A 72089-nucleotide genomic window follows, 5' to 3' on the forward strand; every position below is an offset into this window, starting at 1 on the left:
GACATTCAGGCCCCCAAGACGTAACTTGAGGGGTGCGCCAGTCAATCTGGGGAGAGTGACATTGAAGCCATGGAAGGCCTAAGACAATCGGACTTGTCGTAACAGGAAGAATTAAAAACGAAATTTCTTCATGGTGTAGTACACCAATCTGAAGGGTTACTGGAGACGTACTCTGGGTGATGAGACCATTGATGAGACGTGATCCATCTATAGCCGTCACAGTAATGGGTGTTTTTAAAGTGATCACTGGTAGGGACCATTGATTCACTAGTGATTTAGAAATGAAATTTCCTGCTGCTCCGGAATCAATCAATGCCTGTGACTCAAAGGATTTGGTAGCAAAGGAAATCGTAACATCGAAAGCGCAGACTTTAGATTTCATAGACAATGGAGAGGACTCCAGGGACCCTAACTTCACCTCTCCAGAACTAGTTAGGGCCTGGCATTTCCCGATTTCTTAGGGCAAGAACTGAGCATATGTGTGGAATCAGCACAATAGATACAGAGTCTATTCTTTACTCTTCGTTTCCTCTCTTCTAAAGATAATTTGGAACGTCCTATCTCCATGGGAATCACAGAAGGTGAAACTGGACGAAATTGAGGGTTTAAACGAAGAGGTGCTTTAGCAGAAGTTGTTTTCTCAGATTCTCTTTCACGAAATCTCATGTCTACACGATGGCAAAGAGAGATCAAATCTTCTAGTGACGAAGGAAGCTCTTGGGTAGTCAGTACATCTTTAATTTTATCGGAGAGCCCCTGCCAGAAGGCGGCAACTAATGCTTCAGTGTTCCACTGAAGTTCAGAGGCTAAGATCCTAAATTGAATGACATACTGTCCTACTGTATGGGAGCCTTGTCGCAAACGAAGAATGCTGGAAGCAGCGGAGGTCACACGACCTGGTTCATCGAACACACTTCGGAACGTGGAAATGAATTTGGCACTATCTTGTAGAATTGGATCGTTTCTTTCCCACAGAGGGGAGGCCCAAGCCAGGGCTTGTCCAGAAAACAATGAGATAAGATAGGCCACTCTGGAACGATGGGTAGAAAAATTTTGAGGTTGGAGTTCAAAATGGACTGAACATTGGTTAAGGAAACCTCTACAAGTTTTGGGGTCCCCGTCATATTTTGACGGAGTAGGCAGGTGAAGCGTAGGAGCTGTAGACACCTGGGATGGCACTGGGGAAACGGAGGAAAGTACAGGAGCTTCAATACTAGCTGTAACAGTCTGTCCAGATGTTCCTTGGGAGGTTAACGATTGGTAACATTGAAGTAACAGCTGTTGGCGAGCATCCTGTTGCTCCACACGGCTGACCAGATGCTGCAGCATCTCTTTAGCAGTAGGTTCCGTATCTGGGTCTGTCATGGCCTGATCTTACTGTCACGGGCACTAGGAGTCTTTACCCAGGGATCACCAGGTGATAGGCTTACCAGAGCAGTATAGGTGGTAATATGGTACTCTGGTAGCAGGGTGATCACGGAACAGGAAATAGCAGATGATGAGATGCTCAGGAAAGTCTATGACTAGCAGCACTGGCAATATGGAGGTAGTAATACACGAGGAACTGTATGGACAAAGGACACGTGAAGGTAGTCAGTGGTCTGCGGTAGCAAGTTGTACCACTGCTATAGTGAGGAGGAATGTCCAACAGAAACGAGGAGGTGATGAGAGTCAGCGGTCTGCGGATAGCAAGTTGTACCGCTGTCTGAGTGAAGGAATGGAATCCAAGTGGAGGTATCCGGGGAGTCAGTGGTCTGCGTTAGCAAGTTGTACCACTGCTATGTGAGAGGATACTGGAACAGGTGAAACTGTAAACAGGAGTCAGTGGTCTGCTACTAGCAAGTTGTACTACTGAATATATATGTGAGGAGGTGCACGGGGAGAGACTGCAACACAATATATACACGGGCACCTTGACTTTGATCCACAGTAATATGCACAATATAAATGTATAAATGACTGAACAACACTGCCAATATAGAAAGTCTCTTGAAGTAATCCGGCATGAGATAACACAGTCAATGATGGCAGTAGAGTCAGCAGATAGTACACTCCAGAGGAGAACCAACACAGTCAATGATGGCAATAGACTCAGCGGATAGTACACTCCAGAGGAGAACCAACACAGTCCAGCAAGGTATGCAATACACAGCACAGTCAATGGGAAGTATGCATACCGTGGTTCAGGAGAAGGCAGTCAGACAGGAGTGCAGAGATACCTGAAGGGCAGGAGGCCAGCAGGATACAAGTCCCTGGATGGGTGAAGCAGGGGTCTAGCAGGTGCAGCGCACAGGTAGGTAGACCAGCAGGGAACACAGGAAGGCGTGGAGAGCGGATCAGCAGTAGATGGATGAGTAGCGCTGAGAAGTAACAGCAGCGGGTCTCTGCGGGAACACGGAGGTAACCAATAGCAACCAGCAGGTGCAGTAACGATGGGACACCGGAGCAGAGTTGAACTGGAACAGATGATCACGGAGAGTAGCGGGTAGCAATAGTGGCAGCAGACTCAAGGAAACACGGTAGAGTAGACAAGGACTGAAGACTGAAGCGCACAGAGGCAGCGGATAGGAATCAGCTAAACAGTCACGATGAAACACAGACGGGTTGCAGGTTGAAGACTGTAGTGCACGGAGGCAGCGGGTAGGAATCAGCTAGCAGTCACGATGATGAAACACAGACGAGTTGCAGGTTGAAGACTGTAGTGCACGGAGGCAGCGGATAGGAATCAGCTGGCAGTCACAATCATGAACAGGTGAGTGGATGTGGTTGAAGCCTGTAATGCACGGAGGCAGCGGATAGGCATCAGCTAACAGTCCCAATAATGAACACAGGCGAGTTGCAGGCTGAAGGCTTGTAGTGCACGGAGGCAGCGGATAGGAATCAGCTCACTGACTTGATGAGGAACAGGTGAGTGGATGTAAAGTAACGGTTGGAGTGCACAGAGGCAGCGGGTAGGAACCAGCAAACAGTCACAGTGAAATATAATAGCGATGATGTGGATCAGAGGACTGAAGTGCACGGAGGCAGCGGGTAGGAATCAGCTCACAGTCACGATGATACAGTAGATGGTAGAAGTGGTATGGGAACCACAGTAGCAGAAGTGGTTTGGAAACCACAGAGGTAGAAGTGGTTTGGAAACCACAGGAATCAGCAGGGCTGAATAAACAAGGAAACACAGGAACACCTTCAGAGACTCATGGGGAATGAGACTCCAAGATCAGGCAACGTGGTGTTGACCACAGGTGCTTAATATAGGGAGGTTGCCTGATCTGCCAATTAAGTTAAAGGAACATACACTGGAGGTATAGAAAGGGCTGCGCATGCGCAGTCCCTCAGGATGGAGGACGGCCACGGTTCCTAAATGTCCGGGAAGAAGCACTCACAGTCCGGTGAGTGACAGTACCCCCCCTTTTAAAGGTGGGCACAGAACGCCTGGAACCGGGCTTGTCCGGATTTTTGGAATAAAACTTCTTCAGAAGGGCAGGAGCATTAAGATCTTCAGCTTTGATCCATGAACGCTCTTCAGGACCAAAGCCCTTCCAATGAACGAGGAAACGGAGGACTCCTCGCGAAATTTTTGCATCCAATACCTCAGTAATCTCGAAATCCTCCTCCTGATGAACTTGAACTGGCTGCGGTGCTGAGGAAGGAGTCGAGAAACGGTTAATGATGAGAGGTTTGAGCAAGGACACATGGAAGGCATTGGAAATCCGAAGATTCTTAGGAAGAAGAAGTTTAACACATACTGGATTGATAACTTGAATGATCCTATATGGACCAATAAAACGAGGGGCGAATTTCATAGATGGAACCTTCAAACGAATATTTTTGGTAGATAACCAGACACGATCTCCAATTTTTAGTGGTGGAATAGCCCGCCTCTTCTTATCTGCGAAAGACTTATATTTGTTAGATGTCTTCTTTAAACAGGTTTTGACCTGAGACCAGATATTTTTGAAGGTCTGACAAGCAGTCTCCACAGCAGGAACTTGGGTGGGCGGGAGGGCAGGAAATTCCGGAAAAGACGGATGGTGACCGTAGACCACAAAGAATGGAGTTTTGGATGATGACTCATGGTACATGTTGTTATGGGCGAATTCAGCCCAAGGGAGCAATTCTACCCAGTTGTCTTGGTTGGCTGAAGAGAACATCCTAATAAAAGTCTCAAGATCTTGATTGACTCGTTCCGTTTGTCCGTTAGATTGCGGATGGTAAGACGATGAGAGTGCTAATCGTATGCCCAAGGTTTTACAAAGGGCCCGCCAGAATCTGGAAACGAATTGTACTCCTCTATCTGACACAATCTCAGACGGACATCCATGGATGCGGAAGATTTCTCTAATGAAATGTTCAGCCAGAGTAGACGAGGAAGGTAAACCGGACAGAGGGACGAAATGAGCCATCTTCGAAAATCTGTCTACCACTACCCAAATAGTATTGTGATTCTTACTTGGTGGCAAATCAGTAACGAAATCCATACTAATATGGGTCCAAGGCTTGGACGGAATGGGTAGTGGTCGCAGCAACCCTGCTGGAGTTCTGCGGGAGGATTTGAACTGAGAACATAAATCACAGGAAGCAATAAACTCTTTGACGTCTCTCCTCATTGAAGGCCACCAGTAACTACGAGAGAGAATCTCAAAGGTCTTATGTTCACCGGCGTGTCCAGAAAAACGAGAGGCATGGAACCACGAAAGGATTTTCCTCCTCAGAGTAGGAGGCACGAGGGTCTTCCCAAATGGTAGCATTTTGGTGGATGAAGCAGCCAGAGAAATACATTTGGGGTCTAGAATAGCATGGTTGGGAACCTCTTCTACATCAGAGGACGTCACAAAAGCTCGAGATAGAGCGTCAGCTTTCTTGTTCTTAGCAGCTGGTTTGAAGGTTATAATTAATTCAAAACGGGAAAAGAAAAGAGACCATCTTGCTTGACGAGGGTTCAGGCATTGAGCAGATTGCAAATATGACAAGTTCTTATGATCCGTGAAGATCGTCACCGGATGGCGAGCTCCTTCCAACAAGTATCTCCATTCCTCTAATGCAGCTTTGATGGCCAGCAACTCCTTGTCCCCGATAGTATAGTTTTTCTCTGCGGGCAGAAGACCCCGAGAGTAGAAGGCACAAGGATGTAATTTTTGTTGCTCCGAGCGTTGGGAGAGAATAGCTCCTAAGCCCACATTAGAGGCATCTACTTCTAGGAAGAAGGGGAGTGTCACATCAGGTTGTCGCAGAATGGGAGCAGACGAGAAGGACTCTTTGAGGATTTGAAAGGCTTGGAGAGCCTCAGATGACCATTGCTTAGTATTAGCCCCTTTTCGAGTTAAGGCCACAATGGGAGATGCAATGGATGAGAAGTCTTGAATGAAGCGTCTATAGTAATTGGCAAAACCTAAAAAACGCTGGATGGCACGAAGAGTAGTTGGCTGAGGCCAATGTAGTACAGCATTTACTTTGTCTGGATCCATCTTCAGGCCAACTCCGGAAACTATATACCCCAAGAATGGAATCTGGGGTAACTCGAATGAACATTTTTCCAATTTACAGAACAATGAGTTTTTCCGTAGTCTGGAGAGGACCTCTGCCACATGTTGGTGATGAGAAGGCAGGTCCTGTGAGAAGATCAATATGTCGTCCAGGTAGACAACGACACATACATATAATAAGTCCCGAAAGATCTCATTGATGAAACCCTGGAAAACCGCGGGGGCATTACACAGCCCGAAGGGCATTACTAAATATTCGTAATGCCCATCTCTGGTGTTAAACGCGGTCTTCCATTCGTCACCGGAACGGATTCTAATTAAATTGTAGGCACCACGAAGATCCAACTTAGTAAATATCCGAGCTCCCTTGATGCGATCAAATAGCTCAGTGATCAGCGGAATGGGATACCGATTCTTGATAGTAATGGCGTTGAGTCCACGAAAATCTATACAAGGGCGTAATGATCCATCCTTCTTTTTGACGAAGAAGAACCCAGCTCCAGCGGGAGAGGTGGAAGGTCGAATGAACCCACGCTGGAGATTCTCCTGTATGTACTCAGATGTGGCTTGAGTTTCAGGTAACGAGAGAGGATAGACCCGACCCCTGGGAGGAGTCTTGCCAGGTAGAAGGTCGATCGGACAATCCCAAGAACGATGAGGAGGAAGACGTTCAGACTGAGCTTTATCAAACACATCGGCAAATGAAGCATACTGAGGAGGGAGTCCCGGGGAGGAAGATGAGATGGAAGATTGCTGTACTTTAAGAGGAATAACTTGAGAGAGACAACGATGGTGACATTCAGGCCCCCAAGACGTAACTTGAGGGGTGCGCCAGTCAATCTGGGGAGAGTGACATTGAAGCCATGGAAGGCCTAAGACAATCGGACTTGTCGTAACAGGAAGAATTAAAAACGAAATTTCTTCATGGTGTAGTACACCAATCTGAAGGGTTACTGGAGACGTACTCTGGGTGATGAGACCATTGATGAGACGTGATCCATCTATAGCCGTCACAGTAATGGGTGTTTTTAAAGTGATCACTGGTAGGGACCATTGATTCACTAGTGATTTAGAAATGAAATTTCCTGCTGCTCCGGAATCAATCAATGCCTGTGACTCAAAGGATTTGGTAGCAAAGGAAATCGTAACATCGAAAGCGCAGACTTTAGATTTCATAGACAATGGAGAGGACTCCAGGGACCCTAACTTCACCTCTCCAGAACTAGTTAGGGCCTGGCATTTCCCGATTTCTTAGGGCAAGAACTGAGCATATGTGTGGAATCAGCACAATAGATACAGAGTCTATTCTTTACTCTTCGTTTCCTCTCTTCTAAAGATAATTTGGAACGTCCTATCTCCATGGGAATCACAGAAGGTGAAACTGGACGAAATTGAGGGTTTAAACGAAGAGGTGCTTTAGCAGAAGTTGTTTTCTCAGATTCTCTTTCACGAAATCTCATGTCTACACGATGGCAAAGAGAGATCAAATCTTCTAGTGACGAAGGAAGCTCTTGGGTAGTCAGTACATCTTTAATTTTATCGGAGAGCCCCTGCCAGAAGGCGGCAACTAATGCTTCAGTGTTCCACTGAAGTTCAGAGGCTAAGATCCTAAATTGAATGACATACTGTCCTACTGTATGGGAGCCTTGTCGCAAACGAAGAATGCTGGAAGCAGCGGAGGTCACACGACCTGGTTCATCGAACACACTTCGGAACGTGGAAATGAATTTGGCACTATCTTGTAGAATTGGATCGTTTCTTTCCCACAGAGGGGAGGCCCAAGCCAGGGCTTGTCCAGAAAACAATGAGATAAGATAGGCCACTCTGGAACGATGGGTAGAAAAATTTTGAGGTTGGAGTTCAAAATGGACTGAACATTGGTTAAGGAAACCTCTACAAGTTTTGGGGTCCCCGTCATATTTTGACGGAGTAGGCAGGTGAAGCGTAGGAGCTGTAGACACCTGGGATGGCACTGGGGAAACGGAGGAAAGTACAGGAGCTTCAATACTAGCTGTAACAGTCTGTCCAGATGTTCCTTGGGAGGTTAACGATTGGTAACATTGAAGTAACAGCTGTTGGCGAGCATCCTGTTGCTCCACACGGCTGACCAGATGCTGCAGCATCTCTTTAGCAGTAGGTTCCGTATCTGGGTCTGTCATGGCCTGATCTTACTGTCACGGGCACTAGGAGTCTTTACCCAGGGATCACCAGGTGATAGGCTTACCAGAGCAGTATAGGTGGTAATATGGTACTCTGGTAGCAGGGTGATCACGGAACAGGAAATAGCAGATGATGAGATGCTCAGGAAAGTCTATGACTAGCAGCACTGGCAATATGGAGGTAGTAATACACGAGGAACTGTATGGACAAAGGACACGTGAAGGTAGTCAGTGGTCTGCGGTAGCAAGTTGTACCACTGCTATAGTGAGGAGGAATGTCCAACAGAAACGAGGAGGTGATGAGAGTCAGCGGTCTGCGGATAGCAAGTTGTACCGCTGTCTGAGTGAAGGAATGGAATCCAAGTGGAGGTATCCGGGGAGTCAGTGGTCTGCGTTAGCAAGTTGTACCACTGCTATGTGAGAGGATACTGGAACAGGTGAAACTGTAAACAGGAGTCAGTGGTCTGCTACTAGCAAGTTGTACTACTGAATATATATGTGAGGAGGTGCACGGGGAGAGACTGCAACACAATATATACACGGGCACCTTGACTTTGATCCACAGTAATATGCACAATATAAATGTATAAATGACTGAACAACACTGCCAATATAGAAAGTCTCTTGAAGTAATCCGGCATGAGATAACACAGTCAATGATGGCAGTAGAGTCAGCAGATAGTACACTCCAGAGGAGAACCAACACAGTCAATGATGGCAATAGACTCAGCGGATAGTACACTCCAGAGGAGAACCAACACAGTCCAGCAAGGTATGCAATACACAGCACAGTCAATGGGAAGTATGCATACCGTGGTTCAGGAGAAGGCAGTCAGACAGGAGTGCAGAGATACCTGAAGGGCAGGAGGCCAGCAGGATACAAGTCCCTGGATGGGTGAAGCAGGGGTCTAGCAGGTGCAGCGCACAGGTAGGTAGACCAGCAGGGAACACAGGAAGGCGTGGAGAGCGGATCAGCAGTAGATGGATGAGTAGCGCTGAGAAGTAACAGCAGCGGGTCTCTGCGGGAACACGGAGGTAACCAATAGCAACCAGCAGGTGCAGTAACGATGGGACACCGGAGCAGAGTTGAACTGGAACAGATGATCACGGAGAGTAGCGGGTAGCAATAGTGGCAGCAGACTCAAGGAAACACGGTAGAGTAGACAAGGACTGAAGACTGAAGCGCACAGAGGCAGCGGATAGGAATCAGCTAAACAGTCACGATGAAACACAGACGGGTTGCAGGTTGAAGACTGTAGTGCACGGAGGCAGCGGGTAGGAATCAGCTAGCAGTCACGATGATGAAACACAGACGAGTTGCAGGTTGAAGACTGTAGTGCACGGAGGCAGCGGATAGGAATCAGCTGGCAGTCACAATCATGAACAGGTGAGTGGATGTGGTTGAAGCCTGTAATGCACGGAGGCAGCGGATAGGCATCAGCTAACAGTCCCAATAATGAACACAGGCGAGTTGCAGGCTGAAGGCTTGTAGTGCACGGAGGCAGCGGATAGGAATCAGCTCACTGACTTGATGAGGAACAGGTGAGTGGATGTAAAGTAACGGTTGGAGTGCACAGAGGCAGCGGGTAGGAACCAGCAAACAGTCACAGTGAAATATAATAGCGATGATGTGGATCAGAGGACTGAAGTGCACGGAGGCAGCGGGTAGGAATCAGCTCACAGTCACGATGATACAGTAGATGGTAGAAGTGGTATGGGAACCACAGTAGCAGAAGTGGTTTGGAAACCACAGAGGTAGAAGTGGTTTGGAAACCACAGGAATCAGCAGGGCTGAATAAACAAGGAAACACAGGAACACCTTCAGAGACTCATGGGGAATGAGACTCCAAGATCAGGCAACGTGGTGTTGACCACAGGTGCTTAATATAGGGAGGTTGCCTGATCTGCCAATTAAGTTAAAGGAACATACACTGGAGGTATAGAAAGGGCTGCGCATGCGCAGTCCCTCAGGATGGAGGACGGCCACGGTTCCTAAATGTCCGGGAAGAAGCACTCACAGTCCGGTGAGTGACAATATTCTTCTAGAGGAGTTCCTTCCTTAAAGTCTGGGTGAAAAGGTTCAGCATAAGGACACTTCTTGTACAGATGAGCAAGGAAGAGGTCGCCTACTCTGAGGTGCAGCTCCCATATCCCAGAGGCCACCACTGCAATAGGAAAGGCAGCTTCATGATGAAAAGCTATGTCCTCTTCCCCTTGTTTCACAACTTTTCAGCCATCTTGTAACGTACATAGTCCAAGCCCTGAGGAATAAAAATATCTCTCTCTATGGAGAAGCTACTATTGTTGATATTTGGCTGACTGGGACGGCTCTTAGAAGGAGAATTTTGATCTTGCACAGCTGAGGGTCTTTGCAGCATGTGCCGGACTGACTGAAAGCGTTGAGACACTGCTCTCAGCTATTCTGCAGCTGCTGGTAATTCTGCATCCTGCTCTTTGCAGGTCTTTCCTGAAGCCCATCTTCCTTCACCTGTTCTGGTCCTGAGCTGAGCACGGTCCATCTCTTGTTGGTGCTAATTCACAGGCCATGGATACGCCTACTATATCCCATGCATGTGTACAGCATTTATGTTACCATTAAATTTTGGGTCCAAAACCTGCCTGTCCCCGCCTGCTGGATCCCCGCTGACACGCTGCCTGTCCCCCTCCTCCTGGATCACCCCCCCCCCCCCGCTGCCCCTGTAACGCTACCCCTGTATAAGATGCACCCAGGTTTTGGACCCAAAATTTTTGGGAAAAAGGTGCGTCTTATACATGGGGAAATACGGTATATATATATATAAATTTTTGGATAATAAAATAAATTGTGGGGGGGTTATCCTTTTGGGAGCACTTTTGTATATGGTTTGTTGGTAAGAGTAGGGATTTTAAGTTTTTTGGTCTTTGATACTCTACTTCACAATCCATAGATTGTAAGCTTGTGAGCAGGGCCTTCTCACCTCTTTGTCTGTTTTACCCAGTTTGTTTATTAGTTTATTATGTTTGTCCCCAATTGTAAAGCGCCACGGAATATGTTGGCGCTATATAAATAAATAATGATGATGGTGATGAAGTGTATGGTGACCTACAGAACAGGGTTGGCACTGTACAGTGGTCACTAATATGCACTGTCTTCTTTGAAAATATTATGTAGATTGTTGTTATTATTATTATTATTATTATTATTATTATACATTGTTTATAAGCTCATTTCTTCATTGCCGTCCAAAAACAACGCTTTTTTACACTCCTGTCTCCCTTTCTCTTGGAAACAATGACTTACATCAATTCTTTTACATAATTCTTGTTTCTCATGACATTACTAACATTGCCCACAATTATCAACTTTCTAAGTCTTTCTGAGCAAGAGAAATCGCAAAACAGTCATTTCTTCATTGCCGTCCAAAAACAACGCTTTTTTACACTCCTGTCTCCCTTTCTCTTGGAAACAATGACTTACATCAATTCTTTTACATAATTCTTGTTTCTCATGACATTTCTAACATTGCCCACAATTATCAACTTTCTAAGTCTTTCTGAGCAAGAGAAATCGCAAAACAGTCATTTCTTCATTGGCGTCCAAAAACAACGCTTTTTTACACTCCTGTCTCCCTTTCTCTTGGAAACAATGACTTACATCAATTCTTTTACATAATTCTTGTTTCTCATGACATTTCTTACATTGCCCACAATTATCAACTTTCTAAGTCTTTCTGAGCAGGAGAAATCGCAAAACATAGTCATTTCTTCATTGGCGTCCAAAAACAACGCTTTGTTACACTCCTGTCTCCCTTTCTCTTGGAAACAATGACTTACATCAATTCTTTTACATAATTCTTGTTTCTCATGACATTTCTAACATTGCCCACAATTATCAACTTTCTAAGTCTTTCTGAGCAAGAGAAATCGCAAAACAGTCATTTCTTCATTGGCGTCCAAAAACAACGCTTTTTTACACTCCTGTCTCCCTTTCTCTTGGAAACAATGACTTACATCAATTCTTTTACATAATTCTTGTTTCTCATGACATTTCTTACATTGCCCACAATTATCAACTTTCTAAGTCTTTCTGAGCAGGAGAAATCGCAAAACATAGTCATTTCTTCATTGCCGTCCAAAAACAACGCTTTTTTACACTCCTGTCTCCCTTTCTCTTGGAAACAATGACCTACATCAATTCTTTTACATAATTCTTGTTTCTCATGACATTTCTAACATTGCCCACAATTATCAACTTTCTAAGTCTTTCTGAGCAAGAAAAATCGCAAAACATAGTAATTTCTTCATTGGCGTCCAAAAACAACGCTTTTTTACACTCCGGTCTCCCTTTCTCTTGGAAACAATGAGTTACATCAATTCTTTTACATAAATCTTGTTTCTCATGACATTTCTAACATTGCCCACAATTATCAACTTTCTAAGTCTTTCTGAGCAAGAGAAATCGCAAAACAGTCATTTCTTCATTGCCGTCCAAAAACAACGCTTTTTTACACTCCGGTCTCCCTTTCTCTTGGAAACAATGACTTACATCAATTCTTTTACATAATTCTTGTTTCTCATGACATTTCTAACATTGCCCACAATTATCAACTTTCTAAGTCTTTCTGAGCAGGAAAAATCGCAAAACAGTCATTTCTTCATTGCCGTCCAAAAACAACGCTTTTTTACACTCCGGTCTCCCTTTCTCTTGGAAACAATGACTTACATCAATTCTTTTACATAATTCTTGTTTCTCATGACATTTCTAACATTGCCCACAATTATCAACTTTCTAAGTCTTTCTGAGCAAGAGAAATCGCAAAACAGTCATTTCTTCATTGCCGTCCAAAAACAACGCTTTTTTACACTCCGGTCTCCCTTTCTCTTGGAAACAATGACTTACATCAATTCTTTTACATAATTCTTGTTTCTCATGACATTTCTAACATTGCCCACAATTATCAACTTTCTAAGTCTTTCTGAGCAAGAGAAATCGCAAAACAGTCATTTCTTCATTGCCGTCCAAAAACAACGCTTTTTTACACTCCGGTCTCCCTTTCTCTTGGAAACAATGACTTACATCAATTCTTTTACATAATTCTTGTTTCTCATGACATTTCTAACATTGCCCACAATTATCAACTTTCTAAGTCTTTCTGAGCAGGAGAAATCGCAAAACATAGTCATTTCTTCATTGCCGTCCAAAAACAACGCTTTTTTACACTCCTGTCTCCCTTTCTCTTGGAAACAATGACTTACATCAATTCTTTTACATAATTCTTGTTTCTCATGACATTTCTAACATTGCCCACAATTATCAATTTTCTAAGTCTTTCTGAGCAAGAGAAATCGCAAAACAGTCATTTCTTCATTGGCGTCCAAAAACAACGCTTTTTTACACTCCTGTCTCCCTTTTTCTTGGAAACAATGACTTACATCAATTCTTTTACATAATTCTTGTTTCTCATGACATTTCTTACATTGCCCACAATTATCAACTTTCTAAGTCTTTCTGAGCAGGAGAAATCGCAAAACATAGTCATTTCTTCATTGGCGTCCAAAAACAACGCTTTTTTACACTCCTGTCTCCCTTTCTCTTGGAAACAATGACTTACATCAATTCTTTTACATAATTCTTGTTTCTCATGACATTTCTAACATTGCCCACAATTATCAACTTTCTAAGTCTTTATGAAAGAGATAAATCACAAAACATAGTCATTTCTTCATTGCCGTCCAAAAACAACGCTTTTTTACACTCCTGTCTCCCTTTCTCTTAGAAACAATGACTTACATCAATTCTTTTACATAATTCTTGTTTCTCATGACATTTCTAACATTGCCCACAATTATCAACTTTCTAAGTCTTTCTGAGCAGGAGAAATTGCAAAACATAGTCATTTCTTCATTGCCGTCCAAAAACAACGCTTTTTTGCATTCCTGTCTCACTTTCTCTTAGAAACAATGATTTACATCAATCCTTTTACATAATTCTTGTTTCTCATGACATTTCTAACATTGCCCACAATTATCAACTTTCTAAGTCTTTCTGAGCAGGAGAAATTGCAAAACATAGTCATTTCTTCATTGCCGTACAAAAACAACGCTTTTTTGCATTCCTGTCTCACTTTCTCTTAGAAACAATGATTTACATCAATCCTTTTACATAATTCTTGTTTCTCATGACATTTCTAACATTGCCCACAATTATCAACTTTCTAAGTCTTTCTGAGCAGGAGAAATTGCAAAACATAGTCATTTCTTCATTGTTTCTAAGAGAAAGTGAGACAGGAATGCAAAAAAGCGTTGTTTTTGGACGGCAATGAAGAAATGACTATGTTTTGCGATTTCTCTTGCTCAGAAAGACTTAGAAAGTTGATAATTGTGGGCAATGTTAGAAATGTCATGAGAAACAAGAATTATGTAAAAGGATTGATGTAAATCATTGTTTCTAAGAGAAAGTGAGACAGGAATGCAAAAAAGCGTTGTTTTTGGACGGCAATGAAGAAATGACTATGTTTTGTGATTTCTCCTGCTCAGAAAGACTTAGAAAGTTGATAATTGTGGGCAATGTTAGAAATGTCATGAGAAACAAGAATTATGTAAAAGAATTGATGAAAATCATTGTTTCTAAGAGAAAGTGAGACAGGAATGCAAAAAAGCGTTGTTTTTGGACGGCAATGAAGAAATTACTATGTTTTGCAATTTCTCCTGCTCAGAAAGACTTAGAAAGTTGATAATTGTGGGCAATGTTAGAAATGTCATGAGAAACAAGAATTATGTAAAAGGATTGATGAAAATCATTGTTTCTAAGAGAAAGTGAGACAGCAATGCAAAAAAGCGTTGTTTTTGTACGGCAATGAAGAAATGACTATGTTTTGCAATTTCTCCTGCTCAGAAAGACTTAGAAAGTTGATAATTGTGGGCAATGTTAGAAATGTCATGAGAAACAAGTATTATGTAAAAGGATTGATGTAAATCATTGTTTCTAAGAGAAAGTGAGACAGGAATGCAAAAAAGCGTTGTTTTTGTACGGCAATGAAGAAATGACTATGTTTTGCGATTTCTCCTGCTCAGAAAGACTTAGGGCTAGATTTACTATCAGGCGTGATGCATGGCGGCTTCAAACCGCCATGCATCGCGGCGGTTTTCCGGCGTGTTTGCATTGCAAACAGCCGGATTTACTAATGGGCGCATTTCAGCTTCAATTTGAAGCCGCCGGCGATGTAACGGCGGGATGTAATGCTCAAAGCCGCCGGCGGCTTTGAATAGAACATGGCGCTTTTGCTTTAAATGACGGCGCTTTTGTGTAAAGGCGGTTTTTTTGAAAATTACACCTGTCTCCTGGCCTGTTACTATTGGCTATTTTCAAACTCAGGAGATTTGACATCACAAGCCCTATATAAACCACTGGCCTGACACTTTTTTCTCTGATAGGGTTTAGAGGAGTTTTGTGAGAGGAGTTTGGAGGATAGTGGTTTGCTGAGAGTTGGTGTTTGGTGGATTGGTGGAGCGATATCTGATTGAAGTGTGAGTAGTCCTGTGGTTTTTTCCTGTTTTGTACATTTATTTTCTCATTTATTTTCTGTCTTGTATTTTTTGTATTTGACTTGTCCTCTGTCTGTGTTACTTGTGTGTGACTGTGTGGAGAGTGTGTCTGTAGGTAGTGTAGTTTGTTCTTTGTGTTTGTAAGTCCTTCAGTGTTTTGTGTTTTTCTGTCTTCTGGGTAAAAATGTCCAGAGATAGGAGGGGAGCAGAGGCTGAGGAGAGGGAGATGGAGGTTGAGGGGTCAGAGGAGGGAGAGGGAGAGGTTGAGGAGACAGGACAGAGCAGGAAGACCAAGACAGGGAGGAATGTGCGCTTCTCACATGATGAGAATTGTGTGTTGGTGCACAATATCATTCCCTGCTACGAGGTGATCTTGGGGAACCTGGCAGCCCGGACTCCGCTAAGGCGGCGCCACCAATTGTGGGGGAGAGTGTGCGACGCTGTTAACGCGGTGGGCCCACTAAAGAGGACAGTGGCGCACTGCCGCAAGAGATTTTCGGACATTAAGAGGAGGTTGAAGGAAAAAATGGCCCAGGAAAGGAGGTCCACAAGGCGCACGGGTGGTGGCCCCCCACTTCGTATGGAGTACACCACGTACGAGGAGGAGCTGCGCCAGATAATGCCGGCAGAAATTGTAGAGGGCATAAATGTCCAGGACACCGACTCGCCCTCTTTTGGCCAAGTAGTTGGTGAGTTATTTGTTTTTTTTACCCTAACAGTATTTTAACTGCTTTTCTCTTTTTAAAACTGCTTTTCTCTTTTTAAAACTGCTTTTCTCTTTTTAAAACTGCTTTTCTCTTTTTAAAACTGCTTTTCTCTTTTTAAAACTGCTTTTCTCTTTGCAAACTTTTTTTTTTTTATTTTTTGTTTTCTTTTTCAAAGTGTATATTTGCCTCTAATAGTTTGTAAAGGTTTTTTTTTCTCATAGAAAAAAAAAAAAATTGTAAACACATTTGTGCAATAAACAGTATATTTTGATTATTTTTTTTTTCTGGAAATACATTGTATGCTTTTTCTAATATATCCAGAATCGCCAGGACCGCAGTTCAGTCCCAGTGCCAGACCTACACCTCCACCTTCAGCGAGAGATTCGGGCACAGACGAGCAAGCAGGTGCGTGATTTCTGTTTAGGAGAGAAATAATGGAGTTACTTGATTTTCTGTGCAAATGTTGCTGTCAATGTTGTTTTTTTTTTTCTTTTTATTGTTTGCAATGAGAAGTTAGGGCTACATTTTACTCAACTGATATGTTGCCTATAGAAACCCATCAGAATATACCTTTACTTTATTTATTGCATTCAACAAAATGACAGCTAAAATCTGATTGGTTGCTATAGGCAACATCTCCACTTTTGATAGCATGCACTTTAGTCAAAATAACCCAGCATGTACTACACAGTCCTAATGATAATGGGTATTAAAAGGATAATAAGTGCATCCGTAAGCAGGTAGCATAGGACTAGAAATCAGGAATGCAAACATTGTGAAAGAATCTGTAGTTGCTAAAGATTATTCTTTCCTATCCAGTGTTCAGAATGCAATATACAAACATATTATATACTATATACTTACCGTCATTTTTCATACACAGGGCCCTCTTCATACCAGTCACCTCAGGCGGAGTCCCTGGAAATGTCCCCTGAGCCAGAGGATCTAACAACCATCACCCTGGTAACAGTGGATGCCCCTGTGTCTGGCCTCCAGGAAGTTTCACCTGGCCCTGCTGAACCATCACACCAGCAACCTGCACCTGCACCTATGGACCCAGCCAGAGAAATGGCGCTGTCTATTGGCGCATTCCAGCAGCAACAGACATTATTCATGGACAGGCAAACTGGGCACATGTCACAAATTGCGGCCCAGTTGAGGCGAATACACCGCTCCACGAGCCAAATCCCTGCTGCAATAAACCGGCTGGCGAGCGCTTTGGAGCAGACAAATGTGCAGCTGGCCCAAATGTCTGGGTCTGTGGACGCCATGCATTCCTCCATTCGCGAGGGGAATGCCAACGTTATCCGGCTGGCAGGCCAACTCCAGCAGGAACTGATTGCCCGCTTGCCGGCCCCTTTTTCATCGGCCTCCACCAGTGCCGCTAGCACGCCTACCACATCTCTACAGAGTACTCCTCCAAGGAGAGGTGCTCGCACCAGGGGTGGGCGAGGGAGGGGAGAGAGTGGCACCAAGCATAGCGATATGCCTGCAAAAAGACATCGCTAGCACAATGTTTGTTATTTATTAATGTTTTGTCAAGTTTCTATAACGATTATACGTTTTTATTTATTGTGTTCTGCAATAAATGCAGTTAAATTTCTATTGTGTCAGTCTTTCTTTTCTGCACATTAAACAAGAGTATTCTGATTTTTTAACAACTATGCACTAATTTCATGTAAACATTGACCTCTGACTGTCACATTCCAGGGATGTTCATATTTACCACATGAGGAGTACACACTATCCTGTTTTTAAAGGTTCCAATGTACAAAAAATTTACAATAAAATACTAAAATTGCACTCACATAAAACACATTTTTGAGCAAAAAATGTTTTTCATACTATGTACTTACACGTAAAGTAGTTTGTAATTAGACGGTCTCTAATCTCCCTTCCGCCCTCTGTGCTCTGCACATCACCAGATGTGACACGTACCCCTTCTTCTTCACTGTCTACTGCAATAATCGGTGGGGTAAGTTGATGTAAAGCCAGGTTATGCAGCAGACAGCAAGCCAGGACAATCTCAGATACCTTTTCAGGTGCATACATAAGCACCCCACCAGATTTATCAAGGCACCTGAACCTGGTTTTCAAGAGTCCAAACGTACGTTCTATGATACCTCTAGTGGTTATGTGTGCCTCATTGTATTGGTGCTGTGCAGGAGTCTGAGGATGCAGCAGAGGAGTCATGAGCCAGGAGCGACACCCATATCCTGAATCTCCTGCAATAAAAGTAAAATGTTAGCTCCCATTTACTTTGAGCATGTTGTACAGCAGTTAGCATATGTGAGTCCATTTGAGCAAGGATAAGGGATATATAAAACATGCAAAGTACATACCCAAAAGCCATCCCTCCGGCATTTCACCACTTTCAAATTTGGCATAAAGGGTAGACTGTCTCAGGATAAAGGCATCATGACATGACCCAGGATAGCCTGCAACAACACTCAATATACGCTGGTTAGCATCGCAGACAACCTGCACATTCAGGGAGTGGTAATGATGGCGATTAACAAAAACCTCTGCCCTGTGGTGAGGTGGTCTCAGGGCAATATGAGTGCAATCTATTGCACCCATTACATTAGGGATACCTGCGACCCTATAGAAAGCTCCCTTGAGCTCATGCCACTGTGACTCCTGGCTGGGGAAGCTGATATAGCTAGGGCACACTCTTTTAAGGGCACCTAAAACCTGTCCAAAATGCCTTGAAAATGTCGGCTGCGTTATGCCAATCACTCTGGAGGACACAGATTGAAAGGAACCTGTTGCCAAAAAGTGAACTGCACACAGTAGTTTGTGTAGTCCTGACACTGCATTAGAGCGGCTGGTTGTAGGCTCCAAATCATCCTTCACTTGCTCATACAGTGCCATGAGGTTAGTACGATTGAGGCGAAACATTTGTACTACCTCCACATCAGCCAAAGACTCCAGATTCAAACGCACTGAAAATGCACGTGGAGTGCGGGGTCTTTGCAGGCTCCGCGGAACAGATGCCAACTGCTGTTCATCCTCCTCCTCCTGACACCTTTCTGCCTCCATCAGGTAAAAAGCTGCAAACATACACTGGCAAGAATGCACCACATTACCTGCAAAAGCCATTCTCCAACAAACCCACACCTGCCAAATAATGAGGGGCCCTTTTTGTAAGCATCATGATTAACTGCTGGGCAATAGACGGTGATTGTCTGTGATTGCTTCAGGCAGAAAAAACATTTTTCACATGTGGATTGCATTAGCATTAAAATAAGGGTTAACTATGTAATGCAACAATTCCCATCCTAGTTTCTTTGAGGCAACAGTATTCTAGTGGTTTTTTGGAAAGTACAAAACAACTAGAAAAGGAAAGGTGAAATGAGATTTTACTATGCAATCATACTGGGTGAAAAAATAATGGAAAAAAAAAAAAACAGTAGCCTGAAATTTCATGACACTTTGCCCATTTTCTATACACAGTCCTAATGGAGCAATCATTGGACATGAAATAGGCCTTTCTCTTATGGTCTGATTGGCAAAATACCTGAAACAGCACACTGTTTGAACCATCACGCCGCTCACAAGCAGCGCTTTCATTTTGGTCTTTTGAATGGCGGTTTTCCGGCGGCTTTATAAACCCCCTAATAGTAAATCCGGCTGTTTGTATGTTGAACATTGTTGAAACCGTCATGGCGATGTATACAGAGGCGGGTTTGGAAACATCATTTTTGCCCGTTTGGACGGCGGGTTTAGCCTTAGTAAATCCGGCGATGGCTAAACCGCCGCCAAATCCGCCGAAAGTCGGCGGATTTACAAACACGCCTGATAGTAAATCTAGCCCTTAGAAAGTTGATAATTGTGGGCAATGTTAGAAATGTCATGAGAAACAAGAATTATGTAAAAGGATTGATGTAAATCATTGTTTCTAAGAGAAAGTGAGACAGGAATGCAAAAAAGCGTTGTTTTTGGACGGCAATGAAGAAATGACTATGTTTTGCGATTTCTCGTGCTCAGAAAGACTTAGAAAGTTGATAATTGTGGGCAATGTTAGAAATGTCATGAGAAACAAGAATTATGTAAAAGGATTGATGTAAGTCATTGTTTCCAAGAGAAAGGGAGACAGGAATGTAAAAAAGCGTTGTTTTTGGACGGCAATGAAGAAATGACTATGTTTTGCGATTTCTATTGCTCAGAAAGACTTAGAGGGGGGTATTCAATTGTTAGCGAGACGCGTTAAAATTTCGCGCTCGAAAAAGAAAAAAAATTCCGCGCTCGTTTTTTAGCCGTTTGAGCGCTCGTTTTAAAAACAAACTCGCTCAATGCAAATGTTTTTTTGCATCCTCCGCCTCGCGCTCTACTATTGGTCCTAGCGAGTTTGAAATCTAAGGGGAGTGTTTTACGCTGGCAGCTCAGTATGAAAAAATAATGCAGCCAACAGCAAACTGTCATTTGCTGATAGCTGTTGGCTGACTTGGTTGGTGACTGCTGTGGCTTGTGACTCCTGAGGCTTGTGACTCCTGACTGCTCTCCATTGCTCTAATCTTCGAAATTGGATTAGTGAGTTGACTCTACACTGCACTATACACATATTTTTTATAAAAAATAACATTTTATTTTTTACAATACAGGCAAATACACACAAGAATATACTACAGACATACCACACTTATTTAATTGCACCCACCACACACACACACACATATATCTCCTTATATATATATATATATATATATATATATATATATATACATTTACATACACACACATTTTTAAAAAAAAAAATATTTTTTTTTTCCTGTATTTAAGCAATTGCAGTTTTGACTTGTTTTAGGATAAAAATTGAATTAGTTTGCATTTACTTTTTTGCAGTCTACATAGATTGTATTGCACGTAGTTTTGTCCCTTAAAAATTATAATATAATTTAGTTAAAATACAACTGCTATATTTTTATCTAGTGTTACATTATTTTTTTGCTGTATTTCTACAGTTGTATTATTGTCCTTTTTCCCTTAGTTATCATTTAGTTTTCTGTAGTTTATAGATTGTATTTAACCTAGTTTGGTCCCTTAAAAATTATATTATAATTTATTTTTTATACAACTGGATTTTTTTTTTAGTCAAGTACTTGTGTAGTTTAATTAATTGTTATTAGTATTATAGTAGGATATTGTACTGTATCCTTAGGCAAGTGTTGTTAAATAGTCAATAGTTTTTATTTATTTTTGCAAAGAAAATTTATTAGAGTAGCCATGTCTAGGGAGCGTAGGGATTCTTCTTCTTCTTCTACACAGGGAACCCAAGAAGAAATTGTCAGCAGTGGCGAGGAATGGAGAGACCGTCCTGAGGAGCGCCAAGAAGAAAGAAGGCGGCAGCAGTTTGTGAGCAGCGTGCAAGCCAGCACAAGCACCCAGCAGCAACATCTTACAGAGAGTGGATCTGATGATGAAGAAGGACCATCTGTAACACGATCCAGGCGCTTCACACTTGAGGAGAATGAAGTCCTTGTTGCTGGGGTACTGCAACATTACGAGACACTGAAGGGTGCCCAATCGCTGAAGGCGTCCTTCAAGCATAAGCAGAAGATTTGGTCCCAGATTGCCTCTGCTGTGTCCGCAGTAGGTGTTCGAGTACGATCAGTTGCGGTTTGCATGAAACGCTTTCGGGACTGCAAGCGCACCACGAAGGCAAAGATGGCAGCCGTTGCCCGTCATTCTAGGGGAACCGGTGGTGGCAAGCCACTGCGCCTAAAATTTAAGCCTTGGGAGAAGAAGATGCGGCAAATTCTCAGTGATGATCTTGTGGAAGGAGTGGAAGGGACAGTGGACACCCTTGATCCATCCACCTTCCAGCCACGAGGTATGTATAATTGTCTATAAAAGTGACGATGTCAATTAAATTTGTATAGAATTCTAAAATTATTTTTACAATTTTGCAGAACAAGATGCAGCACAAAGGAGAAGACATGAAAGTGAAGCAGTACCCCGGAAGAGAAAATCCAAATCAGGAGGTAAATGGCAAATGTATAATAAATTTTTTTTTTTTTGTAATTTTTTTTTTTACTTGCCTTGCCAAAATCTTATATAAAGATGTACTAATAAATCTTTCTTTAATGTATTTTAGATTTGGGTTATTCTCAAGGACACAAGGGCCAGAGGAGTGTCGAAGGAGAAGGTATGATATAAAGATGTAACATGCATGTATACATGCTCCATAGATTACATACTTTACACTACACATTACACCCATTATAGTGCTAGATTTACTAAGCTGCGGGTTAGCAAAAGTGTGGCTGTTGCCTATAGCAACCAATTAGATTCTAGCTTTATATGAAAGCTAGAATTAGATTGATTGCTATAGGCAACATCCCCAATTTTTCTAATCAACAGCTTATTAAATGTAGCCCTTAAACTTTTAACCTTAAAGCAATATTATTCACACATAACAGTTTTTATGGACAATATCACCTATGTTAAATAAAAAAAAAAATGTTCCATAATAAAGTTGTTTATTATTTTATTAGGTTTTACATCAAAATTGAATCAAACATATTTGTGTATGTATGTACATACATCATCATCACCATTTTTTTTTTAGTGCCACAGATTCCACAGCACTGTATCGAGAAATCACTCACATCAGTCCCTGCACCATTGGAGCTTACAGTCTAAATTCACACACACAGACACTAGGGTCAATTCCAATAGCAGTCAATTAACCTACAAGTGTGTGTATATATATATCTACATGTACACATACATATCTACATATACACATACATATTTACATGTTTATAATTTTGTAATAGTAAGATAGAAATGTATATCATTTGTCTAATAATACCAGGGAATTGATGTCACACTTGTTACTATAATTATTGCATGCAATTAATATATATCAAAAAAATATTCTTCCAATGTAAAATGTAAGTTGTTATTTTTGGTGCATCTAATATTTCCATAAAATTGTCCAAAAACAAAAATGTAATGTTATTGCTTCTATATAACTAAAAATAAATTTTATTTTTTATTATAGGTGTGACATTGCTTATGCCAAGACAAGTCGCAGTGGAAGTAGCGACAACGGCTTCCAATCAAGGTATATATTGTGATCAAGTAGATAGAATATATTTTAAATATAGTACATTTTGCAAAGCTTATTATAATTATTTGTTACAGAAAAAGAAAGCCGTTTAACCAAGTCTACTCATCCTGCCCAAACTGTTGAACCAAATAAAAAAGGTAATTATATTTGCATTGTAAAACAATATGCATATATCTCCTTCTCTCTCTTTTACTATAACTCTCTCTCTTGTTATATCACTGTCGCTCTTAGGTCTATCAATGTCTCTCTCTATTTTACTCTCTCTCTCTCTCTCTCTTTGTCTCTCTCTCTTTCTCGCTCTTTCACTATCACTCTCTCTTTTACTATAACTCTCTCTCTTGTTATATCACTGTCGCTCTTAGGTCTATCAATGTCTCTCTCTATTTCACTCTCTCTCTCTCTCTCTCTCTCTTTCTCACTCTTTCACTATCACTCTCTCTTTTAACTGTCACTCTCCCTCTTTTTTTCTTTAATATTGCTTTATCTCTCTCTATCTTTTCCTTTCACTATCACACTCTCTCACTCACTATTCCTCATTGTCACTCTTGATTACTATTTAAATCCTTGTCAACAATTAATAATAGCATCTAATAGTATTTTAAAATTAACTTACAGCTCACAAGAGAAGAAGAGTGACTGAGGTACATGTCTCGGAACCTGTTGCTGATGTACAGCGAGGTAATGTTTACACAGAATTAATTTTTTGTTTGGTCTCAGCAACTTTTTTTTTTAATGTGTCATTTTTTTTTAATCTATATACCTATCTATCTATCTCTCTATCTATCTATCTATCTATCTATCTATCTATATATAGATATATATGTAATAATTTATTTTATCTAATTTATTTTTATGTATAGAATGTAAAAGGATTGATGTAAGTCATTGTTTCCAAGAGAAAGGGAGACAGGAGTGTAAAAAAGCCTTGTTTTTGGACGGCAATGAAGAAATGACTATGTTTTTCGATTTTTCTTGCTCAGAAAGACTTAGAAAGTTGATAATTGTGGGCAATGTTAGAAATGTCATGAGAAACAAGAATTATGTAAAAGGATTGATGTTAGTCATTGTTTCCAAGAGAAAGTGAGACAGAAGTGTAAAAAAGCCTTGTTTTTGGACGGCAATGAAGAAATGACTATCTTTTGCGATTTCTCTTGCTCAGAAAGACTTAGAAAGTTGATAATTGTGGGCAATGTTAGAAATGTCATGAGAAACAAGAATTATGTAAATGGATTGATGTAAGTCATTGTTTCCAAGAGAAAGGGAGACAGGAGTGTAAAAAAGCCTTGTTTTTGGACGGCAATGAAGAAATGACTATCTTTTGCGATTTCTCTTGCTCAGAAAGACTTAGAAAGTTGATAATTGTGGGCAATGTTAGAAATGTCATGAGAAACAAGAATTATGTAAATGGATTGATGTACGTCATTGTTTCCAAGAGAAAGGGAGACAGGAGTGTAAAAAAGCCTTGTTTTTGGACGGCAATGAAGAAATGACTATCTTTTGCGATTTCTCTTGCTCAGAAAGACTTAGAGAGTTGATAATTGTGGGCAATATTAGAAATGTCATGAGAAACAAGAATTATGTAAAAGGATTGATGTTAGTCATTGTTTCCAAGAGAAAGGGAGACAGGAGTGTAAAAAAGCTTTGTTTTTGGACGGCAATGAAGAAATGACTATCTTTTGCGATTTCTCTTGCTCAGAAAGACTTAGAAAGTTGATAATTGTGGGCAATGTTAGAAATGTCATGAGAAACAAGAATTATGTAAAAGGATTGATGTTAGTCATTGTTTCCAAGAGAAAGGGAGACAGGAGTGTAAAAAAGCCTTGTTTTTGGACGGCAATGAAGAAATGACTATCTTTTGCGATTTCTCTTGCTCAGAAAGACTTAGAGAGTTGATAATTGTGGGCAATGTTAGAAATGTCATGAGAAACAAGAATTATGTAAAAGGATTGATGTAAGCCATTGTTTCCAAGAGAAAGGGAGACAGGAGTGTAAAAAAGCCTTGTTTTTGGACTGCAATGAAGAAATGACTATCTTTTGCGATTTCTCTTGCTCAGAAAGACTTAGAAAGTTGATAATTGTGGGCAATGTTAGAAATGTCATGAGAAACAAGAATTATGTAAAAGGATTGATGTAAGTCATTGTTTCCAAGAGAAAGGGAGACAGGAGTGTAAAAAAGCCTTGTTTTTGGACGGCAATGAAGAAATGACTATGTTTTTCGATTTTCATTGCTCAGAAAGACTTAGAAAGTTGATAATTGTGGGCAATGTTAGAAATGTCATGAGAAACAAGAATTATGTAAAAGGATTGATGTTAGTCATTGTTTCCAAGAGAAAGTGAGACAGAAGTGTAAAAAAGCCTTGTTTTTGGACGGCAATGAAGAAATGACTATCTTTTGCGATTTCTCTTGCTCAGAAAGACTTAGAAAGTTGATAATTGTGGGCAATGTTAGAAATGTCATGAGAAACAAGAATTATGTAAATGGATTGATGTAAGTCATTGTTTCCAAGAGAAAGGGAGACAGGAGTGTAAAAAAGCCTTGTTTTTGGACGGCAATGAAGAAATGACTATCTTTTGCGATTTCTCTTGCTCAGAAAGACTTAGAAAGTTGATAATTGTGGGCAATGTTAGAAATGTCATGAGAAACAAGAATTATGTAAATGGATTGATGTAAGTCATTGTTTCCAAGAGAAAGGGAGACAGGAGTGTAAAAAAGCCTTGTTTTTGGACGGCAATGAAGAAATGACTATCATTTGCGATTTCTCTTGCTCAGAAAGACTTAGAAAGTTGATAATTGTGGGCAATGTTAGAAATGTCATGAGAAACAAGAATTATGTAAAAGGATTGATGTAAGTCATTGTTTCCAAGAGAAAGGGAGACAGGAGTGTAAAAAAGCGTTGTTTTTGGACGGCAATGAAGAAATGACTATCTTTTGCGATTTCTCTTGCTCAGAAAGACTTAGAAAGTTGATAATTGTGGGCAATGTTAGAAATGTCATGAGAAACAAGAATTATGTAAAAGGATTGATGTAAGTCATTGTTTCCAAGAGAAAGGGAGACAGGAGTGTAAAAAAGCCTTGTTTTTGGACGGCAATGAAGAAATGACTATCTTTTGCGATTTCTCTTGCTCAGAAAGACTTAGAAAGTTGATAATTGTGGGCAATGTTAGAAATGTCATGAGAAACAAGAATTATGTAAAAGGATTGATGTTAGTCATTGTTTCCAAGAGAAAGGGAGACAGGAGTGTAAAAAAGCCTTGTTTTTGGACGGCAATGAAGAAATGACTATCTTTTGCGATTTCTCTTGCTCAGAAAGACTTAGGAAGTTGATAATTGTGGGCAATGTTAGAAATGTCATGAGAAACAAGAATTATGTAAAAGGATTGATGTAAGTCATTGTTTCCAAGAGAAAGGGAGACAGGAGTGTAAAAAAGCGTTGTTTTTGGACGGCAATGAAGAAATGACTATCTTTTACGATTTCTCTTGCTCAGAAAGACTTAGAAAGTTGATAATTGTGGGCAATGTTAGAAATGTCATGAGAAACAAGAATTATGTAAAAGGATTGATGTAAGTCATTGTTTCCAAGAGAAAGGGAGACAGGAGTGTAAAAAAGCCTTGTTTTTGGACGGCAATGAAGAAATGACTATGTTTTTCGATTTTTCTTGCTCAGAAAGACTTAGAAAGTTGATAATTGTGGGCAATGTTAGAAATGTCATGAGAAACAAGAATTATGTAAAAGGATTGATGTAAGCCATTGTTTCCAAGAGAAAGGGAGACAGGAGTGTAAAAAAGCCTTGTTTTTGGACGGCAATGAAGAAATGACTATCTTTTGCGATTTCTCTTGCTCAGAAAGACTTAGAAAGGTGATAATTGTGGGCAATGTTAGAAATGTCATGAGAAACAAGAATTATGTAAAAGAATTGATGTAAGTCATTGTTTCCAAGAGAAAGGGAGACAGGAGTGTAAAAAAGCCTTGTTTTTGGACGGCAATGAAGAAATGACTATCTTTTGCGATTTCTCTTGCTCAGAAAGACTTAGAAAGTTGATAATTGTGGGCAATGTTAGAAATGTCATGAGAAACAAGAATTATGTAAAAGGATTGATGTAAGTCATTGTTTCCAAGAGAAAGGGAGACAGGAGTGTAAAAAAGCGTTGTTTTTGGACGGCAATGAAGAAATGACTATCTTTTACGATTTCTCTTGCTCAGAAAGACTTAGAAAGTTGATAATTGTGGGCAATGTTAGAAATGTCATGAGAAACAAGAATTATGTAAAAGGATTGATGTAAGTCATTGTTTCCAAGAGAAAGGGAGACAGGAGTGTAAAAAAGCCTTGTTTTTGGACGGCAATGAAGAAATGACTATGTTTTTCGATTTTTCTTGCTCAGAAAGACTTAGAAAGTTGATAATTGTGGGCAATGTTAGAAATGTCATGAGAAACAAGAATTATGTAAAAGGATTGATGTTAGTCATTGTTTCCAAGAGAAAGTGAGACAGAAGTGTAAAAAAGCCTTGTTTTTGGACGGCAATGAAGAAATGACTATCTTTTGCGATTTCTCTTGCTCAGAAAGACTTAGAAAGTTGATAATTGTGGGCAATGTTAGAAATGTCATGAGAAACAAGAATTATGTAAATGGATTGATGTAAGTCATTGTTTCCAAGAGAAAGGGAGACAGGAGTGTAAAAAAGCCTTGTTTTTGGACGGCAATGAAGAAATGACTATCTTTTGCGATTTCTCTTGCTCAGAAAGACTTAGAAAGTTGATAATTGTGGGCAATGTTAGAAATGTCATGAGAAACAAGAATTATGTAAATGGATTGATGTAAGTCATTGTTTCCAAGAGAAAGGGAGACAGGAGTGTAAAAAAGCCTTGTTTTTGGACTGCAATGAAGAAATGACTATCTTTTGCGATTTCTCTTGCTCAGAAAGACTTAGCAAGTTTATAATTGTGGGCAATGTTAGAAATGTCATGAGAAACAAGAATTATGTAAAAGGATTGATGTAAGTCATTGTTTCCAAGAGAAAGGGAGACAGTAGTGTAAAAAAGCGTTGTTTTTGGACGGCAATGAAGAAATGACTATGTTTTGCGATTTTTCTTGATCAGAAAGACTTAGAAAGTTGATAATTGTGGGCAATGTTAGAAATGTCATGAGAAACAAGAATTATGTAAAAGGATTGATGTAAGTCATTGTTTCCAAGAGAAAGGGAGACAGGAGTGTAAAAAAGCGTTGTTTTTGGACGGCAATGAAGAAATGACTATCTTTTGCGATTTCTCTTGCTCAGAAAGACTTAGAGAGTTGATAATTGTGGGCAATGTTAGAAATGTCATGAGAAACAAGAATTATGTAAAAGGATTGATGTTAGTCATTGTTTCCAAGAGAAAGGGAGACAGGAGTGTAAAAAAGCCTTGTTTTTGGACGGCAATGAAGAAATGACTATCTTTTGCGATTTTTCTTGCTCAGAAAGACTTAGAAAGTTGATAATTGTGGGCAATGTTAGAAATGTCATGAGAAACAAGAATTATGTTAAAGGATTGATGTAAGTCATTGTTTCCAAGAGAAAGGGAGACAGGAGTGTAAAAAAGCCTTGTTTTTGGACGGCAATGAAGAAATGACTATCTTTTGCGATTTCTCTTGCTCAGAAAGACTTAGAAAGTTGATAATTGTGGGCAATGTTAGAAATGTCATGAGAAACAAGAATTATGTAAAAGGATTGATGTTAGTCATTGTTTCCAAGAGAAAGGGAGACAGGAGTGTAAAAAAGCTTTGTTTTTGGACGGCAATGAAGAAATGACTATCTTTTGCGATTTCTCTTGCTCAGAAAGACTTAGAAAGTTGATAATTGTGGGCAATGTTAGAAATGTCATGAGAAACAAGAATTATGTAAAAGGATTGATGTTAGTCATTGTTTCCAAGAGAAAGGGAGACAGGAGTGTAAAAAAGCCTTGTTTTTGGACGGCAATGAAGAAATGACTATCTTTTGCGATTTCTCTTGCTCAGAAAGACTTAGAGAGTTGATAATTGTGGGCAATGTTAGAAATGTCATGAGAAACAAGAATTCTGTAAAAGGATTGATGTTAGTCATTGTTTCCAAGAGAAAGGGAGACAGGAGTGTAAAAAAGCTTTGTTTTTGGACGTCAATGAAGAAATGACTATCTTTTGCGATTTCTCTTGCTCAGAAAGACTTAGAAAGTTGATAATTGTGGGCAATGTTAGAAATGTCATGAGAAACAAGAATTATGTAAAAGGATTGATGTTAGTCATTGTTTCCAAGAGAAAGGGAGACAGGAGTGTAAAAAAGCCTTGTTTTTGGACGGCAATGAAGAAATGACTATCTTTTGCGATTTCTCTTGCTCAGAAAGACTTAGAGAGTTGATAATTGTGGGCAATGTTAGAAATGTCATGAGAAACAAGAATTATGTAAAAGGATTGATGTAAGCCATTGTTTCCAAGAGAAAGGGAGACAGGAGTGTAAAAAAGCCTTGTTTTTGGACTGCAATGAAGAAATGACTATCTTTTGCGATTTCTCTTGCTCAGAAAGACTTAGAAAGTTGATAATTGTGGGCAATGTTAGAAATGTCATGAGAAACAAGAATTATGTAAAAGGATTGATGTAAGTCATTGTTTCCAAGAGAAAGGGAGACAGGAGTGTAAAAAAGCCTTGTTTTTGGACGGCAATGAAGAAATGACTATGTTTTTCGATTTTCATTGCTCAGAAAGACTTAGAAAGTTGATAATTGTGGGCAATGTTAGAAATGTCATGAGAAACAAGAATTATGTAAAAGGATTGATGTTAGTCATTGTTTCCAAGAGAAAGTGAGACAGAAGTGTAAAAAAGCCTTGTTTTTGGACGGCAATGAAGAAATGACTATCTTTTGCGATTTCTCTTGCTCAGAAAGACTTAGAAAGTTGATAATTGTGGGCAATGTTAGAAATGTCATGAGAAACAAGAATTATGTAAATGGATTGATGTAAGTAATTGTTTCCAAGAGAAAGGGAGACAGGAGTGTAAAAAAGCCTTGTTTTTGGACGGCAATGAAGAAATGACTATGTTTTGCGATTTTTCTTGATCAGAAAGACTTAGAAAGTTGATAATTGTGGGCAATGTTAGAAATGTCATGAGAAACAAGAATTATGTAAAAGGATTGATGTAAGTCATTGTTTCCAAGAGAAAGGGAGACAGGAGTGTAAAAAAGCCTTGTTTTTGGACGGCAATGAAGAAATGACTATCTTTTGCGATTTTTCTTGCTCAGAAAGACTTAGAGAGTTGATAATTGTGGGCAATGTTAGAAATGTCATGAGAAACAAGAATTATGTAAAAGGATTGATGTTAGTCATTGTTTCCAAGAGAAAGGGAGACAGGAGTGTAAAAAAGCCTTGTTTTTGGACGGCAATGAAGAAATGACTATCTTTTGCGATTTTTCTTGCTCAGAAAGACTTAGAAAGTTGATAATTGTGGGCAATGTTAGAAATGTCATGAGAAACAAGAATTATGTTAAAGGATTGATGTAAGTCATTGTTTCCAAGAGAAAGGGAGACAGGAGTGTAAAAAAGCCTTGTTTTTGGACGGCAATGAAGAAATGACTATCTTTTGCGATTTCTCTTGCTCAGAAAGACTTAGAAAGTTGATAATTGTGGGCAATGTTAGAAATGTCATGAGAAACAAGAATTATGTAAAAGGATTGATGTTAGTCATTGTTTCCAAGAGAAAGGGAGACAGGAGTGTAAAAAAGCTTTGTTTTTGGACGGCAATGAAGAAATGACTATCTTTTGCGATTTCTCTTGCTCAGAAAGACTTAGAAAGTTGATAATTGTGGGCAATGTTAGAAATGTCATGAGAAACAAGAATTATGTAAAAGGATTGATGTTAGTCATTGTTTCCAAGAAAAAGGGAGACAGGAGTGTAAAAAAGCCTTGTTTTTGGACGGCAATGAAGAAATGACTATCTTTTGCGATTTCTCTTGCTCAGAAAGACTTAGAAAGTTGATAATTGTGGGCAATGTTAGAAATGTCATGAGAAACAAGAATTATGTAAAAGGATTGATGTTAGTCATTGTTTCCAAGAGAAAGTGAGACAGGAGTGTAAATAAGCCTTGTTTTTGGACGGCAATGAAGAAATGACTATGTTTTGCGATTTTTCTTGATCAGAAAGACTTAGAAAGTTGATAATTGTGGGCAATGTTAGAAATGTCATGAGAAACAAGAATTATGTAAAAGGATTGATGTAAGTCATTGTTTCCAAGAGAAAGGGAGACAGGAGTGTAAAAAAGCCTTGTTTTTGGACGGCAATGAAGAAATGACTATCTTTTGCGATTTCTCTTGCTCAGAAAGACTTAGAAAGTTGATAATTGTGGGCAATGTTAGAAATGTCATGAGAAACAAGAATTATGTAAAAGGATTGATGTTAGTCATTGTTTCCAAGAGAAAGGGAGACAGGAGTGTAAAAAAGCCTTGTTTTTGGACGGCAATGAAGAAATGACTATCTTTTGCGATTTCTCTTGCTCAGAAAGACTTAGGAAGTTGATAATTGTGGGCAATGTTAGAAATGTCATGAGAAACAAGAATTATGTAAAAGGATTGATGTAAGTCATTGTTTCCAAGAGAAAGGGAGACAGGAGTGTAAAAAAGCGTTGTTTTTGGACGGCAATGAAGAAATGACTATCTTTTACGATTTCTCTTGCTCAGAAAGACTTAGAAAGTTGATAATTGTGGGCAATGTTAGAAATGTCATGAGAAACAAGAATTATGTAAAAGGATTGATGTAAGTCATTGTTTCCAAGAGAAAGGGAGACAGGAGTGTAAAAAAGCCTTGTTTTTGGACGGCAATGAAGAAATGACTATGTTTTTCGATTTTTCTTGCTCAGAAAGACTTAGAAAGTTGATAATTGTGGGCAATGTTAGAAATGTCATGAGAAACAAGAATTATGTAAAAGGATTGATGTAAGCCATTGTTTCCAAGAGAAAGGGAGACAGGAGTGTAAAAAAGCCTTGTTTTTGGACGGCAATGAAGAAATGACTATCTTTTGCGATTTCTCTTGCTCAGAAAGACTTAGAAAGGTGATAATTGTGGGCAATGTTAGAAATGTCATGAGAAACAAGAATTATGTAAAAGAATTGATGTAAGTCATTGTTTCCAAGAGAAAGGGAGACAGGAGTGTAAAAAAGCCTTGTTTTTGGACGGCAATGAAGAAATGACTATCTTTTGCGATTTCTCTTGCTCAGAAAGACTTAGAAAGTTGATAATTGTGGGCAATGTTAGAAATGTCATGAGAAACAAGAATTATGTAAAAGGATTGATGTAAGTCATTGTTTCCAAGAGAAAGGGAGACAGGAGTGTAAAAAAGCGTTGTTTTTGGACGGCAATGAAGAAATGACTATCTTTTACGATTTCTCTTGCTCAGAAAGACTTAGAAAGTTGATAATTGTGGGCAATGTTAGAAATGTCATGAGAAACAAGAATTATGTAAAAGGATTGATGTAAGTCATTGTTTCCAAGAGAAAGGGAGACAGGAGTGTAAAAAAGCCTTGTTTTTGGACGGCAATGAAGAAATGACTATGTTTTTCGATTTTTCTTGCTCAGAAAGACTTAGAAAGTTGATAATTGTGGGCAATGTTAGAAATGTCATGAGAAACAAGAATTATGTAAAAGGATTGATGTTAGTCATTGTTTCCAAGAGAAAGTGAGACAGAAGTGTAAAAAAGCCTTGTTTTTGGACGGCAATGAAGAAATGACTATCTTTTGCGATTTCTCTTGCTCAGAAAGACTTAGAAAGTTGATAATTGTGGGCAATGTTAGAAATGTCATGAGAAACAAGAATTATGTAAATGGATTGATGTAAGTCATTGTTTCCAAGAGAAAGGGAGACAGGAGTGTAAAAAAGCCTTGTTTTTGGACGGCAATGAAGAAATGACTATCTTTTGCGATTTCTCTTGCTCAGAAAGACTTAGAAAGTTGATAATTGTGGGCAATGTTAGAAATGTCATGAGAAACAAGAATTATGTAAAAGGATTGATGTAAGTCATTGTTTCCAAGAGAAAGGGAGACAGGAGTGTAAAAAAGCGTTGTTTTTGGACGGCAATGAAGAAATGACTATCTTTTGCGATTTCTCTTGCTCAGAAAGACTTAGAGAGTTGATAATTGTGGGCAATGTTAGAAATGTCATGAGAAACAAGAATTATGTAAAAGGATTGATGTAAGTCATTGTTTCCAAGAGAAAGGGAGACAGGAGTGTAAAAAAGCGTTGTTTTTGGACGGCAATGAAGAAATGACTATCTTTTGCGATTTCTCTTGCTCAGAAAGACTTAGAGAGTTGATAATTGTGGGCAATGTTAGAAATGTCATGAGAAACAAGAATTATGTAAAAGGATTGATGTTAGTCATTGTTTCCAAGAGAAAGGGAGACAGGAGTGTAAAAAAGCCTTGTTTTTGGACGGCAATGAAGAAATGACTATCTTTTGCGATTTTTCTTGCTCAGAAAGACTTAGAAAGTTGATAATTGTGGGCAATGTTAGAAATGTCATGAGAAACAAGAATTATGTTAAAGGATTGATGTAAGTCATTGTTTCCAAGAGAAAGGGAGACAGGAGTGTAAAAAAGCCTTGTTTTTGGACGGCAATGAAGAAATGACTATCTTTTGCGATTTCTCTTGCTCAGAAAGACTTAGAAAGTTGATAATTGTGGGCAATGTTAGAAATGTCATGAGAAACAAGAATTATGTAAAAGGATTGATGTTAGTCATTGTTTCCAAGAGAAAGGGAGACAGGAGTGTAAAAAAGCTTTGTTTTTGGACGGCAATGAAGAAATGACTATCTTTTGCGATTTCTCTTGCTCAGAAAGACTTAGAAAGTTGATAATTGTGGGCAATGTTAGAAATGTCATGAGAAACAAGAATTATGTAAAAGGATTGATGTTAGTCATTGTTTCCAAGAGAAAGGGAGACAGGAGTGTAAAAAAGCCTTGTTTTTGGACGGCAATGAAGAAATGACTATCTTTTGCGATTTCTCTTGCTCAGAAAGACTTAGAGAGTTGATAATTGTGGGCAATGTTAGAAATGTCATGAGAAACAAGAATTATGTAAAAGGATTGATGTTAGTCATTGTTTCCAAGAGAAAGGGAGACAGGAGTGTAAAAAAGCTTTGTTTTTGGACGTCAATGAAGAAATGACTATCTTTTGCGATTTCTCTTGCTCAGAAAGACTTAGAAAGTTGATAATTGTGGGCAATGTTAGAAATGTCATGAGAAACAAGAATTATGTAAAAGGATTGATGTTAGTCATTGTTTCCAAGAGAAAGGGAGACAGGAGTGTAAAAAAGCCTTGTTTTTGGACGGCAATGAAGAAATGACTATCTTTTGCGATTTCTCTTGCTCAGAAAGACTTAGAGAGTTGATAATTGTGGGCAATGTTAGAAATGTCATGAGAAACAAGAATTATGTAAAAGGATTGATGTAAGCCATTGTTTCCAAGAGAAAGGGAGACAGGAGTGTAAAAAAGCCTTGTTTTTGGACTGCAATGAAGAAATGACTATCTTTTGCGATTTCTCTTGCTCAGAAAGACTTAGAAAGTTGATAATTGTGGGCAATGTTAGAAATGTCATGAGAAACAAGAATTATGTAAAAGGATTGATGTAAGTCATTGTTTCCAAGAGAAAGGGAGACAGGAGTGTAAAAAAGCCTTGTTTTTGGACGGCAATGAAGAAATGACTATGTTTTTCGATTTTCATTGCTCAGAAAGACTTAGAAAGTTGATAATTGTGGGCAATGTTAGAAATGTCATGAGAAACAAGAATTATGTAAAAGGATTGATGTTAGTCATTGTTTCCAAGAGAAAGTGAGACAGAAGTGTAAAAAAGCCTTGTTTTTGGACGGCAATGAAGAAATGACTATCTTTTGCGATTTCTCTTGCTCAGAAAGACTTAGAAAGTTGATAATTGTGGGCAATGTTAGAAATGTCATGAGAAACAAGAATTATGTAAATGGATTGATGTAAGTCATTGTTTCCAAGAGAAAGGGAGACAGGAGTGTAAAAAAGCCTTGTTTTTGGACGGCAATGAAGAAATGACTATGTTTTGCGATTTTTCTTGATCAGAAAGACTTAGAAAGTTGATAATTGTGGGCAATGTTAGAAATGTCATGAGAAACAAGAATTATGTAAAAGGATTGATGTAAGTCATTGTTTCCAAGAGAAAGGGAGACAGGAGTGTAAAAAAGCCTTGTTTTTGGACGGCAATGAAGAAATTACTATCTTTTGCGATTTTTCTTGCTCAGAAAGACTTAGAAAGTTGATAATTGTGGGCAATGTTAGAAATGTCATGAGAAACAAGAATTATGTTAAAGGATTGATGTAAGTCATTGTTTCCAAGAGAAAGGGAGACAGGAGTGTAAAAAAGCCTTGTTTTTGGACGGCAATGAAGAAATGACTATCTTTTGCGATTTCTCTTGCTCAGAAAGACTTAGAAAGTTGATAATTGTGGGCAATGTTAGAAATGTCATGAGAAACAAGAATTATGTAAAAAGATTGATGTTAGTCATTGTTTCCAAGAGAAAGGGAGACAGGAGTGTAAAAAAGCTTTGTTTTTGGACGGCAATGAAGAAATGACTATCTTTTGCGATTTCTCTTGCTCAGAAAGACTTAGAAAGTTGATAATTGTGGGCAATGTTAGAAATGTCATGAGAAACAAGAATTATGTAAATGGATTGATGTAAGTCATTGTTTCCAAGAGAAAGGGAGACAGGAGTGTAAAAAAGCCTTGTTTTTGGACGGCAATGAAGAAATGACTATCTTTTGCGATTTCTCTTGCTCAGAAAGACTTAGAAAGTTGATAATTGTGGGCAATGTTAGAAATGTCATGAGAAACAAGAATTATGTAAATGGATTGATGTAAGTCATTGTTTCCAAGAGAAAGGGAGACAGGAGTGTAAAAAAGCGTTGTTTTTGGACGGCAATGAAGAAATGACTATCTTTTGCGATTTCTCTTGCTCAGAAAGACTTAGCAAGTTTATAATTGTGGGCAATGTTAGAAATGTCATGAGAAACAAGAATTATGTAAAAGGATTGATGTAAGTCATTGTTTCCAAGAGAAAGGGAGACAGGAGTGTAAAAAAGCGTTGTTTTTGGACGGCAATGAAGAAATGACTATGTTTTGCGATTTTTCTTGATCAGAAAGACTTAGCAAGTTTATAATTGTGGGCAATGTTAGAAATGTCATGAGAAACAAGAATTATGTAAAAGGATTGATGTAAGTCATTGTTTCCAAGAGAAAGGGAGACAGGAGTGTAAAAAAGCGTTGTTTTTGGACGGCAATGAAGAAATGACTATCTTTTGCGATTTCTCTTGCTCAGAAAGACTTAGAGAGTTGATAATTGTGGGCAATGTTAGAAATGTCATGAGAAACAAGAATTATGTAAAAGGATTGATGTTAGTCATTGTTTCCAAGAGAAAGGGAGACAGGAGTGTAAAAAAGCCTTGTTTTTGGACGGCAATGAAGAAATGACTATCTTTTGCGATTTCTCTTGCTCAGAAAGACTTAGAAAGTTGATAATTGTGGGCAATGTTAGAAATGTCATGAGAAACAAGAATTATGTTAAAGGATTGATGTAAGTCATTGTTTCCAAGAGAAAGGGAGACAGGAGTGTAAAAAATCGTTGTTTTTGGACGGCAATGAAGAAATGACTATGTTTTGCGATTTTTCTTGATCAGAAAGACTTAGAAAGTTGATAATTGTGGGCAATGTTAGAAATGTCATGAGAAACAAGAATTATGTAAAAGGATTGAAGTAAGTCATTGTTTCCAAGAGAAAGGGAGACAGGAGTGTAAAAAAGCGTTGTTTTTGGACGGCAATGAAGAAATGACTATCTTTTGCGATTTCTCTTGCTCAGAAAGACTTAGAGAGTTGATAATTGTGGGCAATGTTAGAAATGTCATGAGAAACAAGAATTATGTAAAAGGATTGATGTTAGTCATTGTTTCCAAGAGAAAGGGAGACAGGAGTGTAAAAAAGCCTTGTTTTTGGACGGCAATGAAGAAATGACTATCTTTTGCGATTTTTCTTGCTCAGAAAGACTTAGAAAGTTGATAATTGTGGGCAATGTTAGAAATGTCATGAGAAACAAGAATTATGTAAAAGGATTGATGTAAGTCATTGTTTCCAAGAGAAAGGGATACAGGAGTGTAAAAAAGCCTTGTTTTTGGACGGCAATGAAGAAATGACTATGTTTTGCGATTTTTCTTGATCAGAAAGACTTAGAAAGTTGATAATTGTGGGCAATGTTAGAAATGTCATGAGAAACAAGAATTATGTAAAAGGATTGATGTAATGCATTGTTTTCAAGAGAAAGGGAGACAGGAGTGTAAAAAAGCCTTGTTTTTGGACGGCAATGAAGAAATGACTATCTTTTGCGATTTCTCTTGCTCAGAAAGACTTAGAGAGTTGATAATTGTGGGCAATGTTAGAAATGTCATGAGAAACAAGAATTATGTAAAAGGATTGATGTTAGTCATTGTTTCCAAGAGAAAGGGAGACAGGAGTGTAAAAAAGCCTTGTTTTTGGACGGCAATGAAGAAATGACTATCTTTTGCGATTTCTCTTGCTCAGAAAGACTTAGAGAGTTGATAATTGTGGGCAATGTTAGAAATGTCATGAGAAACAAGAATTATGTAAAAGGATTGATGTTAGTCATTGTTTCCAAGAGAAAGGGAGACAGGAGTGTAAAAAAGCCTTGTTTTTGGACGGCAATGAAGAAATGACTATCTTTTGCGATTTTTCTTGCTCAGAAAGACTTAGAAAGTTGATAATTGTGGGCAATGTTAGAAATGTCATGAGAAACAAGAATTATGTAAAAGGATTGATGTAAGTCATTGTTTCCAAGAGAAAGGGATACAGGAGTGTAAAAAAGCCTTGTTTTTGGACGGCAATGAAGAAATGACTATCTTTTGCGATTTCTCTTGCTCAGAAAGACTTAGGAAGTTGATAATTGTGGGCAATGTTAGAAATGTCATGAGAAACAAGAATTATGTAAAAGGATTGATCAAAGTCATTGTTTCCAAGAGAAAGGGAGACAGGAGTGTAAAAAAGCGTTGTTTTTGGACGGCAATGAAGAAATGACTATGTTTTGCGATTTTTCTTGATCAGAAAGACTTAGAAAGTTGATAATTGTGGGCAATGTTAGAAATGTCATGAGAAACAAGAATTATGTAAAAGGATTGATGTAATGCATTGTTTTCAAGAGAAAGGGAGACAGGAGTGTAAAAAAGCCTTGTTTTTGGACGGCAATGAAGAAATGACTATCTTTTGCGATTTCTCTTGCTCAGAAAGACTTAGAGAGTTGATAATTGTGGGCAATGTTAGAAATGTCATGAGAAACAAGAATTATGTAAAAGGATTGATGTTAGTCATTGTTTCCAAGAGAAAGGGAGACAGGAGTGTAAAAAAGCCTTGTTTTTGGACGGCAATGAAGAAATGACTATCTTTTGCGATTTCTCTTGCTCAGAAAGACTTAGAAAGTTGATAATTGTGGGCAATGTTAGAAATGTCATGAGAAACAAGAATTATGTTAAAGGATTGATGTAAGTCATTGTTTCCAAGAGAAAGGGAGACAGGAGTGTAAAAAAGCGTTGTTTTTGGACGGCAATGAAGAAATGACTATGTTTTGCGATTTTTCTTGATCAGAAAGACTTAGAAAGTTGATAATTGTGGGCAATGTTAGAAATGTCATGAGAAACAAGAATTATGTAAAAGGATTGAAGTAAGTCATTGTTTCCAAGAGAAAGGGAGACAGGAGTGTAAAAAAGCGTTGTTTTTGGACGGCAATGAAGAAATGACTATCTTTTGCGATTTCTCTTGCTCAGAAAGACTTAGAGAGTTGATAATTGTGGGCACTGTTAGAAATGTCATGAGAAACAAGAATTATGTAAAAGGATTGATGTTAGTCATTGTTTCCAAGAGAAAGGGAGACAGGAGTGTAAAAAAGCCTTGTTTTTGGACGGCAATGAAGAAATGACTATGTTTTGCGATTTTTCTTGCTCAGAAAGACTTAGAAAGTTGATAATTGTGGGCAATGTTAGAAATGTCATGAGAAACAAGAATTATGTAAAAGGATTGATGTAAGTCATTGTTTCCAAGAGAAAGGGATACAGGAGTGTAAAAAAGCCTTGTTTTTGGACGGCAATGAAGAAATGACTATCTTTTGCGATTTCTCTTGCTCAGAAAGACTTAGGAAGTTGATAATTGTGGGCAATGTTAGAAATGTCATGAGAAACAAGAATTATGTAAAAGGATTGATCAAAGTCATTGTTTCCAAGAGAAAGGGAGACAGGAGTGTAAAAAAGCGTTGTTTTTGGACGGCAATGAAGAAATGACTATGTTTTGCGATTTTTCTTGATCAGAAAGACTTAGAAAGTTGATAATTGTGGGCAATGTTAGAAATGTCATGAGAAACAAGAATTATGTAAAAGGATTGATGTAATGCATTGTTTTCAAGAGAAAGGGAGACAGGAGTGTAAAAAAGCCTTGTTTTTGGACGGCAATGAAGAAATGACTATCTTTTGCGATTTCTCTTGCTCAGAAAGACTTAGAGAGTTGATAATTGTGGGCAATGTTAGAAATGTCATGAGAAACAAGAATTATGTAAAAGGATTGATGTTAGTCATTGTTTCCAAGAGAAAGGGAGACAGGAGTGTAAAAAAGCCTTGTTTTTGGACGGCAATGAAGAAATGACTATCTTTTGCGATTTCTCTTGCTCAGAAAGACTTAGAGAGTTGATAATTGTGGGCAATGTTAGAAATGTCATGAGAAACAAGAATTATGTAAAAGGATTGATGTTAGTCATTGTTTCCAAGAGAAAGGGAGACAGGAGTGTAAAAAAGCCTTGTTTTTGGACGGCAATGAAGAAATGACTATCTTTTGCGATTTCTCTTGCTCAGAAAGACTTAGAAAGTTGATAATTGTGGGCAATGTTAGAAATGTCATGAGAAACAAGAATTATGTAAAAGGATTGATGTTAGTCATTGTTTCCAAGAGAAAGGGAGACAGGAGTGTAAAATAGCCTTGTTTTTGGACGGCAATGAAGAAATGACTATGTTTTGCGATTTCTCTTGCTCAGAAAGACTTAGAGAGTTGATAATTGTGAGCAATGTTAGAAATGTCATGAGAAACAAGAATTATGTAAAAGGATTGATGTAAGTCATTGTTTCCAAGAGAAAGGGAGACAGGAGTGTAAAAAAGCCTTGTTTTTGGACGGCAATGAAGAAATGACTATGTTTTGCGATTTTTCTTGCTCAGAAAGACTTAGAAAGTTGATAATTGTGGGCAATGTTATAAATGTCATGAGAAACAAGAATTATGTAAAAGGATTGATGTAAGTCATTGTTTCCAAGAGAAAGGGAGACAGGAGTGTAAAAAAGCCTTGTTTTTGGACGGCAATGAAGAAATGACTATCTTTTGCGATTTCTCTTGCTCAGAAAGACTTAGCAAGTTTTTAATTGTGGGCAATGTTAGAAATGTCATGAGAAACAAGATTTATGTAAAAGGATTGATGTAAGTCATTGTTTCCAAGAGAAAGGGAGACAGGAGTGTAAAAAAGCGTTGTTTTTGGACGGCAATGAAGAAATGACTATGTTTTGCGATTTTTCTTGATCAGAAAGACTTAGAAAGTTGATAATTGTGAGCAATGTTAGAAATGTCATGAGAAACAATAAATATGTAAAAGGATTGATGTAAGTCATTGTTTCCAAGAGAAAGGGAGACAGTAGTGTAAAAAAGCCTTGTTTTTGGACGGCAATGAAGAAATGACTATCTTTTGCGATTTCTCTTGCTCAGAAAGACTTAGAGAGTTGATAATTGTGGGCAATGTTAGAAATGTCATGAGAAACAAGAATTATGTAAAAGGATTGATGTAAGTCATTGTTTCCAAGAGAAAGGGAGACAGGAGTGTAAAAAAGCCTTGTTTTTGGACGGCAATGAAGAAATGACTATCTTTTGCGATTTCTCTTGCTCAGAAAGACTTAGGAAGTTGATAATTGTGGGCAATGTTAGAAATGTCATGAGAAACAAGAATTATGTAAAAATATTGATGTAAGTCATTGTTTCCAAGAGAAAGGGAGACAGGAGTGTAAAAAAGCCTTGTTTTTGGACGGCAATGAAGAAATGACTATGTTTTGCGATTTCTCTTGCTCAGAAAGACTTAGAAAGTTGATAATTGTGGGCAATGTTAGAAATGTCATGAGAAACAAGAATTATGTAAATGGATTGATGTAAGTCATTGTTTCCAAGAGAAAGGGAGACAGGACTGTAAAAAAGCCTTGTTTTTGGACGGCAATGAAGAAATGCCTATCTTTTGCGATTTTTCTTTCTCAGAAAGACTTAGAAAGTTGATAATTGTGGGCAATGTTAGAAATGTCATGAGAAACAATAATTATGTAAAAGGATTGATGTAAGTCATTGTTTCCAAGAGAAAGGGAGACAGGAGTGTAAAAAAGCCTTGTTTTTGGACGGCAATGAAGAAATGACTATCTTTTGCGATTTCTCTTGCTCAGAAAGACTTAGGAAGTTGATAATTGTGGGCAATGTTAGAAATGTCATGAGAAACAAGAATTATGTAAAAATATTGATGTAAGTCATTGTTTCCAAGAGAAAGGGAGACAGGAGTGTAAAAAAGCCTTGTTTTTGGACGGCAATGAAGAAATGACTATCATTTGCGATTTCTCTTGATCAGAAAGACTTAGAAAGTTGATAATTGTGGGCAATGTTAGAAATGATATGAGAAACAAGAATTATGTAAAAGGATTGATGTAAGTCATTGTTTCCAAGAGAAAGGGAGACAGGAGTGTAAAAAAGCGTTGTTTTTGGACGGCAATGAAGAAATGACTATCTTTTGCGATTTCTCTTGCTCAGAAAGACTTAGAGAGTTGATAATTGTGGGCAATGTTAGAAATGTCATGAGAAACAAGAATTATGTAAAAGGATTGATGTTAGTCATTGTTTCCAAGAGAAAGGGAGACAGGAGTGTAAAAAAGCCTTATTTTTGGACGGCAATGAAGAAATGCCTATCTTTTGCGATTTTTCTTTCTCAGAAAGACTTAGAAAGTTGATAATTGTGGGCAATGTTAGAAATGTCATGAGAAACAAGAATTATGTAAAAGGATTGATGTAAGTCATTGTTTCCAAGAGAAAGGGAGACAGGAGTGTAAAAAAGCCTTGTTTTTGGACGGCAATGAAGAAATGACTATGTTTTGCGATTTCTCTTGCTCAGAAAGACTTAGAGAGTTGATAATTGTGGGCAATGTTAGAAATGTCATGAGAAACAAGAATTATGTAAAAGGATTGATGTAAGTCATTGTTTCCAAGAGAAAGGGAGACAGGAGTGTAAAAAAGCCTTGTTTTTGGACGGCAATGAAGAAATGACTATGTTTTGCGATTTTTCTTGCTCAGAAAGACTTAGAAAGTTGATAATTGTGGGCAAAGTTAGAAATGTCATGAGAAACAAGAATTATGTAAAAGGATTGATGTAAGTCATTGTTTCCAAGAGAAAGGGAGACAGGAGTGTAAAAAAGCCTTGTTTTTGGACGGCAATGAAGAAATGACTATCTTTGCGATTTCTCTTGCTCAGAAAGACTTAGAAAGTTGATAATTGTGGGCAATGTTAGAAATGTCATGAGAAACAAGAATTATGTAAATGGATTGATGTAAGTCATTGTTTCCAAGAGAAAGGGAGACAGGACTGTAAAAAAGCCTTGTTTTTGGACGGCAATGAAGAAATGACTATCATTTGCGATTTCTCTTGCTCAAAAAGACTTAGAAAGTTGATAATTGTGGGCAATGTTAGAAATGTCATGAGAAACAAGAATTATGTAAAAGGATTGATGTAAGTCATTGTTTCCAAGAGAAAGGGAGACAGGAGTGTAAAAAAGCGTTGTTTTTGGACGGCAATGAAGAAATGACTATGTTTTGCGATTTTTCTTGATCAGAAAGACTTAGAAAGTTGATAATTGTGGGCAATGTTAGAAATGTCATGAGAAACAAGAATTATGTAAAAGGATTGATGTAAGTCATTGTTTCCAAGAGAAAGGGAGACAGGAGTGTAAAAAAGCCTTGTTTTTGGACGGCAATGAAGAAATGACTATGTTTTGCGATTTTTCTTGATCATAAAGACTTAGAAAGTTGATAATTGTGGGCAATGTTAGAAATGTCATGAGAAACAAGAATTATGTAAAAGGATTGATGTTAGTCATTGTTTCCAAGAGAAAGGGAGACAGGAGTGTAAAAAAGCCTTGTTTTTGGACGGCAATGAAGAAATGACTATCTTTTGCGATTATTCTTGCTCAGAAAGACTTAGAAAGTTGATAATTGTGGGCAATGTTAAAAATGTCATGAGAAACAAGAATTATGTAAAAGGATTGATGTAAGTCATTGTTTCCAAGAGAAAGGGAGACAGGAGTGTAAAAAAGCCTTGTTTTTGGACGGCAATGAAGAAATGACTATCTTTTGCGATTTCTCTTGCTCAGAAAGACTTAGGAAGTTGATAATTGTGGGCAATGTTAGAAATGTCATGAGAAACAAGAATTATGTAAAAGGATTGATGGAAGTCATTGTTTCCAAGAGAAAGGGAGACAGGAGTGTAAAAAAGCCTTGTTTTTGGACGGCAATGAAGAAATGACTATCTTTTGCGATTTCTCTTGCTCAGAAAGACTTAGGAAGTTGATAATTGTGGGCAATGTTAGAAATGTCATGAGAAACAAGAATTATGTAAAAATATTGATGTAAGTCATTGTTTCCAAGAGAAAGGGAGACAGGAGTGTAAAAAAGCCTTGTTTTTGGACGGCAATGAAGAAATGACTATGTTTTGCGATTTCTCTTGCTCAGAAAGACTTAGAGAGTTGATAATTGTGGGCAATGTTAGAAATGTCATGAGAAACAAGAATTATGTAAAAGGATTGATGTAAGTCATTGTTTCCAAGAGAAAGGGAGACGGGAGTGTAAAAAAGCCTTGTTTTTGGACGGCAATGAAGAAATGACTATGTTTTGCGATTTTTCTTGCTCAGAAAGACTTAGAAAGTTGATAATTGTGGGCAAAGTTAGAAATGTCATGAGAAACAAGAATTATGTAAAAGGATTGATGTAAGTCATTGTTTCCAAGAGAAAGGGAGACAGGAGTGTAAAAAAGCCTTGTTTTTGGACGGCAATGAAGAAATGACTATCATTTGCGATTTCTCTTGCTCAAAAAGACTTAGAAAGTTGATAATTGTGGGCAATGTTAGAAATGTCATGAGAAACAAGAATTATGTAAAAGGATTGATGTAAGTCATTGTTTCCAAGAGAAAGGGAGACAGGAGTGTAAAAAAGCGTTGTTTTTGGACGGCAATGAAGAAATGACTATCTTTTGCGATTTCTCTTGCTCAGAAAGACTTAGCAAGTTTATAATTGTGGGCAATGTTAGAAATGTCATGAGAAACAAGAATTATGTAAAAGGATTGATGTAAGTCATTGTTTCCAAGAGAAAGGGAGACAGGAGTGTAAAAAAGCCTTGTTTTTGGACAGCAATGAAGAAATGACTATGTTTTGCGATTTCTCTTGCTCAGAAAGACTTAGAAATTTGATAATTGTGGGCAATGTTAGAAATGTCATGAGAAACAAGAATTATGTAAAAGGATTGATGTAAGTCATTGTTTCCAAGAGAAAGGGAGACAGGAGTGTAAAAAAGCCTTGTTTTTGGACGGCAATGAAGAAATGACTATCTTATGCGATTTCTCTTGCTCAGAAAGACTTAGAGAGTTGATAATTGTGGGCAATGTTAGAAATGTCATGAGAAACAAGAATTATGTAAAAGGATTGATGTAAGTCATTGTTTCCAAGAGAAATGGAGACAGGAGTGTAAAAAAGCCTTGTTTTTGGACGGCAATGAAGAAATGACTATCTTTTGCGATTTCTCTTGCTCTGAAAGACTTAGGAAGTTGATAATTGTGGGCAATGTTAGAAATGTCATGAGAAACAAGAATTATGTAAAAGGATTGATGTAAGTCATTGTTTCCAAGAGAAATGGAGACAGGAGTGTAAAAAAGCCTTGTTTTTGGACTGCAATGAAGAAATGACTATCTTTTGCGATTTCTCTTGCTCAGAAAGACTTAGGAAGTTGATAATTGTGGGCAATGTTAGAAATGTCATGAGAAACAAGAATTATGTAAAAGGATTGATGTAAGTCATTGTTTCCAAGAGAAAGGGAGACAGGAGTGTAAAAAAGCCTTGTTTTTGGACAGCAATGAAGAAATGACTATGTTTTGCGATTTCTCTTGCTCAGAAAGACTTAGAAATTTGATAATTGTGGGCAATGTTAGAAATGTCATGAGAAACAAGAATTATGTAAAAGGATTGATGTAAGTCATTGTTTCCAAGAGAAAGGGAGACAGGAGTGTAAAAAAGCCTTGTTTTTGGACAGCAATGAAGAAATGACTATGTTTTGCGATTTCTCTTGCTCAGAAAGACTTAGAAATTTGATAATTGTGGGCAATGTTAGAAATGTCATGAGAAACAAGAATTATGTAAAAGGATTGATGTAAGTCATTGTTTCCAAGAGAAAGGGAGACAGGAGTGTAAAAAAGCCTTGTTTTTGGACGGCAATGAAGAAATGACTATCTTTTGCGATTTCTCTTGCTCAGAAAGACTTAGAGAGTTGATAATTGTGGGCAATGTTAGAAATGTCATGAGAAACAAGAATTATGTAAAAGGATTGATGTAAGTCATTGTTTCCAAGAGAAATGGAGACAGGAGTGTAAAAAAGCCTTGTTTTTGGACGGCAATGAAGAAATGACTATCTTTTGCGATTTCTCTTGCTCAGAAAGACTTAGGAAGTTGATAATTGTGGGCAATGTTAGAAATGTCATGAGAAACAAGAATTATGTAAAAGGATTGATGTAAGTCATTGTTTCCAAGAGAAAGGGAGACAGGAGTGTAAAAAAGCCTTGTTTTTGGACAGCAATGAAGAAATGACTATGTTTTGCGATTTCTCTTGCTCAGAAAGACTTAGAAATTTGATAATTGTGGGCAATGTTAGAAATGTCATGAGAAACAAGAATTATGTAAAAGGATTGATGTAAGTCATTGTTTCCAAGAGAAAGGGAGACAGGAGTGTAAACAAGCGTTGTTTTTGGACGGCAATGAAGAAATGACTATGTTTTGCGATTTCTCTTGCTCAGAAAGACTTAGAGAGTTGATAATTGTGGGCAATGTTAGAAATGTCATGAGAAACAAGAATTATGTAAAAGGATTGATGTAAGTCATTGTTTCCAAGAGAAAGGGAGACAGGAGTGTAAAAAAGCCTTGTTTTTGGACGGCAATGAAGAAATAACTATGTTTTGCGATTTTTCTTGCTCAGAAAGACTTAGAAAGTTGATAATTGTGGGCAAAGTTAGAAATGTCATGAGAAACAAGAATTATGTAAAAGGATTGATGTAAGTCATTGTTTCCAAGAGAAAGGGAGACAGGAGTGTAAAAAAGCCTTGTTTTTGGACGGCAATGAAGAAATGACTATCTTTTGCGATTTCTCTTGCTCAGAAAGACTTAGAAAGTTGATAATTGTGGGCAATGTTAGAAATGTCATGAGAAACAAGAATTATGTAAAAGGATTGATGTTAGTCATTGTTTCCAAGAGAAAGGGAGACAGGAGTGTAAAAAAGCCTTGTTTTTGGACGGCAATGAAGAAATTACTATCTTTTGCGATTTTTCTTGCTCAGAAAGACTTAGAAAGTTGATAATTGTGGGCAATGTTAGAAATGTCATGAGAAACAAGAATTATGTAAAAGGATTGATGTTAGTCATTGTTTCCAAGAGAAAGTGAGACAGGAGTGTAAAAAAGCCTTGTTTTTGGACGGCAATGAAGAAATGACTATGTTTTGCGATTTTTCTTGATCAGAAACACTTAGAAAGTTGATAATTGTGGGCAATGTTAGAAATGTCATGAGAAACAAGAATTATGTAAAAGGATTGATGTAAGTCATTGTTTCCAAGATAAAGGGAGACAGGAGTGTAAAAAAGCCTTGTTTTTGGACGGCAATGAATAAATGACTATCTTTTGCGATTTCTCTTGCTCAGAAAGACTTAGAAAGTTGATAATTGTGGGCAATGTTAGAAATGTCATGAGAAACAAGAATTATGTAAAAGGATTGATGTTAGTCATTGTTTCCAAGAGAAAGGGAGACAGGAGTGTAAAAAAGCCTTGTTTTTGGACGGCAATGAAGAAATGACTATCTTTTGCGATTTCTCTTGCTCAGAAAGACTTAGCAAGTTGATAATTGTGGGCAATGTTAGAAATGTCATGAGAAACAAGAATTATGTAAAAGGATTGATGTAAGTCATTGTTTCCAAGAGAAAGGGATACAGGAGTGTAAAAAAGCCTTGTTTTTGGACGGCAATGAAGAAATGACTATGTTTTGCGATTTTTCTTGCTCAGAAAGACTTAGAAAGTTGATAATTGTGGGCAATGTTAGAAATGTCATGAGAAACAAGAATTATGTAAAAGGATTGATGTTAGTCATTGTTTCCAAGAGAAAGTGAGACAGAAGTGTAAAAAAGCCTTGTTTTTGGACGGCAATGAAGAAATGACTATCTTTTGCGATTTCTCTTGCTCAGAAAGACTTAGAAAGTTGATAATTGTGGGCAATGTTAGAAATGTCATGAGAAACAAAAAGTATGTAAATGGATTGATGTAAGTCATTGTTTCCAAGAGAAAGGGAGACAGGAGTGTAAAAAAGCCTTGTTTTTGGACGGCAATGAAGAAATTACTATCTTTTGCGATTTCTCTTGCTCAGAAAGACTTAGAAAGTTGATAATTGTGGGCAATGTTAGAAATGTCATGAGAAACAAGAATTATGTAAAAGGATTGATGTAATTCATTGTTTTCAAGAGAAAGGGAGACAGGAGTGTAAAAAAGCGTTGTTTTTGGACGGCAATGAAGAAATGACTATCTTTTGCGATTTTTCTTGCTCAGAAAGACTTAGAAAGTTGATAATTGTGGGCAATGTTAGAAATGTCATGAGAAACAAGAATTATGTAAAAGGATTATTGTTAGTCATTGTTTCCAAGAGAAAGTGAGACAGGAGTGTAAAAAAGCCTTGTTTTTGGACGGCAATGAAGAAATGACTATGTTTTGCGATTTTTCTTGATCAGAAACACTTAGAAAGTTGATAATTGTGGGCAATGTTAGAAATGTCATGAGAAACAAGAATTATGTAAAAGGATTGATGTAAGTCATTGTTTCCAAGAGAAAGGGAGACAGGAGTGTAAAAAAGCCTTGTTTTTGGACGGCAATGAATAAATGACTATCTTTTGCGATTTCTCTTGCTCAGAAAGACTTAGAAAGTTGATAATTGTGGGCAATGTTAGAAATGTCATGAGAAACAAGAATTATGTAAAAGGATTGATGTTAGTCATTGTTTCCAAGAGAAAGGGAGACAGGAGTGTAAAAAAGCCTTGTTTTTGGACAGCAATGAAGAAATGACTATGTTTTGCGATTTCTCTTGCTCAGAAAGACTTAGAAATTTGATAATTGTGGGCAATGTTAGAAATGTCATGAGAAACAAGAATTATGTAAAAGGATTGATGTACGTCATTGTTTCCAAGAGAAAGGGAGACAGGAGTGTAAAAAAGCCTTGTTTTTGGACGGCAATGAAGAAATGACTATCTTTTGCGATTTCTCTTGCTCAGAAAGACTTAGAGAGTTGATAATTGTGGGCAATGTTAGAAATGTCATGAGAAACAAGAATTATGTAAAAGGATTGATGTAAGTCATTGTTTCCAAGAGAAATGGAGACAGGAGTGTAAAAAAGCCTTGTTTTTGGACGGCAATGAAGAAATGACTATCTTTTGCGATTTCTCTTGCTCTGAAAGACTTAGGAAGTTGATAATTGTGGGCAATGTTAGAAATGTCATGAGAAACAAGAATTATGTAAAAGGATTGATGTTAGTCATTGTTTCCAAGAGAAAGTGAGACAGGAGTGTAAAAAAGCCTTGTTTTTGGACGGCAATGAAGAAATGACTATGTTTTGCGATTTTTCTTGATCAGAAACACTTAGAAAGTTGATAATTGTGGGCAATGTTAGAAATGTCATGAGAAACAAGAATTATGTAAAAGGATTGATGTAAGTCATTGTTTCCAAGAGAAAGGGAGACAGGAGTGTAAAAAAGCCTTGTTTTTGGACGGCAATGAAGAAATGACTATCTTTTGCGATTTCTCTTGCTCAGAAAGACTTAGAGAGTTGATAATTGTGGGCAATGTTAGAAATATCATGAGAAACAAGAATTATGTAAAAGGATTGATGTAAGTCATTGTTTCCAAGAGAAAGGGAGACAGGAGTGTAAAAAAGCCTTGTTTTTGGACGGCAATGAAGAAATGACTATCTTTTGCGATTTCTCTTGCTCAGAAAGACTTAGGAAGTTGATAATTGTGGGCAATGTTAGAAATGTCATGAGAAACAAGAATTATGTAAAAGGATTGATGTAAGTCATTGTTTCCAAGAGAAAGGGAGACAGGAGTGTAAAAAAGCCTTGTTTTTGGACAGCAATGAAGAAATGACTATGTTTTGCGATTTCTCTTGCTCAGAAAGACTTAGAAAGTTGATAATTGTGGGCAATGTTAGAAATGTCATGAGAAACAAGAATTATGTAAAAGGATTGATGTAAGTCATTGTTTCCAAGAGAAAGGGAGACAGGAGTGTAAAAAAGCCTTGTTTTTGGACGGCAATGAAGAAATGACTATCTTTTGCGATTTCTCTTGCTCAGAAAGACTTAGAGAGTTGATAATTGTGGGCAATGTTAGAAATGTCATGAGAAACAAGAATTATGTAAAAGGATTGATGTAAGTCATTGTTTCCAAGAGAAATGGAGACAGGAGTGTAAAAAAGCCTTGTTTTTGGACGGCAATGAAGAAATGACTATCTTTTGCGATTTCTCTTGCTCAGAAAGACTTAGGAAGTTGATAATTGTGGGCAATGTTAGAAATGTCATGAGAAACAAGAATTATGTAAAAGGATTGATGTAAGTCATTGTTTCCAAGAGAAAGGGAGACAGGAGTGTAAAAAAGCCTTGTTTTTGGACAGCAATGAAGAAATGACTATGTTTTGCGATTTCTCTTGCTCAGAAAGACTTAGAAATTTGATAATTGTGGGCAATGTTAGAAATGTCATGAGAAACAAGAATTATGTAAAAGGATTGATGTAAGTCATTGTTTCCAAGAGAAAGGGAGACAGGAGTGTAAACAAGCGTTGTTTTTGGACGGCAATGAAGAAATGACTATCTTTTGCGATTTCTCTTGCTCAGAAAGACTTAGAGAGTTGATAATTGTGGGCAATGTTAGAAATGTCATGAGAAACAAGAATTATGTAAAAGGATTGATGTAAGTCATTGTTTCCAAGAGAAAGGGAGACAGGAGTGTAAAAAAGCCTTGTTTTTGGACGGCAATGAAGAAATAACTATGTTTTGCGATTTTTCTTGCTCAGAAAGACTTAGAAAGTTGATAATTGTGGGCAAAGTTAGAAATGTCATGAGAAACAAGAATTATGTAAAAGGATTGATGTAAGTCATTGTTTCCAAGAGAAAGGGAGACAGGAGTGTAAAAAAGCCTTGTTTTTGGACGGCAATGAAGAAATGACTATCTTTTGCGATTTCTCTTGCTCAGAAAGACTTAGAAAGTTGATAATTGTGGGCAATGTTAGAAATGTCATGAGAAACAAGAATTATGTAAAAGGATTGATGTTAGTCATTGTTTCCAAGAGAAAGGGAGACAGGAGTGTAAAAAAGCCTTGTTTTTGGACGGCAATGAAGAAATTACTATCTTTTGCGATTTTTCTTGCTCAGAAAGACTTAGAAAGTTGATAATTGTGGGCAATGTTAGAAATGTCATGAGAAACAAGAATTATGTAAAAGGATTGATGTTAGTCATTGTTTCCAAGAGAAAGTGAGACAGGAGTGTAAAAAAGCCTTGTTTTTGGACGGCAATGAAGAAATGACTATGTTTTGCGATTTTTCTTGATCAGAAACACTTAGAAAGTTGATAATTGTGGGCAATGTTAGAAATGTCATGAGAAACAAGAATTATGTAAAAGGATTGATGTAAGTCATTGTTTCCAAGAGAAAGGGAGACAGGAGTGTAAAAAAGCCTTGTTTTTGGACGGCAATGAATAAATGACTATCTTTTGCGATTTCTCTTGCTCAGAAAGACTTAGAAAGTTGATAATTGTGGGCAATGTTAGAAATGTCATGAGAAACAAGAATTATGTAAAAGGATTGATGTTAGTCATTGTTTCCAAGAGAAAGGGAGACAGGAGTGTAAAAAAGCCTTGTTTTTGGACGGCAATGAAGAAATGACTATCTTTTGCGATTTCTCTTGCTCAGAAAGACTTAGCAAGTTGATAATTGTGGGCAATGTTAGAAATGTCATGAGAAACAAGAATTATGTAAAAGGATTGATGTAAGTCATTGTTTCCAAGAGAAAGGGATACAGGAGTGTAAAAAAGCCTTGTTTTTGGACGGCAATGAAGAAATGACTATCTTTTGCGATTTCTCTTGCTCAGAAAGACTTAGAGAGTTGATAATTGTGGGCAATGTTAGAAATGTCATGAGAAACAAGAATTATGTAAAAGGATTGATGTAAGTCATTGTTTCCAAGAGAAATGGAGACAGGAGTGTAAAAAAGCCTTGTTTTTGGACGGCAATGAAGAAATGACTATCTTTTGCGATTTCTCTTGCTCTGAAAGACTTAGGAAGTTGATAATTGTGGGCAATGTTAGAAATGTCATGAGAAACAAGAATTATGTAAAAGGATTGATGTAAGTCATTGTTTCCAAGAGAAATGGAGACAGGAGTGTAAAAAAGCCTTGTTTTTGGACTGCAATGAAGAAATGACTATCTTTTGCGATTTCTCTTGCTCAGAAAGACTTAGGAAGTTGATAATTGTGGGCAATGTTAGAAATGTCATGAGAAACAAGAATTATGTAAAAGGATTGATGTAAGTCATTGTTTCCAAGAGAAAGGGAGACAGGAGTGTAAAAAAGCCTTGTTTTTGGACAGCAATGAAGAAATGACTATGTTTTGCGATTTCTCTTGCTCAGAAAGACTTAGAAATTTGATAATTGTGGGCAATGTTAGAAATGTCATGAGAAACAAGAATTATGTAAAAGGATTGATGTAAGTCATTGTTTCCAAGAGAAAGGGAGACAGGAGTGTAAAAAAGCCTTGTTTTTGGACGGCAATGAAGAAATGACTATCTTTTGCGATTTCTCTTGCTCAGAAAGACTTAGAGAGTTGATAATTGTGGGCAATGTTAGAAATGTCATGAGAAACAAGAATTATGTAAAAGGATTGATGTAAGTCATTGTTTCCAAGAGAAATGGAGACAGGAGTGTAAAAAAGTCTTGTTTTTGGACGGCAATGAAGAAATGACTATCTTTTGCGATTTCTCTTGCTCAGAAAGACTTAGGAAGTTGATAATTGTGGGCAATGTTAGAAATATCATGAGAAACAAGAATTATGTAAAAGGATTGATGTAAGTCATTGTTTCCAAGAGAAAGGGAGACAGGAGTGTAAAAAAGCCTTGTTTTTGGACGGCAATGAATAAATGACTATCTTTTGCGATTTCTCTTGCTCAGAAAGACTTAGAAAGTTGATAATTGTGGGCAATGTTAGAAATGTCATGAGAAACAAGAATTATGTAAAAGGATTGATGTTAGTCATTGTTTCCAAGAGAAAGGGAGACAGGAGTGTAAAAAAGCCTTGTTTTTGGACGGCAATGAAGAAATGACTATCTTTTGCGATTTCTCTTGCTCAGAAAGACTTAGCAAGTTGATAATTGTGGGCAATGTTAGAAATGTCATGAGAAACAAGAATTATGTAAAAGGATTGATGTAAGTCATTGTTTCCAAGAGAAAGGGATACAGGAGTGTAAAAAAGCCTTGTTTTTGGACGGCAATGAAGAAATGACTATGTTTTGCGATTTTTCTTGCTCAGAAAGACTTAGAAAGTTGATAATTGTGGGCAATGTTAGAAATGTCATGAGAAACAAGAATTATGTAAAAGGATTGATGTTAGTCATTGTTTCCAAGAGAAAGTGAGACAGAAGTGTAAAAAAGCCTTGTTTTTGGACGGCAATGAAGAAATGACTATCTTTTGCGATTTCTCTTGCTCAGAAAGACTTAGAAAGTTGATAATTGTGGGCAATGTTAGAAATGTCATGAGAAACAAAAAGTATGTAAATGGATTGATGTAAGTCATTGTTTACAAGAGAAAGGGAGACAGGAGTGTAAAAAAGCCTTGTTTTTGGACGGCAATGAAGAAATTACTATCTTTTGCGATTTCTCTTGCTCAGAAAGACTTAGAAAGTTGATAATTGTGGGCAATGTTAGAAATGTCATGAGAAACAAGAATTATGTAAAAGGATTGATGTAATTCATTGTTTTCAAGAGAAAGGGAGACAGGAGTGTAAAAAAGCGTTGTTTTTGGACGGCAATGAAGAAATGACTATCTTTTGCGATTTTTCTTGCTCAGAAAGACTTAGAAAGTTGATAATTGTGGGCAATGTTAGAAATGTCATGAGAAACAAGAATTATGTAAAAGGATTATTGTTAGTCATTGTTTCCAAGAGAAAGTGAGACAGGAGTGTAAAAAAGCCTTGTTTTTGGACGGCAATGAAGAAATGACTATGTTTTGCGATTTTTCTTGATCAGAAACACTTAGAAAGTTGATAATTGTGGGCAATGTTAGAAATGTCATGAGAAACAAGAATTATGTAAAAGGATTGATGTAAGTCATTGTTTCCAAGAGAAAGGGAGACAGGAGTGTAAAAAAGCCTTGTTTTTGGACGGCAATGAATAAATGACTATCTTTTGCGATTTCTCTTGCTCAGAAAGACTTAGAAAGTTGATAATTGTGGGCAATGTTAGAAATGTCATGAGAAACAAGAATTATGTAAAAGGATTGATGTTAGTCATTGTTTCCAAGAGAAAGGGAGACAGGAGTGTAAAAAAGCCTTGTTTTTGGACGGCAATGAAGAAATGACTATATTTTGCGATTTCTCTTGCTCAGAAAGACTTAGAAAGTTGATAATTGTGGGCAATGTTAGAAATATCATGACAAACAAGAATTATGTAAATGGATTGATGTAAGTCATTGTTTCCAAGAGAAAGTAAGACAGGAGTGTAAAAAAGCATTGCTTTGTACGGCAATTAAGAAATGACTAATTTTTGCGATTTCTCTTGCTTTAAAATTTTTAGAAAGTTGATAATTGTGGGCAATGTTAGAAATGTCATGAGAAACAAGAATTATGAAAAAGGATTGATGTAAGTCATTGTTTCCAAGAGAAAGTGAGATAGGAGTGCAAAAAAGCGTTGTTTTTGTACGGCAATGAAGAAATGACTATGGTTTGCGATTGCTCTTGCTCAGAAAGACTTAGAAAGTTGATAATTGTGGGCAATATTAGAAATGTCATGAGAAACAAGAATTATGTAAAAGGATTGATGCAAATCATTGTTTCCAAGAGAAAGTGAGACAGGAGTATAAAAAAGCGTTGTTTTTGTACGACAATGAAGAAATGACTATGTTTTGTGATTTCTCTTGCTCAGAAAGACTTAGAAAGTTGATAATTGTGGGCAATGTTAGAAATGTCATGAGAAACAAGAATTATGTAAAAGGATTAATGTAAATCATTGTTTCTAAAAGAAAGTGAGACAGGAGTGTAAAAAAGCGTTGTTTTTGAACGGCAATGAAGAAATGACTATGTTTTGCAATTTCTCTTGCTCAGAAAGACTTAGAAAGTTGATAATTGTGGGCAATGTTAGAAATGTCATGAGAAACAAGAATTATGTAAAAGGATTGGTGTAAGTCATTGTTTTCAAGAGAAAGTGAGACAGGAGTGTAAAAAAGCGTTGTTTTTGTACGACAATGAAGAAATGACTATGTTTTGCGATTTCTCTTGCTCAGAAAGACTTAGAAAGTTGATAATTGTGGGCAATGTTAGAAATGTCATGAGAAACAAGAATTATGTAAAAGGATTAATGTAAATCATTGTTTCTAAGAGAAAGTGAGACAGGAGTGTAAAAAAGCGTTGTTTTTGAACGGCAATGAAGAAATGACTATGTTTTGCAATTTCTCTTGCTCAGAAAGACTTAGAAAGTTGATAATTGTGGGCAATGTTAGAAATGTCATGAGAAACAAGAATTATGTAAAAGGATTGGTGTAAGTCATTGTTTTCAAGAGAAAGTGAGACAGGAGTGTAAAAAAGCGTTGTTTTTGTACGACAATGAAGAAATTACTATGTTTTGCGATTTCTCTTGCTCAGAAAGACTTAGAAAGTTGATAATTGTGGGCAATGTTAGAAATGTCATGAGAAACAAGAATTATGTAAAAGGATTGATGTAAGTCATTGTTTCCAAGAGAAAGTGAGACAGGAGTGCAAAAAAGCGTTGTTTTTGTACGACAATGAAGAAATGACTATGTTTTGCGATTTATCCTGCTCAGAAACACTTTGAAAGTTGATAATTGTGGGCAATGTTAGAAATATCATGAGAAACAAGAATTATGTAAAAGGATTTATGTAAGTCATTGTTTCCAAGAGAAAGTGAGACAGGAGTGCAAAAAAGCGTTGTTTTTGTACGGCAATGAAGAAATGACTATGTTTTGTGATTTCTCTTGCTCAGAAAGACTTAGAAAGTTGATAAATGTGGGCAATGTTAGAAATGTCATGAGAAAGAAGAATTATGTAAAAGGATTGATGTAAGTCATTGTTTCCAAGAGAAAGTGAGACAGGAGTTCAAAAAAGCATTGTTTTTGTACGGCAATGAAGAAATAACTATGGTTTGAGATTGCTCTTGATCAGAAAGACTTAGAAAGTTGATAATTGTGGGCAATGTTAGAAATGTCATGAGAAACAAGAATTATGTAAAAGGATTGATGTTAGTCATTGTTTCCAAGAGAAAGGGAGACAGGAGTGTAAAAAAGCCTTGTTTTTGGACGGCAATGAAGAAATGACTATGTTTTGCGATTTTTCTTGATCAGAAAGACTTAGAAAGTTGATAATTGTGGGCAATGTTAGAAATGTCATGAGAAACAAGAATTATGTAAAAGGATTGATGTAAGTCATTGTTTCCAAGAGAAAGGGAGACAGGAGTGTAAAAAAGCGTTTTTTTGGACGGCAATGAAGAAATGACTATCTTTTGCGATTTCTCTTGCTCAGAAAGACTTAGAGAGTTGATAATTGTGGGCAATGTTAGAAATGTCATGAGAAACAAGAATTATGTAAAAGGATTGATGTAAGTCATTGTTTCCAAGAGAAAGGGAGACAGGAGTGTAAAAAAGCGTTTTTTTGGACGGCAATGAAGAAATGACTATCTTTTGCGATTTCTCTTGCTCAGAAAGACTTAGAGAGTTGATAATTGTGGGCAATGTTAGAAATGACATGAGAAACAAGAATTATGTAAAAGGATTGATGTAAGTCATTGTTTCCAAGAGAAAGGGAGACAGGAGTGTAAAAAAGCCTTGTTTTTGGACGGCAATGAAGAAATGACTATCTTTTGCGATTTCTCTTGCTCAGAAAGACTTAAAAAGTTGATAATTGTGGGCAATGTTAGAAATGTCATGAGAAACAAGAATTATGTAAAAGGATTGATGTAAGTCATTGTTTCCAAGAGAAAGGGAGACAGGAGTGTAAAAAAGCGTTGTTTTTGGACGGCAATGAAGAAATGACTATCTTTTGCGATTTCTCTTGCTCAGAAAGACTTAGAAAGTTGATAATTGTGTGCAATGTTAGAAATGTCATGAGAAACAAGAATTATGTAAAAGGATTGATGTAAGTCATTGTTTCCAAGAGAAAGGGAGACAGGAGTGTAAAAAAGCCTTGTTTTTGGACGGCAATGAAGAAATGACTATCTTTTGCGATTTCTCTTGCTCAGAAAGACTTAGAAAGTTGATAATGTTTGATTGGATTGATTAGATTGAAAGGATTGAAATTGATTGGATTGAAAGGATTGATGTAAGTCATTGTTTCCAAGAGAAAGGGAGACAGGAGTGTAAACAAGAGTTGTTTTTGGACGGCAATGAAGAAATGACTATCTTTTGCGATTTCTCTTGCTCAGAAAGACTTAGAGAGTTGATAATTGTGGGCAATGTTAGAAATGTCATGAGAAACAAGAATTATGTAAAAGGATTGATGTAAGTCATTGTTTCCAAGAGACAGTAAGACAGGAGTGTAAAAAAGCATTGCTTTGTACGGCAATTAAGAAATGACAATGTTTTGCACTTTTCTCTTGCTTTGAAATACTTACAAAGTTGATAATTGTGGGCAATTTTAGAAATGTCATGAGAAACAAGAATTATGTAAAAGGATTGATGTAAGTCATTGTTTCCAAGAGAAAGTAAGACAGGAGTGTAAAAAAGCATTGCTTTGTACGGCAATTAAGAAATGACTATGTTTTGCGATTTCTCTAGCTCAGAAAGACTTAGAAAGTTGATAATTGTGGGCAATTTTAGAAATGTCATGAGAAACAAGAATTATGTAAAAGGATTGATGTAAGTCATTGTTTCCAAGAGAAAGTAAGACATGAGTGTAAAAAGCATTGCTTTGTACGGCAATTAAGAAATGACTATGTTTTGCGATTTCTCTTGCTCAGAAAGACTTAGAAAGTTGATAATTGTGGGCAATGTTAGAAATGTCATGAGAAACAAGAATTATGTAAAAGGATTGATGTAAGTCATTGTTTCCAATAGAAAGTAAGACAGGAGTGTAAAAAAGCATTGCTTTGTATGGCAATTAAGAAATAACTATGTTTTGCGATTTCTCTTGCTCAGAAAGACTTAGAAAGTTGGTAATTGTGGGCAATGTTAGAAATGTCATGAGAAACAAGAATTATGTAAAAGGATTGATGTAAGTCATTTTTTCTAAAAGAAAGTAAGACAGGAGTGTAAAAAAGCATTGCTTTGTACGGCAATTAAGAAATGACTATGTTTTGCAATTTCTCTTGCTCAGAAAGACTTAGAAAGTTGATAATTGTGGGCAATGTTAGAAATGTCATGAGAAACAAGATTTATGTAAAAGGATTGATGTAAGTCATTGTTTCCAAGAGAAAGTAAGACAGGAGTGTAAAAAAGCATTGCTTTGTACGGCATTTAAGAAATTACTATGTTTTGTTATTTCTCTTCCTCAGAATGACTTAGAAAGTTGATAATTGTGGGCAATGTTAGAAATGTCATGAGAAACAAGAATTATGTAAAAGGATTGATGTAAGTCATTGTTTCCAAGAGAAAGTAAGACAGGAGTGTAAAAAAGCATTGCTTTGTACGGCATTTAAGAAATGACTATGTTTTGTTATTTCTCTTGCTCAGAAAAACTTAGAAAGCTGATAATTGTGGGCAATGTTAGAAATGTCATGAGAAACAAGAATTATGTAAAAGGATTGATGTAAGTCATTGTTTCCAAGAGGAAGTAAGACAGGAGTGTAAAAAAGCGTTGTTTTGTACGGCAATTAAGAAATGACTATGTTTTGCGATTTCTCTTGATCAGAAAGACTTAGAAAGTTGATAATTGTGGGCAATGTTAGAAATGTCATGAGAAACAAGAATTATGTAAAAGGATTGATGTAAGTCATTGTTTCCAAGAGAAAGGGAGACAGGAGTGTAAAAAAGCGTTTTTTTGGACGGCAATGAAGAAATGACTATCTTTTGCGATTTCTCTTGCTCAGAAAGACTTAGAGAGTTGATAATTGTGGGCAATGTTAGAAATGTCATGAGAAACAAGAATTATGTAAAAGGATTGATGTAAGTCATTGTTTCCAAGAGAAAGGGAGACAGGAGTGTAAAAAAGCGTTTTTTTGGACGGCAATGAAGAAATGACTATCTTTTGCGATTTCTCTTGCTCAGAAAGACTTAGAGAGTTGATAATTGTGGGCAATGTTAGAAATGACATGAGAAACAAGAATTATGTAAAAGGATTGATGTAAGTCATTGTTTCCAAGAGAAAGGGAGACAGGAGTGTAAAAAAGCCTTGTTTTTGGACGGCAATGAAGAAATGACTATCTTTTGCGATTTCTCTTGCTCAGAAAGACTTAGAAAGTTGATAATTGTGGGCAATGTTAGAAATGTCATGAGAAACAAGAATTATGTAAAAGGATTGATGTAAGTCATTGTTTCCAAGAGAAAGGGAGACAGGAGTGTAAAAAAGCGTTGTTTTTGGACGGCAATGAAGAAATGACTATCTTTTGCGATTTCTCTTGCTCAGAAAGACTTAGAAAGTTGATAATTGTGTGCAATGTTAGAAATGTCATGAGAAACAAGAATTATGTAAAAGGATTGATGTAAGTCATTGTTTCCAAGAGAAAGGGAGACAGGAGTGTAAAAAAGCCTTGTTTTTGGACGGCAATGAAGAAATGACTATCTTTTGCGATTTCTCTTGCTCAGAAAGACTTAGAAAGTTGATAATGTTTGATTGGATTGATTGGATTGAAAGGATTGAAATTGATTGGATTGAAAGGATTGATGTAAGTCATTGTTTCCAAGAGAAAGGGAGACAGGAGTGTAAACAAGAGTTGTTTTTGGACGGCAATGAAGAAATGACTATCTTTTGCGATTTCTCTTGCTCAGAAAGACTTAGAGAGTTGATAATTGTGGGCAATGTTAGAAATGTCATGAGAAACAAGAATTATGTAAAAGGATTGATGTAAGTCATTGTTTCCAAGAGACAGTAAGACAGGAGTGTAAAAAAGCATTGCTTTGTACGGCAATTAAGAAATGACAATGTTTTGCACTTTTCTCTTGCTTTGAAATACTTACAAAGTTGATAATTGTGGGCAATTTTAGAAATGTCATGAGAAACAAGAATTATGTAAAAGGATTGATGTAAGTCATTGTTTCCAAGAGAAAGTAAGACAGGAGTGTAAAAAAGCATTGCTTTGTACGGCAATTAAGAAATGACTATGTTTTGCGATTTCTCTAGCTCAGAAAGACTTAGAAAGTTGATAATTGTGGGCAATTTTAGAAATGTCATGAGAAACAAGAATTATGTAAAAGGATTGATGTAAGTCATTGTTTCCAAGAGAAAGTAAGACATGAGTGTAAAAAGCATTGCTTTGTACGGCAATTAAGAAATGACTATGTTTTGCGATTTCTCTTGCTCAGAAAGACTTAGAAAGTTGATAATTGTGGGCAATGTTAGAAATGTCATGAGAAACAAGAATTATGTAAAAGGATTGATGTAAGTCATTGTTTCCAATAGAAAGTAAGACAGGAGTGTAAAAAAGCATTGCTTTGTATGGCAATTAAGAAATAACTATGTTTTGCGATTTCTCTTGCTCAGAAAGACTTAGAAAGTTGGTAATTGTGGGCAATGTTAGAAATGTCATGAGAAACAAGAATTATGTAAAAGGATTGATGTAAGTCATTTTTTCTAAAAGAAAGTAAGACAGGAGTGTAAAAAAGCATTGCTTTGTACGGCAATTAAGAAATGACTATGTTTTGCAATTTCTCTTGCTCAGAAAGACTTAGAAAGTTGATAATTGTGGGCAATGTTAGAAATGTCATGAGAAACAAGATTTATGTAAAAGGATTGATGTAAGTCATTGTTTCCAAGAGAAAGTAAGACAGGAGTGTAAAAAAGCATTGCTTTGTACGGCATTTAAGAAATTACTATGTTTTGTTATTTCTCTTCCTCAGAATGACTTAGAAAGTTGATAATTGTGGGCAATGTTAGAAATGTCATGAGAAACAAGAATTATGTAAAAGGATTGATGTAAGTCATTGTTTCCAAGAGAAAGTAAGACAGGAGTGTAAAAAAGCATTGCTTTGTACGGCATTTAAGAAATGACTATGTTTTGTTATTTCTCTTGCTCAGAAAAACTTAGAAAGCTGATAATTGTGGGCAATGTTAGAAATGTCATGAGAAACAAGAATTATGTAAAAGGATTGATGTAAGTCATTGTTTCCAAGAGGAAGTAAGACAGGAGTGTAAAAAAGCGTTGTTTTGTACGGCAATTAAGAAATGACTATGTTTTGCGATTTCTCTTGCTCAGAAAAACTTAGAAAGTTGATAATTGTGAGCAATGTTAGAAATGTCATGAGAAACAAGAATTATGTAAAAGGATTGATGTAAGTCATTGTTTCCAAGAGAAAGTAAGAAAGGAGTGTAAAAAAGCATTGCTTTGTACGGCATTTAAGAAATGACTATGTTTTGCGATTTCTCTAGCTCAGAAAGACTTAGAAAGTTGATAATTGTGGGCAATTTTAGAAATGTCATGAGAAACAAGAATTATGTAAAAGGATTGATGTAAGTCATTGTTTCCAAGAGAAAGTAAGACATGAGTGTAAAAAGCATTGCTTTGTACGGCAATTAAGAAATGACTATGTTTTGCGATTTCTCTTGCTCAGAAAGACTTAGAAAGTTGATAATTGTGGGCAATGTTAGAAATGTCATGAGAAACAAGAATTATGTAAAAGGATTGATGTAAGTCATTGTTTCCAATAGAAAGTAAGACAGGAGTGTAAAAAAGCATTGCTTTGTATGGCAATTAAGAAATAACTATGTTTTGCGATTTCTCTTGCTCAGAAAGACTTAGAAAGTTGGTAATTGTGGGCAATGTTAGAAATGTCATGAGAAACAAGAATTATGTAAAAGGATTGATGTAAGTCATTTTTTCTAAAAGAAAGTAAGACAGGAGTGTAAAAAAGCATTGCTTTGTACGGCAATTAAGAAATGACTATGTTTTGCAATTTCTCTTGCTCAGAAAGACTTAGAAAGTTGATAATTGTGGGCAATGTTAGAAATGTCATGAGAAACAAGATTTATGTAAAAGGATTGATGTAAGTCATTGTTTCCAAGAGAAAGTAAGACAGGAGTGTAAAAAAGCATTGCTTTGTACGGCATTTAAGAAATTACTATGTTTTGTTATTTCTCTTCCTCAGAATGACTTAGAAAGTTGATAATTGTGGGCAATGTTAGAAATGTCATGAGAAACAAGAATTATGTAAAAGGATTGATGTAAGTCATTGTTTCCAAGAGAAAGTAAGACAGGAGTGTAAAAAAGCATTGCTTTGTACGGCATTTAAGAAATGACTATGTTTTGTTATTTCTCTTGCTCAGAAAAACTTAGAAAGCTGATAATTGTGGGCAATGTTAGAAATGTCATGAGAAACAAGAATTATGTAAAAGGATTGATGTAAGTCATTGTTTCCAAGAGGAAGTAAGACAGGAGTGTAAAAAAGCGTTGTTTTGTACGGCAATTAAGAAATGACTATGTTTTGCGATTTCTCTTGCTCAGAAAAACTTAGAAAGTTGATAATTGTGAGCAATGTTAGAAATGTCATGAGAAACAAGAATTATGTAAAAGGATTGATGTAAGTCATTGTTTCCAAGAGAAAGTAAGAAAGGAGTGTAAAAAAGCATTGCTTTGTACGGCATTTAAGAAATGACTATGTTTTGCGATTTCTCTTGCTCAGAAAGACTTAGAAAATTGATAATTGTGGGCAATGTAAGAAATGTCATGACAAACAAGAATTATGTAAAAGGGTTGATGTAAGTCATTGTTTCCAAGAGAAAGTAAGATAGGAGTGTAAAAAAGCATTGCTTTGTACGGCAATTAAGAAATGACTATGTTTTGCGATTTCTCTTGCTTTGAAAGACTTAGAAAGTTGATAATTGTGGGCAATGTTAGAAATATCATGACAAACAAGAATTATGTAAATGGATTGATGTAAGTCATTGTTTCCAAGAGAAAGTAAGACAGGAGTGTAAAAAAGCATTGCTTTGTACGGCAATTAAGAAATGACTAATTTTTGCGATTTCTCTTGCTTTAAAATTTTTAGAAAGTTGATAACTGTGGGCAATGTTAGAAATGTCATGAGAAACAAGAATTATGTAAAAAGATTGATGTAAGTCATTGTTTCCAAGAAAAAGTAAGACAGGAGTGTAAAAAAGCATTGCTTTGTACGGCAATTAAGAAATGACTATGTTTTGCGATTTCTCTTGCTCAGAAAGACTTAGAAAGTTGATAATTGTGGGCAATGTTAGAAATGTCATGAGAAACAAGAATTATGTAAAAGGATTGATGTAAGTCATTGTTTCCAAGAGAAAGTAAGACAGGAGTGTAAAAAAGCATTGCTTTGTACGGCATTTAAGAAATGACTATGTTTTGTTATTTCTCTTGCTCAGAAAAACTTAGAAAGCTGATAATTGTGGGCAATGTTAGAAATGTCATGAGAAACAAGAATTATGTAAAAGGATTGATGTAAGTCATTGTTTCCAAGAGGAAGTAAGACAGGAGTGTAAAAAAGTGTTGTTTTGTACGGCAATTAAGAAATGACTATGTTTTGCGATTTCTCTTGCTCAGAAAGACTTAGAAAGTTGATAATTGTGAGCAATGTTAGAAATGTCATGAGAAACAAGAATTATGTAAAAGGATTGATGTAAGTCATTGTTTCCAAGAGAAAGTAAGAAAGGAGTGTAAAAAAGCATTGCTTTGTACGGCATTTAAGAAATGACTATGTTTTGCGATTTCTCTTGCTCAGAAAGACTTAGAAAATTGATAATTGTGGGCAATGTAAGAAATGTCATGAGAAACAAGAATTATGTAAAAGGGTTGATGTAAGTCATTGTTTCCAAGAGAAAGTAAGATAGGAGTGTAAAAAAGCATTGCTTTGTACGGCAATTAAGAAATGACTATGTTTTGCGATTTCTCTTGCTTTGAAAGACTTAGAAAGTTGATAATTGTGGGCAATGTTAGAAATATCATGACAAACAAGAATTATGTAAATGGATTGATGTAAGTCATTGTTTCCAAGAGAAAGTAAGACAGGAGTGCAAAAAAGCGTTGTTTTTGTACGACAATGAAGAAATGACTATGTTTTGCGATTTATCCTGCTCAGAAACACTTTGAAAGTTGATAATTGTGGGCAATGTTAGAAATATCATGACAAACAAGAATTATGTAAATGGATTGATGTAAGTCATTGTTTCCAAGAGAAAGTGAGACAGGAGTTCAAAAAAGCATTGTTTTTGTACGGCAATGAAGAAATAACTATGGTTTGAGATTGCTCTTGATCAGAAAGACTTAGAAAGTTGATAATTGTGGGCAATGTTAGAAATGTCATGAGAAACAAGAATTATGTAAAAGGATTGATGTTAGTCATTGTTTCCAAGAGAAAGGGAGACAGGAGTGTAAAAAAGCCTTGTTTTTGGACGGCAATGAAGAAATGACTATGTTTTGCGATTTTTCTTGATCAGAAAGACTTAGAAAGTTGATAATTGTGGGCAATGTTAGAAATGTCATGAGAAACAAGAATTATGTAAAAGGATTGATGTAAGTCATTGTTTCCAAGAGAAAGGGAGACAGGAGTGTAAAAAAGCGTTTTTTTGGACGGCAATGAAGAAATGACTATCTTTTGCGATTTCTCTTGCTCAGAAAGACTTAGAGAGTTGATAATTGTGGGCAATGTTAGAAATGTCATGAGAAACAAGAATTATGTAAAAGGATTGATGTAAGTCATTGTTTCCAAGAGAAAGGGAGACAGGAGTGTAAAAAAGCGTTTTTTTGGACGGCAATGAAGAAATGACTATCTTTTGCGATTTCTCTTGCTCAGAAAGACTTAGAGAGTTGATAATTGTGGGCAATGTTAGAAATGACATGAGAAACAAGAATTATGTAAAAGGATTGATGTAAGTCATTGTTTCCAAGAGAAAGGGAGACAGGAGTGTAAAAAAGCCTTGTTTTTGGACGGCAATGAAGAAATGACTATCTTTTGCGATTTCTCTTGCTCAGAAAGACTTAAAAAGTTGATAATTGTGGGCAATGTTAGAAATGTCATGAGAAACAAGAATTATGTAAAAGGATTGATGTAAGTCATTGTTTCCAAGAGAAAGGGAGACAGGAGTGTAAAAAAGCGTTGTTTTTGGACGGCAATGAAGAAATGACTATCTTTTGCGATTTCTCTTGCTCAGAAAGACTTAGAAAGTTGATAATTGTGTGCAATGTTAGAAATGTCATGAGAAACAAGAATTATGTAAAAGGATTGATGTAAGTCATTGTTTCCAAGAGAAAGGGAGACAGGAGTGTAAAAAAGCCTTGTTTTTGGACGGCAATGAAGAAATGACTATCTTTTGCGATTTCTCTTGCTCAGAAAGACTTAGAAAGTTGATAATGTTTGATTGGATTGATTAGATTGAAAGGATTGAAATTGATTGGATTGAAAGGATTGATGTAAGTCATTGTTTCCAAGAGAAAGGGAGACAGGAGTGTAAACAAGAGTTGTTTTTGGACGGCAATGAAGAAATGACTATCTTTTGCGATTTCTCTTGCTCAGAAAGACTTAGAGAGTTGATAATTGTGGGCAATGTTAGAAATGTCATGAGAAACAAGAATTATGTAAAAGGATTGATGTAAGTCATTGTTTCCAAGAGACAGTAAGACAGGAGTGTAAAAAAGCATTGCTTTGTACGGCAATTAAGAAATGACAATGTTTTGCACTTTTCTCTTGCTTTGAAATACTTACAAAGTTGATAATTGTGGGCAATTTTAGAAATGTCATGAGAAACAAGAATTATGTAAAAGGATTGATGTAAGTCATTGTTTCCAAGAGAAAGTAAGACAGGAGTGTAAAAAAGCATTGCTTTGTACGGCAATTAAGAAATGACTATGTTTTGCGATTTCTCTAGCTCAGAAAGACTTAGAAAGTTGATAATTGTGGGCAATTTTAGAAATGTCATGAGAAACAAGAATTATGTAAAAGGATTGATGTAAGTCATTGTTTCCAAGAGAAAGTAAGACATGAGTGTAAAAAGCATTGCTTTGTACGGCAATTAAGAAATGACTATGTTTTGCGATTTCTCTTGCTCAGAAAGACTTAGAAAGTTGATAATTGTGGGCAATGTTAGAAATGTCATGAGAAACAAGAATTATGTAAAAGGATTGATGTAAGTCATTGTTTCCAATAGAAAGTAAGACAGGAGTGTAAAAAAGCATTGCTTTGTATGGCAATTAAGAAATAACTATGTTTTGCGATTTCTCTTGCTCAGAAAGACTTAGAAAGTTGGTAATTGTGGGCAATGTTAGAAATGTCATGAGAAACAAGAATTATGTAAAAGGATTGATGTAAGTCATTTTTTCTAAAAGAAAGTAAGACAGGAGTGTAAAAAAGCATTGCTTTGTACGGCAATTAAGAAATGACTATGTTTTGCAATTTCTCTTGCTCAGAAAGACTTAGAAAGTTGATAATTGTGGGCAATGTTAGAAATGTCATGAGAAACAAGATTTATGTAAAAGGATTGATGGAAGTCATTGTTTCCAAGAGAAAGTAAGACAGGAGTGTAAAAAAGCATTGCTTTGTACGGCATTTAAGAAATTACTATGTTTTGTTATTTCTCTTCCTCAGAATGACTTAGAAAGTTGATAATTGTGGGCAATGTTAGAAATGTCATGAGAAACAAGAATTATGTAAAAGGATTGATGTAAGTCATTGTTTCCAAGAGAAAGTAAGACAGGAGTGTAAAAAAGCATTGCTTTGTACGGCATTTAAGAAATGACTATGTTTTGTTATTTCTCTTGCTCAGAAAAACTTAGAAAGCTGATAATTGTGGGCAATGTTAGAAATGTCATGAGAAACAAGAATTATGTAAAAGGATTGATGTAAGTCATTGTTTCCAAGAGGAAGTAAGACAGGAGTGTAAAAAAGCGTTGTTTTGTACGGCAATTAAGAAATGACTATGTTTTGCGATTTCTCTTGATCAGAAAGACTTAGAAAGTTGATAATTGTGGGCAATGTTAGAAATGTCATGAGAAACAAGAATTATGTAAAAGGATTGATGTAAGTCATTGTTTCCAAGAGAAAGGGAGACAGGAGTGTAAAAAAGCGTTTTTTTGGACGGCAATGAAGAAATGACTATCTTTTGCGATTTCTCTTGCTCAGAAAGACTTAGAGAGTTGATAATTGTGGGCAATGTTAGAAATGTCATGAGAAACAAGAATTATGTAAAAGGATTGATGTAAGTCCTTGTTTCCAAGAGAAAGGGAGACAGGAGTGTAAAAAAGCGTTTTTTTGGACGGCAATGAAGAAATGACTATCTTTTGCGATTTCTCTTGCTCAGAAAGACTTAGAGAGTTGATAATTGTGGGCAATGTTAGAAATGACATGAGAAACAAGAATTATGTAAAAGGATTGATGTAAGTCATTGTTTCCAAGAGAAAGGGAGACAGGAGTGTAAAAAAGCCTTGTTTTTGGACGGCAATGAAGAAATGACTATCTTTTGCGATTTCTCTTGCTCAGAAAGACTTAGAAAGTTGATAATTGTGGGCAATGTTAGAAATGTCATGAGAAACAAGAATTATGTAAAAGGATTGATGTAAGTCATTGTTTCCAAGAGAAAGGGAGACAGGAGTGTAAAAAAGCGTTGTTTTTGGACGGCAATGAAGAAATGACTATCTTTTGCGATTTCTCTTGCTCAGAAAGACTTAGAAAGTTGATAATTGTGTGCAATGTTAGAAATGTCATGAGAAACAAGAATTATGTAAAAGGATTGATGTAAGTCATTGTTTCCAAGAGAAAGGGAGACAGGAGTGTAAAAAAGCCTTGTTTTTGGACGGCAATGAAGAAATGACTATCTTTTGCGATTTCTCTTGCTCAGAAAGACTTAGAAAGTTGATAATGTTTGATTGGATTGATTGGATTGAAAGGATTGAAATTGATTGGATTGAAAGGATTGATGTAAGTCATTGTTTCCAAGAGAAAGGGAGACAGGAGTGTAAACAAGAGTTGTTTTTGGACGGCAATGAAGAAATGACTATCTTTTGCGATTTCTCTTGCTCAGAAAGACTTAGAGAGTTGATAATTGTGGGCAATGTTAGAAATGTCATGAGAAACAAGAATTATGTAAAAGGATTGATGTAAGTCATTGTTTCCAAGAGACAGTAAGACAGGAGTGTAAAAAAGCATTGCTTTGTACGGCAATTAAGAAATGACAATGTTTTGCACTTTTCTCTTGCTTTGAAATACTTACAAAGTTGATAATTGTGGGCAATTTTAGAAATGTCATGAGAAACAAGAATTATGTAAAAGGATTGATGTAAGTCATTGTTTCCAAGAGAAAGTAAGACAGGAGTGTAAAAAAGCATTGCTTTGTACGGCAATTAAGAAATGACTATGTTTTGCGATTTCTCTAGCTCAGAAAGACTTAGAAAGTTGATAATTGTGGGCAATTTTAGAAATGTCATGAGAAACAAGAATTATGTAAAAGGATTGATGTAAGTCATTGTTTCCAAGAGAAAGTAAGACATGAGTGTAAAAAGCATTGCTTTGTACGGCAATTAAGAAATGACTATGTTTTGCGATTTCTCTTGCTCAGAAAGACTTAGAAAGTTGATAATTGTGGGCAATGTTAGAAATGTCATGAGAAACAAGAATTATGTAAAAGGATTGATGTAAGTCATTGTTTCCAATAGAAAGTAAGACAGGAGTGTAAAAAAGCATTGCTTTGTATGGCAATTAAGAAATAACTATGTTTTGCGATTTCTCTTGCTCAGAAAGACTTAGAAAGTTGGTAATTGTGGGCAATGTTAGAAATGTCATGAGAAACAAGAATTATGTAAAAGGATTGATGTAAGTCATTTTTTCTAAAAGAAAGTAAGACAGGAGTGTAAAAAAGCATTGCTTTGTACGGCAATTAAGAAATGACTATGTTTTGCAATTTCTCTTGCTCAGAAAGACTTAGAAAGTTGATAATTGTGGGCAATGTTAGAAATGTCATGAGAAACAAGATTTATGTAAAAGGATTGATGTAAGTCATTGTTTCCAAGAGAAAGTAAGACAGGAGTGTAAAAAAGCATTGCTTTGTACGGCATTTAAGAAATTACTATGTTTTGTTATTTCTCTTCCTCAGAATGACTTAGAAAGTTGATAATTGTGGGCAATGTTAGAAATGTCATGAGAAACAAGAATTATGTAAAAGGATTGATGTAAGTCATTGTTTCCAAGAGAAAGTAAGACAGGAGTGTAAAAAAGCATTGCTTTGTACGGCATTTAAGAAATGACTATGTTTTGTTATTTCTCTTGCTCAGAAAAACTTAGAAAGCTGATAATTGTGGGCAATGTTAGAAATGTCATGAGAAACAAGAATTATGTAAAAGGATTGATGTAAGTCATTGTTTCCAAGAGGAAGTAAGACAGGAGTGTAAAAAAGCGTTGTTTTGTACGGCAATTAAGAAATGACTATGTTTTGCGATTTCTCTTGCTCAGAAAAACTTAGAAAGTTGATAATTGTGAGCAATGTTAGAAATGTCATGAGAAACAAGAATTATGTAAAAGGATTGATGTAAGTCATTGTTTCCAAGAGAAAGTAAGAAAGGAGTGTAAAAAAGCATTGCTTTGTACGGCATTTAAGAAATGACTATGTTTTGCGATTTCTCTAGCTCAGAAAGACTTAGAAAGTTGATAATTGTGGGCAATTTTAGAAATGTCATGAGAAACAAGAATTATGTAAAAGGATTGATGTAAGTCATTGTTTCCAAGAGAAAGTAAGACATGAGTGTAAAAAGCATTGCTTTGTACGGCAATTAAGAAATGACTATGTTTTGCGATTTCTCTTGCTCAGAAAGACTTAGAAAGTTGATAATTGTGGGCAATGTTAGAAATGTCATGAGAAACAAGAATTATGTAAAAGGATTGATGTAAGTCATTGTTTCCAATAGAAAGTAAGACAGGAGTGTAAAAAAGCATTGCTTTGTATGGCAATTAAGAAATAACTATGTTTTGCGATTTCTCTTGCTCAGAAAGACTTAGAAAGTTGGTAATTGTGGGCAATGTTAGAAATGTCATGAGAAACAAGAATTATGTAAAAGGATTGATGTAAGTCATTTTTTCTAAAAGAAAGTAAGACAGGAGTGTAAAAAAGCATTGCTTTGTACGGCAATTAAGAAATGACTATGTTTTGCAATTTCTCTTGCTCAGAAAGACTTAGAAAGTTGATAATTGTGGGCAATGTTAGAAATGTCATGAGAAACAAGATTTATGTAAAAGGATTGATGTAAGTCATTGTTTCCAAGAGAAAGTAAGACAGGAGTGTAAAAAAGCATTGCTTTGTACGGCATTTAAGAAATTACTATGTTTTGTTATTTCTCTTCCTCAGAATGACTTAGAAAGTTGATAATTGTGGGCAATGTTAGAAATGTCATGAGAAACAAGAATTATGTAAAAGGATTGATGTAAGTCATTGTTTCCAAGAGAAAGTAAGACAGGAGTGTAAAAAAGCATTGCTTTGTACGGCATTTAAGAAATGACTATGTTTTGTTATTTCTCTTGCTCAGAAAAACTTAGAAAGCTGATAATTGTGGGCAATGTTAGAAATGTCATGAGAAACAAGAATTATGTAAAAGGATTGATGTAAGTCATTGTTTCCAAGAGGAAGTAAGACAGGAGTGTAAAAAAGCGTTGTTTTGTACGGCAATTAAGAAATGACTATGTTTTGCGATTTCTCTTGCTCAGAAAAACTTAGAAAGTTGATAATTGTGAGCAATGTTAGAAATGTCATGAGAAACAAGAATTATGTAAAAGGATTGATGTAAGTCATTGTTTCCAAGAGAAAGTAAGAAAGGAGTGTAAAAAAGCATTGCTTTGTACGGCATTTAAGAAATGACTATGTTTTGCGATTTCTCTTGCTCAGAAAGACTTAGAAAATTGATAATTGTGGGCAATGTAAGAAATGTCATGACAAACAAGAATTATGTAAAAGGGTTGATGTAAGTCATTGTTTCCAAGAGAAAGTAAGATAGGAGTGTAAAAAAGCATTGCTTTGTACGGCAATTAAGAAATGACTATGTTTTGCGATTTCTCTTGCTTTGAAAGACTTAGAAAGTTGATAATTGTGGGCAATGTTAGAAATATCATGACAAACAAGAATTATGTAAATGGATTGATGTAAGTCATTGTTTCCAAGAGAAAGTAAGACAGGAGTGTAAAAAAGCATTGCTTTGTACGGCAATTAAGAAATGACTAATTTTTGCGATTTCTCTTGCTTTAAAATTTTTAGAAAGTTGATAACTGTGGGCAATGTTAGAAATGTCATGAGAAACAAGAATTATGTAAAAAGATTGATGTAAGTCATTGTTTCCAAGAAAAAGTAAGACAGGAGTGTAAAAAAGCATTGCTTTGTACGGCAATTAAGAAATGACTATGTTTTGCGATTTCTCTTGCTCAGAAAGACTTAGAAAGTTGATAATTGTGGGCAATGTTAGAAATGTCATGAGAAACAAGAATTATGTAAAAGGATTGATGTAAGTCATTGTTTCCAAGAGAAAGTAAGACAGGAGTGTAAAAAAGCATTGCTTTGTACGGCATTTAAGAAATGACTATGTTTTGTTATTTCTCTTGCTCAGAAAAACTTAGAAAGCTGATAATTGTGGGCAATGTTAGAAATGTCATGAGAAACAAGAATTATGTAAAAGGATTGATGTAAGTCATTGTTTCCAAGAGGAAGTAAGACAGGAGTGTAAAAAAGTGTTGTTTTGTACGGCAATTAAGAAATGACTATGTTTTGCGATTTCTCTTGCTCAGAAAGACTTAGAAAGTTGATAATTGTGAGCAATGTTAGAAATGTCATGAGAAACAAGAATTATGTAAAAGGATTGATGTAAGTCATTGTTTCCAAGAGAAAGTAAGAAAGGAGTGTAAAAAAGCATTGCTTTGTACGGCATTTAAGAAATGACTATGTTTTGCGATTTCTCTTGCTCAGAAAGACTTAGAAAATTGATAATTGTGGGCAATGTAAGAAATGTCATGAGAAACAAGAATTATGTAAAAGGGTTGATGTAAGTCATTGTTTCCAAGAGAAAGTAAGATAGGAGTGTAAAAAAGCATTGCTTTGTACGGCAATTAAGAAATGACTATGTTTTGCGATTTCTCTTGCTTTGAAAGACTTAGAAAGTTGATAATTGTGGGCAATGTTAGAAATATCATGACAAACAAGAATTATGTAAATGGATTGATGTAAGTCATTGTTTCCAAGAGAAAGTAAGACAGGAGTGTAAAAAAGCATTGCTTTGTACGGCAATTAAGAAATGACTAATTTTTGCGATTTCTCTTGCTTTAAAATTTTTAGAAAGTTGATAACTGTGGGCAATGTTAGAAATGTCATGAGAAACAAGAATTATGTAA

General features: G+C 36.7%; 1 protein-coding gene across 1 annotated transcript; it reads left to right on the forward strand.

Moving 5' to 3' along the window:
- Positions 1-20938: 20938 nt before the first annotated feature.
- On the forward strand, positions 20939-56904 carry LOC142134200 (uncharacterized). Its single transcript, XM_075194526.1, has 7 exons — positions 20939-21706; positions 21786-21857; positions 21971-22021; positions 22883-22945; positions 23026-23088; positions 23567-23629; positions 56864-56904. The coding sequence occupies exons 1-7, from the start codon at positions 21100-21102 to the stop codon at positions 56902-56904; spliced, it is 960 nt and encodes a 319-aa protein (XP_075050627.1). The 5' UTR covers positions 20939-21099.
- The last annotated feature ends 15185 nt before the right edge of the window (positions 56905-72089 follow it).

The sequence above is a fragment of the Mixophyes fleayi genome, unplaced genomic scaffold, assembly GCF_038048845.1.
Source record: "Mixophyes fleayi isolate aMixFle1 unplaced genomic scaffold, aMixFle1.hap1 Scaffold_42, whole genome shotgun sequence".
Lineage (NCBI taxonomy): Eukaryota > Metazoa > Chordata > Amphibia > Anura > Limnodynastidae > Mixophyes > Mixophyes fleayi.

What these genes read in the sequence shown, in the direction of transcription:
- LOC142134200 (XM_075194526.1), top strand. Translation starts at nt 21,100, where the DNA reads ATGTCTAGGGAGCGTAGGGATTCTTCTTCTTCTTCTACACAGGGAACC. An exon ending in GAGAAAATCCAAATCAGGAG is followed by an intron (nt 21,858 to 21,970) that starts GTAAATGGCAAA and finishes AATGTATTTTAG; the next exon opens with ATTTGGGTTATTCTCAAGGA. An exon ending in GACAACGGCTTCCAATCAAG is followed by an intron (nt 22,946 to 23,025) that starts GTATATATTGTG and finishes TATTTGTTACAG; the next exon opens with AAAAAGAAAGCCGTTTAACC.